The following is a 72089-nucleotide window of genomic DNA, read 5'->3' as shown; positions in this document are numbered from 1 at the left end:
GATAAGACCATCATCACGTGAATTTTGTCGGGGGGGGGGGGGGTATTAGTATCTTGTTTTGCGCTAGCTATAAAGTGTACAGGTCATTTATTTTAATTTCTAGAGCAGTTTTGAAGCATTTTTGTCTCAAACACTTCAAGTCAACTTTCCCAGTTAAAACTGTTCAGAAGCGCGCCCTCTAGTAAGGGAGTACATGTAATATGATTTTCTTTAAAACGAGTCATCTAACTATTTTTCCCAGAATTATCAGTGGCGGATCCAGGAATTTCATAACGGACGGGCGCAGTAAAAGGCAGAGGGTCTGGGGGCTGTATTGAAACCCCGTGGGCTAACTAATAAATGACCAAATAGTGGCATATCTTAGATATTCGTTAATCTGTGGTATTTGGTTATGACATTTGAGAAAGTCAATTGTGCACTTATATAATGAAGTATCGCAACTATGTCGCTCCTTGATGACGGAAACGTTTAGCACCTCTCTTGCACATACGTTCCATAGCTATTGATTGATTAGTCAGGCAAGCTTTTTGAAAAGCTATTACTTGTATCCATTAAACCTCGAATTTTCCTGTGTAGTGGTTTAGATTTTTATTTCATAGCCATCGTTTCGTAAATAATATTTTACAGGTATTTGCTGATATTTCAGTCAGATTATTCTATTTATCATTTGTTTTCAGTTGTTACTTACGTAAAACCTCTTTATTATTTGTCGTTTATAAGTTAGGACATGAGTTGACATTCCACATGTTTTACTTTTTAGACAGGAAGTGTCATCCATGTTGGCAGTTTTTCCGTAGTACTTTCGATAGCTGTGTTCTGATTGGTTAACTTAGCTTTAGGATATTTGATAGTCATTGGTTTCTATTTTGGACCTTGCTAGGGTATGTAAACCCGTGTTCGAGCAGTTTACTTCACTTGGTTAGGGATAAGCCTCATGGCTCATTATCTCTGATTTTATGCCAACCTCAAGGTACATGGCATTATAGGTTTCATTTAGCACGTGCTGAGCGAGCACTTTATGATAGGTTAGGATGTAGGTTTTATAGAATAAACTTATATGATAGGTTAGGATGTAGGTTATTTAAAGTAAATTAAGTTTCCCTTTCCAAGTCCTGCCTGGTCTAGGGATATGTAGATAACAGGTTTATTTTCTAGAACCACTATTTATTATTTATTTTGGGTGTTGTTTATTTTCTGGGTCAGTTATTTTTAGAACCTAGAATTAGCATTGATATTTTCAGTTCAACTCTAGAGTGTTGATAGTAGTCATATTGGGTGATGTAGCTCATTCCTTTTACACTTTTCTAATTCATTCATTTTATAGGATTTTTGACAACTTTCATAAGTATGGAAGCCCAGTAGGGACATAAATTATTTTTCATAGTTTTTCCACATTCCTCCCATTTTCTATTACATTTTTCAATTACTTATTAATTTATTGAGATTATTGTGAATCACCTACCAGATTAAATTACATTTTTGATAAAGCCCTATTAATCCTGTGCAATTTTCAAAGACTTTTCTGTTTGTTAAATTTTGATTATTATTTATTATTTGTTATCATTTACAACGGTTAATTCTCACTTTATTAAATTGATAAAACTTACAACTGTGTTTTCATTTAGCGTTGATCATAGTTCAGAAATCCCCTTACCTGGGTTGATCATTGATAACTGGAGATAGTTTACTCCTTTAAGCCAAGTTGGCTGGTAACTTTTGTAATTTATACACTAAAGAGTTCTACTTCCTGTTACACCTGTATAGAATATCTGGAAGTGTGTCCGCTTACCACTCTGACCCGAAAGGAAAATGGCAGAGTTTACACTTTTGTGGTATTACACGTACTATACTTTGTTCGTTCAGGAATACCAAAACCATACATCTATCATTGATTATTTTTGTGCACAGAAAAGTTTTACTTTAATTTAGCTCTGACACTTCATAAATCACGAATTTAAAACCAATTCATCTACTTTAAGGAGGTTGGATCCTGACATTAAAAGTAATGAGAATTTTTTATCAAGTATATTTTTAGAATTTATACACATAGCTTAATTAAAAATCAAAACAAAAAACTGGGGTCAATGCGCTTCTTTTGGCGCTACAGAGCATATAGTTTGACCTTTTTGCACTGTAAAAACGTCTTACACATAAATCAACTTTTTAAGTTTTTCCTCCGATATTTTTTATTCAAATAAGTTATGGGAACAAACACAGTTTTATTTCATCTTGAACAGACCCATTAAAATTTTTGACAACGAAAATTTTTTTTTAAATTACTCCGCACATTCAATTATTTGACCTTTTTGCACTCAAAAAATTTCATTTTGCTAGCATTACAAATTTAACAAGCAAAAAACTCATTTAAAAGTGATGACATTTTACTGAATTTAAGAAGAATGGTTAAGAGTATCTTGTATATTCAGAAAAGAAAGTTAAAAGTGGGGGTCTGTGATGTTAATTTTTAGATATTACTAAAAAAGTGCTAATTTTGAGCTTAAATTAGGGCTATTTTTTTTTCTTGATTCTCACAATATATTTGATTTACTTATCAAATATGATGATTGAATTCATGACAGTTTATTAAATATATAATTTAGGACCAGTATAAAACAGTTCACTGCACAAAATAACTCTGTGTGCAGACTGCATGTAAAAATAGGAATCCAAACTTAACATACTTTAAATACTTCAAAAGAGAAAAAATGATCATTTTCTTCTAAAAAAACCTTCCGCCACAAAATATAGTTCCTCACTTAATGCTTTTGGTATGGAATTTAATCATGGAGTTTTAACTGAATATAGTTTATTTGGCATTGTAGAATCCAAATTTATTGTAAGAATTAAAGCATTACTCAGATTTTTTTAAATATAGGTTAAAATAAAAATCTGCACAAAAGCTCAGGAGCGAACCTCGTTAAAGAGAAAACTTATTCCATATCGATTTTAAAAACGAAAAAAAAAATCAGCTGCAACCCGTTTTTTCCAATTTTTATTTTATGTACAAAAGTTATCTGGAAAATATGGAACACACAATTTCAGGATACGCGTGAGAAATCGATGATCGTTCTTGCTCACCAGTGCTCTTTGAAATGAAGTGAAGGAATATGTAATTAATAATTTCTGTGACCAGGGACACATAATGTATTGAAAAGCGAAACATAAGATGTTAGCTGTACGAACTTAAATATCAGCATGCTTCAGTGTGTACGCTTTCTTTTCTATTTAAATGTTTTCTGTAAAATCTCAAATGCTCAGGTCTCACAAATGTATGTGGAAAAAGTGGACAATCTGAACAAGGTATCTAACAACGTTCCTCTCGAAGAGCACAGCTCGCCCTCTCTGTGCCACTGTACTGCTCTGTGTAGCAGTATTTGCGGATGTACTTGTTTGGGATTTGACGGTCAGACTAAAATATGTCGCCTTCTGAAGTCATGTGACGCAGTGGACATGACAGTTACTGAAGATTATTGGAGATACCACGTTCTTACGCCACAAGGTAAGCACTCTATTAAAATAAAAATCTGATACAAATTAAAAATAAAACCCTGAACCTGATTTTAGTAAATAATTACTATTTCAATGAAACAGGACCTCACGGACTTAATACTGAATTAACAAAAAATATTTTTTTTTCTAAAAGTTCTATATACTTAAAACGTATTGCATAATCATAAACAACAAGTCTTGAAAGAGACATAGTAACGCAAAAATAGACAATCTAGGGGGAAAATAAGAATTTTTGAATTTCCCAAGCAGTTTCTTCTATTATTAAGTTTCACACAATAAAAGACTTCGAAACCTAAAAAAATAACTTTAATGAAGAAAAATAATTTCTATCCGTAAATATTGCTTAATATTCCTTCTTACTTATTGTACTGGTGGGCAGACAAGAGTAATAAGTTACTTTTGTCTCAATTCCCAAGAGGTAGAATGTCGGTAGACGGAACATTTTAGTGTTATTCGCTTAAAGTCACGTGACGCTGATATGGACTTTGACAACGAAGCAAAAAATACAAACTTTGTTTTTCCGGCACTTACATTTTGTACTCTTTGCTTACTTTATAGTGTAGTTGAGTATGTAAAGAATTCTCTTTACTCATATTTTTTTTCCAATATATAATACAAGTATCATAAAGATTTAATGTTTTCTGACTTACTATGTATCTTTAAGCAAATGAATAAACATTGAACTCTTAGACTATTACATTGTAGTTGATATTTACATTGCTTGTATGTGAAAACTACATTCCTTCAATACCCCCTCAATGCACGTAACACCTTATTGCAAATAATTAACCACATAAGTGTACCCGAAGCACCTAAGAGAGAAACTTCAATTATTGTACAGTGGAGCCTCATTTATCCGGACACTTTGGTTCCCAGTCAATTTGTTCGGATATGTGAAGCGTCCGGATACCTGAATTGCCTTGATTTTAGTTATACATGTATATGGCCTTTCATACCATTGGCAATAGTAAATTTGTTTTATTGTTTAAATACTTTTATATACATTAATACTAAGTACTTGTTTAAATAAAATAAAAAACTACATTGTCATTGGATGAAACGTTGTTTATTTGAAAACATTAATTATTTCGACTTCCCAGTGTCTAATGAATCAACTTCTCCTAGCAAAGTGTCTGTAGAGCTGGTAGGGGAAAAAACTGTCGGTAGAGTCTTATTTAATATGAACGCCCATCAATGCCTTATCATTAAATGTGAAATTAACTGCACATGTATACGTACGCTAATCAAAATCATCCCAAGCAAGATCGTTTTAATTAACGATTGTGTAATAATAAAAGTGATTTTATGAATGTCATCAAATCACAGAATCAGTTTTTTCGCACAAAAAAAATGTGCATAAAAAAAAACTCCGATGTCATGTTTATAAGTAGCAATACAAAAAACCATGTTCCGACTATATTCTAACAGTAAAAGAAATAAATTTGCCGACTACGAACAATTATAGCTTATAAAAATATTTTCCTTAATTAATACGTATCAAATACATGTTTGAGAAGCGAGAGTCTCGTGTGTACCTATCGACCTATTAAAAAATACCGTCCGGATAAATGAACCAAAATATAACGTAAACATTCATTTTATGGTGAAAAAAAGAACGTCCGGATACGGATTAACGAGACAACATAACGTTAAAAAATTCCGTTCACATGAAAAATCGTCCGGAAACCGAAGCGTCCGGATATCTGGAGGTCCACTGTATTATATATTATCAAATGGTTTTTCAAAATTGAATTGCAATATTTCAATAAATGATTTATTCTCACAGATCTACCTGGTGATTGTAAAACCCTTTACGATAGAGGATATAGAGCGTCGGGTGTGTACACTATATATCCCTGGGAGAGATACAGTCCTGTTTGTCGTTCTATCAAAGTCTTCTGTGACATGGAAACCAATGGAGGGGGGATGGACTGTTAGTTAAAGATTATTTACAACTTGGTTCCTTTTCTTCGTTTTCTCTCTTTTAAATTCTTATTTATGATATTTCTACTTCAGATTTTATCTTTTAAAATAATTAAATAATATGGAAAAAACAAGATTAAAAAAAATACGTAAGGAAATAAAAATATGAGACAACACTTTAAAAAGTAATAGTGTTCTTTAATATTTTATAGGCAATACAATTTCGAAAAACAGGATCGGTTAACTTTACCCGGAATTGGGCTGATTACAAGGATGGGTTCGGAAATCCAGAAACAGATTATTGGATTGGTAAGGCAGCAACATTATTAAACGTGATTTATCCATTTTTTTTTAAAGGCAATTTTTTTTCAATGATTAATAAAAAAAATGTAGAGAAATGCTCAGATGTTGTACTTTTTACTTGTTTAAAATCCATTGTCCAAAGGGCAATGGATACATTTTACCAAACATGCTCATTTTCAAAAATCAACTCAATATTACCATCAATTGATTACAGGAAATGACGCAATTTACCAACTAACAAAAGATCGTCCATCACTGTATGTTTCGCTCACACGAAATAATGTAAATACAAAATACGAGATTTATAACCAGTTCTCTGTTTCGGATGAAAACGACAACTATAGACTCTTCCTTGCTGAACCAGCAACAGGGACACTAGGTACGGACACTCATAATTCTTTATATTTCATGAATTGATGAAAATTAAAAAAAAAAAAAACGAACCAAAAAAAAAAAAAAAAACGAGAAAGCATAATGATCTGATTTGTATAAATGACTGTTGCTAACTCTCGGGTATAGATACGAACATTCTTTGTTTTCAATAGTTGTGGTGTTGATGAGTCTCTTTTCCATTAGTATTAGCAGTAATATCTTACGGAAATATTTATGCTTGCTCTTGGCGACATTTAGCAAATTGAACGAGTCGATGTGAATAAAGATGTTAGATAACAAGTGTGATTAAAGAATCACTGCTGAAAGCTTGATTTTCTTTTACGAATCTATATAAAAACTGTAATGGTATATGATACATACCTATCGATACAATGAATTTCAGAGTTAAAAAAAAACAAACAATAATTGCAATCTTTTTTTTAACAGGTGACAATATGTTAAATACAGATCGTGTAATCGCCGGAATGGGATTCACTACTATAGACCGAGATAATGACAACAAAGGCGGCGGATATAACTGTGCTGTAGCCATGGCCGGGGGCTGGTGGTTCAATGCTTGTCATCGCGCCTTCCTTAATGGCCCCTGGGCCTCGGAGAATTGGCGGGAACCATGGTCACCGGGTCTTATGAATGGAATGGATATCATTGAAACTAAAATGATGATAAAACCTCGTTAAGTACACTTAGCTTTCTTTAGTCTTTTTAATTTAAATCTTGGTGAATTTACCAAAAATGTCTTTGAAAGAATGTAATTTGCATTAAGATTACAAGTATCTAATGATTTAAACACATTCTTTACATTAGTACTTACCTTAAATATGTACGATGTCTACAGTTTTTAAATGTTCATTTTAAGTATGTGTGGAAAAAGGTTTTTAGATGTATTTAAGGAAATACGTCTTTATTTCTGCTGCATTGCTGATACTTAAATTATTTTAATAGATTTTTTTTTTTAATCAATATTGAGCATTGACACGGATATTTCTTCAAGTTGTTACTTTTTTGCCAAGCACTTAACCCTTACTCAAATATTTGATATAGACCTTTCTTCTCAAATTAAGCGGATAACTAAGTAGTCTGGTCACCTGATAGTTGCTTTTTTAGGCATCATTACGATGTTGATCAGTTCATGGATAAATACACTAATAATTATTTGCATTTAATTGACGGTTCTTGTTAAAGTTTGTTTGATCTACTAATCAATAAATATTGCAATATTTGTCTCAGATCTTTGTTTATTTAGACCTACACTATCATTGAACTCTTCTGATCATTTATGGCGTGAAGGAGGTCAGTATTAAATCGACAATTTTACATGAAGATCCAATACTGAAAACTTTCCTGTGCACTTTTTTTCATTTTCATAGTAACTTATCCCCTCGCGCAACTAGTTGCGGAGGGGATATAGCATCGCTACTATGCGTATGTGTGTGTGTGTTAGCGTGTCCGTTACAGCTAGTGGGCAAGATTTAAAGAAAACCTTTGCACTATCATTTCTCAGCCTTCGCATACTTATGTGGCATTGTAAAAGGACGAACCCTATTCATTTTCAAGTTAATCGGTGAAATAGTTCTTAAAATATGCGTTTTTACTACCTTCAAACCCTGCAATTTTAGGTATGAGTTGACAATACTCACTTCCAGTAAATGTAACAGGTTAAAATCAGGATCGTTTCGATTGAGCCGCTTCTGTAAGTTCTATTTTGTATTTGCGTATTGTCATATTATTGTGCGTATCTTGAGAAAGTTTGTATGAAATAAAAGTGTCATATCTGTCACTGGGTAACTGAAATAATTTGATGAACGTCGCGGTATCAACATCTAGGAAGGAGATAGTTATAGATAAGTTTAAACATTAGATTTAAACTTTTAATGTAACAGTTATAAATAAATGAATTTTTAATTCATGATTTTAAATTGAAATATAGCTGAAACATATAATTTTTGATTATTGAAAACGGAAATATAGTTTAAATTGTCAAAATGTGAAGTTACTAAATTTTGCAGTTTCTTGTCAATTTTAGTTTAATTGAAGAAAAATCTTTTGTTCTTTTGATAGTGACATGTCGTTACTCGTGAATATTTAGACTTTAGATTTCTAGGTAACAAAGTTAATTCTCACTTCCTTTGTATTAAATTAGCATGTCTCTTAAGATCAAATAGTCATATCAAGCCAATGAGTAAATAAATGAATTCTTCTTTATTTCGGCATCTTTGGAAATAAATTCTTCATACACATAACTTGACACTTCGAAATTCCTCATCACAGAAAATGTTTACTTTGTTTCGGCTTTTCTTAATCCGTTTTTGTTATTAAAAGTGTCCGCGGACAGATAAGTAATTGAAGTAACACTTTCATTAGTTGAGCGATTAGTGTCAAACATAAAAGAAAGCACTGTAATGTTTACTCAGGTAGAAAAATTAATGAAATTTAGAGCATACGTTATATTAATGAAATTTAGAGCATACGTGATATGTTTCTGCTAGGAATAAGGGAAACTGCCCATTCACGTATGCTTGTTATGACCCCTCTCCCAAATATCAATCTTGACTTTTGTTAAAATTTAATTAGTGTTGCAATACATTTTAATGTCTTTACCTTATTTTAAGCTTTATATATGGTACTGGGTACCCTTGATTACTAGGCCTAGATGTTTGTTTAACGTCCCTCTTGAGAATTTTTCTCTCGTATGGAGACATTGCCATTACCGGTGAAGTTCCTGGCGCGAGGGGATGCTCTTGTTCTCTTTTAAACTACATGTATATGAATCGTTTCATTGCGTTAAAAACATAGGCCTTTAATTTGCATAGATATGAATACGAGGTTATTCTTTTCCAAATGAAAATTTGATTACTGATGTTGAAATAGAATATTTTAATAGATTATATTAATTCAATTTGATTTGAAAATTATAGAGGAATTTTATCTAGGTATCAAATTTAGTTTAATACAGATATTTAAATAAAAGTTCTTTTTGAAGAATTGACAAATATAGCAAGGACTGACAACTCCTGATCCTATAATTTGTGTTAAATAGTTTGAAAGTGTGATTTGAAATTTAATAATTACCTATGCTTACGGATTAAAGTTATTATTTAGGTAACTGACAAGAAAGAAATTTAAGTCCATGCTATTAGGTAACTGACAAGAAAGAAATTTAAGTCCATGCTATTAGGTAACTGACAAGAAAGAAATTTAAGTCCATGCTATTAGGTAACAGACAAGAAAGAAATTCAGGTCCATGCTATTTTCCCAAAAAGTCTTGAAAGAAAGTTTTAGGAGCTTACATAATCCAAACGAATTTCATTTCAACTGCATTCTGGAATATGTTTATGTATAATCTGGACATACAAAGCCCGCACAACACAAGACAGTCTCAGAGACTCGTCAACCAGAATGTCAAGGCTTAGTGTTATCTCTAAACAAACCCTTGACAAAAGTTGCTATTTAAAAGTTGGGCTTGCTACCATTCCAATTGTTCCCAGTCTTTGACTGGAAGCTTTCAGAAAACAGACTTTATTGTAGGTAAATTTTGTATACAAATATGACATCTTTCAAATGGAAAGTGTCAATATTGTAGGATTTGCGACCAGTTACTTCAAATAAAATTTCGAAGATTATTTTTTGGAAGATCCTTCTCTTTAAAATCACAGATGATGTGCTGTGGCTTTGAGCCACTTGAAAAACGACGGATTTCAAAGATATATTCTCATTGGCTGGTTTATAATTAACCATTACGTCATGTGTACTTTTAAATAGCGACTTTTGTCAAGGATTTGTGAAGAGGAACGGTATCGCAAAACTTCGACATTGTGAAGATGTCCAACATCTAATAATTTGAATATAATCTCTAGTAGTGATATTGTAGGAAAATAAAGGAAATCTGATCTCTAGTAGTGACATTGTACGGGAATAAAGGAAATCTGATCTCTAGTAGTGACATTGTACGGGAATAAAGGAAATCTGATCTCTAGTAGTGATATTGTAGGGGAATGAAGGAAATCCGATACCTAGTTATATTGGAGAAGATTTAAAAAAAAATCAATGTTTTTTTACTCGTTCGTCATGACGAATAAAGCTGAGGAAGATTTGCATGTTTTAGATATTCCATTACGTCCTTTACAATATTTTATCTGAAATATTTTGAGTTTTTCTTTGTTTTTTGGCTTGTTAAAATTTTCCAGTGAGGAAAATCTATATTTTGTCACAGGTCATCTTGGAAGTTAATATTCTGTTCTTTGTAGGATGAAATAATAAATCAGATTCGAAAAAACCTCCCGATTACCCTCTATGAATTGCTTGTCCCCTAACACACAATTGCATTACGTAAGTCGATAGATCTCTTTAAGCTGAATGCAGATTTAAAGTTAATATAATATAATACGTGCCACATGAAAAGAAAAACTTTTCTTAGAGAACCTTTTGAAATAGTTTATAAAATCCATAAAAATTAACAATTTAACCATAACAAGAGCGATTCATTGGAATTAATTATTCCATTAACCAAGAAAAGAAGCAAAGTATTACTTGTTAACGAGTTTAACACCTTTGAAAAAAAAAAAACACACATACATGTGAAGGAGTGGAGTGCACCGTCGTTTCAAATCCAACATGATGTTTAAAAAAAATGAAACAAGATTAACTTAATACTTCCTAAAGAGGTTCTTTAGTATTGGTTCGTCTTTTTAATTTCTCTAACATAATAACGTATTCAGAGAATATGAATTCATTGTTTTAAGATAATGCGCTCGGCTTTATTTTCGTACAAGTCAAATAAACTAGTATATTTGCAAATTATCGATTTTTAGAGATTATATCTATTGGCTTGACTTAATAGTTAACATTGGTTTGTTTTTAACATACAATTGAATATTTTCTTATGTTTGGTTTATCAATCACGCCTAATCTTTGTTTATAAAATAATTTATGAAAAGATTTAAAACAAGAGGCCTAATGGTCTAAGTGGTCACCTGAGTACAATACAACACTGTAAAGGATCAATAGAACAGTTCAACTATAAAATAAAACAAAATAATCTGATGGATGGAGATATATTGCTCCAGAGCAGGGGATATAGGATGATCAGAGATCAGCAAAATAGACTTGTACGCAGTAGCAATCCATACAGGAGATTTATTCACTTGCCAGTGGTAATATACTTCAATTGTCACAACTCTGAGACTAATCAAAGCTATAAATGGAACACCTTAAGAAAACCCATTACACTCCCACGCATAGTGACCTCTCTTGGGATTTACATGTATATGAGATTTCATGTTCAAAAGATATTTTTGTCCCATTTTTCCCCCTGTCAAATTTTTAAAGTGTTTGTCATGTCAATCTTCCGTTTGTTTGCTTATTGTTTAAAGTCCCTCTCGAGAATTTTTTCACTCATATAGAGACGCCACTACTTGCCGCGGAGGAGGACTGTAAATTTATACCTATACTCGGCACACAGGGCTATTGGCAATGAGGGATCTATTCGTTCCAGCGGCTACTGCGACACGGGACCTCGGTTTATACGGTCTCATCCGAAGGACCGGTCTTCACGTCCCGCACTGGGAATCGATTTGCGACGTAAAAATCAATTCCTTACTCCGCCACTTTAGAGCAGACGCTAAAACCTCTGCGCCACGCGGGCGACTCTTTCAATCGTCCGTGTCACTTTGCGTTTAGCTCAGTTTCAAGAAACAATTCGATATTTTCCATCGATTAAACTTCATCTGACGAAACATTTTAGTGAAAACTATTCTAGTGAATCCAAATGATTGGACCTTGACTTTGCCTCTTTTAAAAATTTAGTTAAGCTCAGTTTAAAAGAAATAATTTCAAAATATTTTTACCTAAACACATATACTTATACATATTGTTGAGAACTTTTCATGTGTGGAATTTTTTTTTACGTTGACCTATACTGTCACTTTGACTTAAATTTCCTATTTTATTTTGCACTTGGCTCATTTTCACAGAAAATTTTACAATTTGGAAAAGGCACCCTTGTTCATTATAAACATGTACTTTATTTGTTTGCTTAATACCCAGGAACAGAGACGAAGATTTTAAAAGAAGTAATCCTTTCTGACTATTTAATCAAAGGAGCCCTGTCCTGAATCTTGAGCCCTTAACCCAGAAGCCATGGATTTCAAAATCTGAAAAAGGCATTCTTGCTTAACATACCCAGGCATTTAGTTTGCTAAATAAACTAATGAAGAGATTTTTAAAAAAAAAAAGAATTCACGAAATTTTATTACATGATCAATGGGCTAACTATTTAACTTACACCTATTTTAAACTGTTAAGCATCTTTTTTGTTTCAAATAAAAGAATTTAAAATTTTTCTTTAACCCCCTCCCCCCCAAAAATCATATAAAATGAAGCGCTAATATAAATGCTTTTTGCTGAAATCGTATTTCAAAATTCAAAACAGATGTCTAAAACATCCATTACATAAAATTTTGGTGTAGCTTTCCACCTTGACGCATACGAAGATGTGTATATATGTCTGTTACGCATATATCAAATTTAAAAACATAAAATTCTTCATTTTTAATTTTTTCTTACTTTCCTTCAATCACGGTAGCTCAGTCGGTAGAGCGCTCGCTTCGTGGTCGGAAGGTCGTGAGTTCGAATCACTACCGCGACTGACCTAAGTCGATAAGAAACAAATACGTAGCAACTGTTCCTTCGCCATGCGCTCGGCACTTTGAAGTGAAATTTGCGAGGTCTTGTGTCACTGTAGGCGTTGGCACGATAAAGAACATTTGCTGCTCTGCTCAATGGCCCTAAGTGCCGAGTAACGGTCTAAATTTGAAACCCTGTACCAGTATATGAGTGAAAAATTCTCGAACGGAACGTAAAAAAATACACAATTAATCAGTCTTACTTTCGTTTTCTGAATTGTATATTGGGTTTTATTCAAGACGTTATGCGTAAAATTGCTTTTAATTTTCGAGGAACCTAACCTGAAGAAATTAACATGGATTTATCCCTGCTAATAGGATAACCAATTCCACTGCACCATTTAAAAGTTAATGACAAATCTTCAAATGAAGTCTTGTTTGAACGTATAAAAAAATATGTTACCTCTATAAAATTCAACTGATTGACGTCGAAAAGGTTTCGACAACAATGTCATATTTACGGTTTAATTATACGACAAACGTACAGACTATTTTTATTAAATTGTCAGAGAAAAAAACAACAAAAGGAGGCGATTCATTAAAAAAAAAACTTAAGGTATGTCTTGTGGCGATCACAAAAGGTTTTCAACCCCGCAATTTATTAGATACTTTATTGCAGAATCAAACTAACCTATGTTAGTTGTATAAATTTTATGAAAGAAAAATGAATGAGATTTACAATGTCAAAGGTGTTGAAAGGATATGCTATTAAGTGTTTTGGGGAAAATTGAAAGTACGAACTCACAGACTTCATTTGATATTTTAAGAGATTGTGAATAAATAAACGAAAGAATTAGCTTAGAGAAAACAGTATGATATTTGTAATAAAAATTCCAGTTTTTTGAAATACTGACACATGCTTAAAAACGTACGCTATATGAAAACGAATATTCGATTAATTTAAAAATATATTAATCTTGACAAAAATAAGGTTATTTTTTAAATATATATGCTTTTATAATCTCTGATAGAAAAAAAGTTGTTGTTTTTTTTGCTTGTTGTTTATCTTACTTTTTTTTTGATGTTTGTTTGTTTTTATGTTGTTTAACGTCCCTCTTGAGAATTTTTCACTCATATGGAGACGCCACCATTTGCCGGTGGAGAGCTGCAAATTTTGTCCTATACTCGGCACTTACGGTCATTGAGCAGTGAGGGATCTTTTTCCTGCCAGCAACTACTGCGACACGGGACCTCGGTTTATACGGTCTCGTCCGTAGGACCGGTCTCCACGTCCCACAGTGGGATTCGAACCCGCGACGTAAGGATCAACTCCTTACGCCGCGACTCTAGAGCAGACGCTCTAACCACTGCGCCACGCGGGCGACTTAAAATTTTTTGAAGTGAGAATTTTATTTTCATAGTTGTTGATATATCTAAGGGACATGCTATTAACTGTTTAAACGATTGAGAGGTTAGTCCCTATATACATACACCTTAGAGAAAGCACAAAGTGCTAGGTCGATATGCCCCCCGGTTCCTACGGCCATGAAATAATTATTGTATTATTTTTTATATCAGTTAATAAAAAATGTCTAAAAGACATACGCATTATGAAGTCGCAATTACGAATAGCAGCTTAAGTATCTATTTTTAGAAACATCCCTTTTATAAAGACTATTGTGACATCATCATCATCACTATTGTTGCTTCACAGAAGAACGTCTCTAATTATACCCCACGCAACAAGTTGCGTGAGGTATAATGTTTTTGACCCGTCCGTCAGTCAGTCAGTCAGTGTGTCAGTCAGTCAGTCAGTCAGTCAGTCCGTCAGTCCTGTTTTTTTGTCAGCGCAACTCCTCATAAACCGCTGCACAGAATTTCGTCAAACTTTGCAGATATTTAGGACACAATGTGTAGATGTGCATATTACCAGGAAATTCCGATTCCTTTATTTTTTCTCGGAATTTCGGCACTTTTCAACTTAGATTTTTGGCCATATCTTGAATATGGAGATAAACAGTTTGTCAGCGCAACTCCTCATAAACCAATGCACAGAATTTGCTCAGACTTTGCAGATATTTAACACACAATGTATAGATGTGCATATTACCAGGAAATTCCGATTCCTTTATATTTTCTTGGAATTTCGGCACTTTTCAACTTAGATTTTTGGCCATATCTTCAATATAAAGATGAACAGTTTGTCAGCACAACTCCTCTTACACCGCTGCACAGAATTTGGTCAAACTTTGCAGATATTTAGGACACAATGTGTAGATGTGCATATTACCAGGAAATTCCGATTCCATTATTTTTCTGGGAATTTCAGCACTTTTCAACTTAGATTTTTGGCCATATCTTGAATATAGAGATGAACAGTTTGTCAGCGCAACTCCTCTTAAACCGCTGCACAGAATTTGGTCAAACTTTGCAGATATTTAGTACACAGTGTGTAGATGTGCATATTACCAGGAAATTCCGATTCCGTATTTTTCTGGGAATTTCGGCACTTTTCAACTTAGATTTTTGGCCATATCTTGAATATAGAGGTGAACAGTTTGTCAGCACAACTCCTATTAAACCGCTGCATAGAATTTGGTCAAACTTTGCAGATATTTAGCACACAATGTATAGATGTGCATAATACCAGGAAATTCCGATTCCTTTATATTTTCTTGGAATTTCGGCACTTTTCAACTTAGATTTTTGGCCATATCTTCAATATAAAGATGAACAGTTTGTCAGCACAACTCCTCTTAAACCGCTGCACAGAATTTGGTCAATCTCTGCAGATATTTAGTACACAGTGTGTAGATGTGCATATTACCAGGAAATTCTGATTCCATTATTTTTTCTGGGAATTTCGGCACTTTTCAACTTAGGTTTTTGGCCATATCTTGAATATAGAGATGAACAGTTTGTCAGCACAACTCCTCTTAAACCGCTGCACAGAATTTGGTCAAACTTTGCAGATATTTAGTACACATTGTGTAGATGTGCATATTACCAGGAAATTCCGATTCCATTATTTTTGCCTTAAGAGTTTTGCCTTTTATTGAAGAAACTTTCCAGCTAGGTAATAAGAAACTCCACTGGAATCAGCTTTTTATAATGAAATTCTATGTGAAATATTTTATGACCTTAAAAGACCCCTATTGATTTTGAGATCAAAATATTAATGGTTTAACACAAACACACACTCACACACACACCATCTTCTATAGTTCTCTCCCCCCCCCCCCTTCAAATTGGTGTGCTTTGCCTTAAATAATTTCATAAGTACAGTATATAAACAGATTCATATGACTACATCATAATTTTGTTTCCATCAATTATTTAAATGTGTAAACTGTCATGTGTTGGACATGGACTTACACTCATTAACAAATCGAAATCACTGAGGAATTTAAATAACAGTTTGTCAGCATAATTCCGGCACTGAATTTCCTGAAACTTTGTAGGTATTTCAGAATAATGTATAGATTTGTATATTACCAAGAAATTTTGATTCCATTATTTATCTAGAAACTTCAGCCCAGTTAAATTTGTAACATACAAAGATTTGAATGTCCTTATATGCAAGAAGTTTTGATGTGATGATTTTTTGCAAGTAATGCCCCTTTTTTGAATTATACTGTGTATTTAAAATGCACTGTGCCATTCATTACGTGTTGCATTGTCGAGTTTTGGGGAAGCGTGGGGTATGTGAGCTTGCTCACTTTTTCTTTCATTTTAGAAAAACCAGATTTATTAGCTTTTTTAGAAGCTTAAGATAAAAACACCCATTTTATAATATGTTTTATGCTTGATCATGTGATCTAATTTGAGCCAAGCAGATAGCTTGCAATAACAGAGAAAAATAATAAAGTATGATATTTGTTATAAGAAATTCTGACTTTATTCTCAGCAAATTAAACAGAAATGCATTTTTATTACATCAGGAAGGGAGAAAAGCAATGGAACACTCAATCTTTAAACCCTGCTTTCCTAAAACACAAGCTCCAACAAATGAGTAATCTAGGTATCTAACTAGGTGTTGACAGCATCATCATACTGCAATACATTTACGGTTAACTTGCCATTATTACAACTGGTCTTGTTTTCACACCCGCCCTGTTTGCAAGTCTTTTTCTGATGGGTAAAAATTGCTTCGCGTTGTTTTATTCATGATGATACTCCTTTCTAATATATTTCAGTTTAATATTAACCTAAAGGAAAATTTTTACTTATCACAAAATTTTATGATCAAACAGCATTCTGTAAAAATGCGCTTGAAGATGAATTGTCCCAATTCATCTTCAGGTGCATTTTTACAGAATGCTGTAACTTTAAATAAATAATTAATGAATTATAGAGAATATGAATATATCAGTTAATGACATAATCTAAACAAATGGGAAAATTCACGCTCAGAGTAGTTATTATATCGCATGAACAAAAATTGACAGTAAGATAACAACACTCGAGGGAGAGGCATTTCATGTGTAACAGGATGCGAATACATTGATGACTTTCTAAATAAAATGAACCTTTTTTAATTACTGGGCACGTTTTCTTTTGAACTGAATTTAAATGCAAATAGATTTTTTGATGCTTTATTTAAATTGAGTAATTAGCATGAAATTCAGCGGAAACTTTGCGTGGAGTTCAAAATGCAAAAAATAATTAACAATGCATTTCAGGCAAAAGCATACCCTTTACAAAATTATATTTTCCTACTACTATAGTGGTTGATATAGAAAAGGCAGACTGTGATGTCTTAAATGTCTAGTCGACATATACATGTAAATAACAGCGTGCTATCACAGTTTTATTTTTTTCACAGATTTTTCAATTAAGTAAAAGTATCATGTGCAATCCGTATAAACATACAGAGTTTTCTTTTTCTGAAGTTAAATGAGTCATTTTATCTCATCGGAAAAATCTTTTTGGTATACCAACAGTTACTTCTCTCATTTTCGTAAGCAGTTGTTAGCATTCTGCAGCAAGTGTTCCACAGGTGAGATTCCTACTTCTTAAGAGTTTTCTTTTTTTTTTTTAATTTAGGATACTTGACCTTTATTTTGCCATGTTTGTGTTTAACAGAGGATATGAAATGCCTGTGTGTAGTGGATGAAGTGAACCTAGGAATTCAAAAAATTAATTCTACATGGAACATATGTGATCATCTTCAATTAAAAGAACTAAACTGCTGCAACTGGCATAGTTATTAGCCCGAGTTTGTATCTTTTAGTATTAAAGTACACTTCATCTTAATCTTTATGCTAAATCTTAAGGTGCATACATTGTTAATATAAATTATTAGCAAGAGAAGTATTGCATAATCATTGTCTGAATCACAGAGAAGACAAATCAGGATACCAGCAAGTAATTGATACCTTAATCACGTGACAAGTTTAAGATGCACAAGGTGTGAAATGGCATTCCATTAATACATATGTGTCGCATGTTCTGTTGACAAAAGTGTATTGCCTTCGTTAATCATTATGCCACTCACCAGTTAATATATGTGAATAGAAATTCTACAACTACGTTATTTTCTGTACAAAATAAGTATTAAAATGATGCGTCTGTAATTTACAACTGAGGGAACCCTTTACACACAGACCTTTGGATCGCTTAAATCTGACTTACGAAAATTTTGGGGTAAAAATGTCGAGTAAAAAATATAGGTCAATTTTGGAATTGATTTCAGCATATCTCGGGGAGTAAACCGAATTTCGGAATGAACTTTGGTAGTAATGTAGGTTGTTTGTATGTAAATAGATATGAATAGAAAGTAAAATTTTAGACCATGTGATTTAAAAGTATTTTATTGGCGAAAGGAGGTACCCTATGAAATGAGTTCCATACCTTTATTTTTTTTACACCCCAGATTTTTGTAAGTCGGATTAAAGCGATCTAAAGGCCTGTGCCTTTACATAATTGGTTGTACTGCAATTGTCATACATGTTACAGTATCTCGGTTGAGATTTAAAGCCTGGCTGACGCAAAACAATTCATGAATCTCCCATCCCGATTTCGGCATATCTTCACTGTACTAGGACTGGTTTTCTTTATTTACTTAAAAATGATGTTATTTTCTTGAATTTACCAGATTCATTAAAATCTAGGGCGTGTTGAAATTTTTGTATACTGGATTGAGGGGAAATGTTTAGGTCCTCCACATGATACAGTATTCAAGCACCTGCTCGACCGAAACAAACCTGTGTGCCCTGCTAAATGCTATGCATATATTGGTATTAAAATCTGTATAAGAATTGTTTTACAAAATATAAAAGTAAACCTCAGAAATAAGACCGCTTACTCAAAATTGTGCAATTTTATAAAAAAAAACATATAACAAAACTTAATACTGTAACCCATTCTGCAGTTACGTTCATGTGTAAATCAAAACCATGCAAGCTCACAGTTCAACATTGTTTTTAACGCTCTTTAAAGTTTCTTTTACATATTTGCCTGGCTTGGTATATATCTACCGTTTTCTATTTTAAAAGCAATGAACCATTGCGAAAATTGACATGATTTTCTGATCTCTGGATTGCAAATCTCTAACATAATTAAAAATGCATTTATTTATTTTAATTAATGATAAGTTATTACTTGATGCCCTTTGGCTTCATGTACCACAGTCCACTAAACAGTTTTTCGTACCTTTCATTTTCATAAAATGCAATTTTTTTTTGTTCGCAAAATGTTCTGGTTTACACTTAGACGTATTATTTAAATCTTATATTAGACTAATTTAAAATATTATTTAAAATTTACCTTCCGGAAAAGTATGAATTTACCTGAAGTATGGAGCGTCCCTCCTCATATCAGACACAGAGAGAGAATATCTCACATTAGACATAGCAAAACTGACTAGGGATTTTGTCCATGCATCTGTCTAAATCAACTTTTAAAAAAAATATATTTTGCTTTTTTTAACATTTTCCTTTGATTTTCTCTCGGTTGCTAGATATTTTCTTTAAAACATACAAAGACCTTGTCTATTTAAAATTAGCAAGAATAGGATTATCTGCATGTAAATTTAAAAACAAGTTTAAATCAAGCCGTAGCATGCGTATAGTGTCTTTCTCATCCTTATCCAAGAATTTACGTATTCCCATTGGCCAAGAAAAACATTTGGCAACTTATTTACATGTATTCATTGAATCTGTTGTATCTACGTGTTACCACTAAATCACGTCCTTATAAACAAATAAAATTTGCTTTCCCACGAACATTTACCCCCACGAATAAAAATATTTCTCCAGAATCAATTCCTAACAGAATTCAAAATACGCATAACATAGCCGCTCTGTATTTTCTCGGTGGAAAAAGTTTTCACCGCTGGTAATCTGGGATTATGTTTTAGAAAGAATTCATTTCACATGCAAAATAAAAAAAACGATAATAATTATGTCTGGTTAAATTTTCAAACTTATGTCTCCTTTACCAGAATGAGTTAACAGATTTACTCCCTTTAATTCCTAGGTGAAGTGAATTTTGTCAGGATTGTCTTTCAGGTGAGTGACGTTGCCCACAGCCATTTTAACATTAGCACTGTGTGTTGAAGAGACGTACACTCTGATGATAAATGGTGTAGAAATATGACAATTTACATTTAGAATGCGGTTAATAATTCCACAAAAAAGATTCCATGTACAATTAGGTGCATCATATATTCAACATTATTAGAAATTAAATCAGGGTTTTTATCTTGCAGAACAATCCCACGATGAAAATATATTACGAAAGAGGTCTGCTTGTTAATTACCAGAAAAATATTTAACTAACAAAATGTATAAAACTTTTTTTAGATCTAAAAGCATTAAATAAATTAATAAAAATAATAAAATGAATGAAAGTGATTTCAGAACTGCTTCTTCTTTATTTTCAACAGATGTGAATCGTGGAAAATTTTACCTTGATAGTATCTACCTATATACAGTTCTTGATGCGCTTTCTCCTTTTTCACAATCTCTTCTCAGATAATTTCTTGCATAATTAATATGGAAAGCAATCTTCAGTAGCGTGAAATACGATTCATTTTAATTTGTACGAATAAAGGGCTTGTTTTGACAGTAAGTAAAACATTCAAACGCTGTCGTCACCTGGTGTGTCACGAGGTCAGATTTTATTATTGTACGACTAAAGTGACATAGGACAGAAATAAAATTAATGAACATACTTGTTTGATAATTTCTTCATTTAAGTCATGGAAAAAGTTTGCACTCTTATGATACTGCGTTTATATTTACAAATAAGTTTTAATGTTCATTACAAATACATTGTGCGGATGTTTTTCCTTTGGAGGAGAAAAATGACCACATGACCTTAATGACTATAAATAATTGTGGCATATTTGAAAAAAATAATGTGAGAGTTAGGGATGTAAATTGACAATTACGTTAGTTTACGATTTACAAATAAACGCGATATTCAATTTATTCTTTAAACGTACGGACTGGTTGCATTTCTGAGTAGAAAAAACGTACGGAAAGAAAGAGTGAATTACGGATTTTCATTTTTGTTCATAATGTGATATTTACAAATGTCACTGCCAGTCGCACTATGACTTCCTGTAAATAAGTGGATGTTTAGAAATATACAACAACAATTTCTTCAACATATTAAAAAAATAAGGCATTTTACATTAGCCGTCAAGGTGAAATGTAATTTTAGCGCAAGAATTTATACCGATACATGAAAGTACTGAGACAAGATGGAACAAAACTTAAGTGAATTTACAAGAAATGGAATATATGTGTATAAAAATCGGCCACGGTTTGAAAGTTCTAAGGTAAGGTTTGATGAAAATACAAACAATACCAGAGTATTAAATTTGTTCATTAAAGAGAAAGGGTAACGTTAACCTGATCGCGCTTTTAGTAATGATAATAACTGAAATATTAGGGCTGGGTATTGGTTGTGTTGCGGTATATTGCGATCTTTGGAACCTTATTGCGATATGTGTTGCAATATTTTAATAACAGATAAAATGCTCTTTTCTTCTTTTATTAACCTCCATTTATAAGCAGAGTTTATAAAACTTTTATAAATACATGTACGTTATATAAAAAACATCTAGTTGATTTCATTATAGTTTGGTAACGAAATGCAACATAACAACTAAAACCTTTACTGTTTGGTATTGTTTGTCACGATTGAAAACGTTTCTGACATTTTAAATTTCATATTTAGAAATCTAAAGCCCAAGTATTTTCCCGGTATATCGGTACTGGAAGAACGTATCGAAATATGATATTTTTTACGTTAATAAATCGCAATATACCTGAATATCGATATTATTGCGCAGCCCTATGAAACATGTTTACATGTCATTTAATATCTACTTTTAAATTTGATAATTCAGGCGCGTATCGGCTTGTACGCAAATGCGTACACGTCATTTTCCGTACCGGCCTGTACGCAAATGCGTACACGTCATTTTCCGAACCCCAAAATAACAAGATGTGTTTTTGAAACAATGCCCCCGTATGGCAGCTTATGGCGAAGGTTAAAATTTCTCAAATGCAAGTCAAACTCCAAGGTCAAGGTCAAGTGATAGAAAAAATTGTTACCCAGAGAAAAGACTTATGTCAATAGATATACCTGGTAAATATGAAAGCCAAAGCACCAACATTCAAAAGTTATGGTTAAAAATGTTTTCTAAAAGTAGGTCGAACTACAAGGTGAAGGTCAAAATTTATGGTACGTAGGGGAAGAACTTGTTATAAGAACTACACATGCAAAAAATATGGAAGTCTTAACAATAACTGATCAAAAGTTATGGCAAAGGTTAAAGTTTTTCAAAAGTAGGTCAAACTCCACGGTCACGGTCAAAATTGTTGGTATCCAAAGGAAGGTCTTGTTACAAGGAATATACATTTGAAATATGAAAGCCCTTGTACTAACTGTTCAGTTATAGCCAAGGTAAAGTTTTTTTAAAAGTGGGTCAAACTATAAGGTCAAGGTCAAAAATATTTACACTACATATGAGATATGTAAGCCCTAGCACCAACTGTTCAAAAGTTATGGCCAAGGTTAAAGTTGGTCAAACTCTACGGCCAAGAGGTCAAATTTGTTAGTACCCAAAGGAAGGTCTTGTCATATCTTGTCACATCAAATACACGGGTGAAATATGAAAGCCATTGCTCTTACCAATCAAACGTTATGGGCAATGTTTAAGTTTTTGCGGGCAAACAGATAAACAGACAAACGGAAGGGAAAAAACTATATACCCCGAATTTGCGATAAAGGGGGCATAAAAAATTATTTAAAAAAAAAAAAGGAGAGTATTTTTGGATAAAGAAATCTATCATAAAAAAATTTTGTGTTTAAAATTATTTTGTTTCATATTGTTTCGATTCAGATCTTTTTACAATAATAAAATTTGAAATATTTTCGTAGATATATCGCAAATAGATTAGTTACCAATGTTCTGTAACACACTGATAATTTTCTAAAAGATCTTTGAGAAATAAAGAATATTGGCAATCAAGGCGAGCGAAGTGCCTTAGTGCTACAAACATTAAAGTGAAGAATTAACAGCGATTCTCTATAACCACTTAAACTTCTTTGCCACGCATGGTCACCAATTTTGATGAAACTTTGCCCATTATTACATCTTGACACCAGAAACATACATCAAATAAAATTTCGTTGCTATGTGTCTTGGTTGCCATGGTAACAGCCAGAAAAGTTGAAAAAATTGAGATTTTCAGCTACTTTAAATCTTTATTAAGCCTTAATAAAGACTAAGAAAAACAAACAAACCATTCTCCCAAAAACATGACACCTTGTTGCCACTTATGCTATAAAGAAACTATGTAAAATTTATCTCTAAGTAAGTGGTAACCATGGGTATATTTGGAATACATTGTAGATGCTGAAAAATGCTGAAAAACGCTCTACAGTCACAAGTGATAGATGTTACATGATCAAACTCAATCAACAACGTAAGAAAAACAATGAAAAATATTTGACCTCATGTAATTAAGTATTGGCAATATTATTCTAAAAATAACATTCATGGTTGCCATGGTAACACAGTGTCACCATGCAAAATATGCTGCTATGATTGGGTTAATGCTACTATCGTGAGGAAAAACAATAAAATTCATGACTGGCACATATGCATCCTTAGGACCTTGCAACACCGACAACATAAGAAAAATTGAGATTAATTGTTACTTTGCAGTGTAACCATGGAAACAACGTACTAGTTGTTTAAAGTGATATTTTTTTTTTTGCTGCTTTAGGAATTTACTAACCTTTTAATCAAGAAAAATATTATTTGAATCACCTTGAATAGTACTTATCTCGTAGAACTAAAGTTGAATATCATATATTGATAAAGGATGTTGAAAAATACAACACTGTTGCTATGGTTACCAAGAAGAGAAAATGTTCGATTTTGCTAATTTTTTGTCAATATTAGACCCTATGTGCCAGCTTTTTGCATCCAGTTAGAGATTGGGTGATAGTCAAAATTGAAAGTCATGTTAGTTGTTCACGTATATCAATCATTAAAGTTTTGGGAATCTACATACAACGGTACGTATCCAAGGAAACAGAGTATTTTTCAGATTTTTATGCATGTTTTTTCGCCTTATTTCCATAGCAACGCACTATTTAAAGAATTGAATTTCAAATTTTTGGAAATGTGAAAATTAGGGTCACACCTAGGCCTTTAAAAATATTGATCATCAGTTATACAGAAATATGCTTTTTAAAAAGATAGGGTAAGATTAAAACACTAAGAGAGTAAATTTAAAATCCTTTGTGGTATTAAAACCATGGCAACCATTGCCAACCTATACGAAATATCATATTTTGTCCTTGGTTTATGTTACAAGGATCTTTTCTCTATTATTTGCTTGCATTTCAACCTATAATTGTTTTATTCTAAAGTGTATGACTTTATAAAATTAAATGAACAAAATTATTACTTTTGAATACTTTGTTTCCATAGTAACGTATGTTATAAATGATTTACCAAACATGTTTATCATGCATTTAAGACACTAGGCCTTCAACGTTCAGAGACAGTCATTGCCACTTGTTTGCTTTGCTGCAAACGTTAACTGCTGGACTCTGAAGATGTTGAAAAGAGCTTTTTTTTCAAACTTTAGGACATGTTGCTATGGTAACCATGACACGTAGCAACTAATTTTTGCCTAATTTGAGTTTACGGTTTCAAAGACTTTTATCATAGAGAGTTTGGAGAAATTCTGAGACTATGCGTGCCACAGCTCCTATATAAAATTTCAAGTCATTACAGAGAATGGCTCTTTAAAAATCTCAATTACAATAAAACTGTCCTTAATATTTTATATTACCTCATAGTAAACGTTATGTGAAATCTCCACAATTTGCAAAAAATCTCACAAAGATTGAAATTAATCAATGGCGGATCCACGAAATTTGTAACGGGGGAGGAGGGGGGGGGCACAATAAAAGGCAAGGGTGAGGGGGTTGCATTGAAGCCCCTAGTTGGTCAAAGGCAAGGCCCTGGTGGGAGTCCGGCCCCCGGAGGTGACAAATTCTTACAAATAAGAGATTTTTTTGCTTGATTTAGGATAATGGACATATAAGTTCTACATACAAAAAATTAAAACGGGGGGTGGGGACGCCTGGCGCTCCGGCCCTTGATCCCCTTTTTTTTTACCCTATTTAATAGCATACACACACTAAATAGGGCAAAAATATCATTTTCTCATACCTTTACAGAATTTTTCGATATGAGTGGCCAGAGTGGGTCTTCACTCAATTTTTTTGGAAGTTTATCCTCAATGTATGCGTAGAAATAAACATTTTTTTTTGTTAACAAAAACATGGAGCTAAGACCCACTATGCCTCAAAATTACACTTTTTTGACACAACAATCGCATCTTTCCGAGAAATACTTGCAGTCCATTTAGTCAAGGATCATATCAAAAATATAATTTAAATGCCACTATTCATCAAGAGCTGTGTAGCGAAGTGGTAAGCGTGCAAGACTCAAAGGTTGTAGATACTCAGGGTTTTTATGGCTAGTTTTGTACCCCTAGGATAACCACATCATTTTAATAACAGAATAATATTTGATGAGAAAATTCCTCAGAAACGTTTTGTTAATCAGAATTTCGTAAATTTCAATATTGAGAACTTTACTCTAAATACTTAAGAGTCATTCTCTGTAAAAAACAAAGAATCCAAGGGGGCCGTTAAAACGAATGTCACCGAAATACATAATTTTTGGTTTATAGAGTGTACTCAGGTGTCTAACTGAGAAAACCACCTTAGTTTATGTTTCGGGGTGTCCGTTGCCATGGCAACCGGAACTAATGGAAATATGGTCATTTTGACAGGTTCTATTTCGTGACATATATCATTTTTAACCCCCATATTTTCTTTAAACACGAAAAATATGAACACTTTCAATTATATAATTTATTTTAAGAATTCTTATATAATTAAAATAATTAGGATTTAAATCTTTAGTCTGAAGTGTTTCAAGCTGATAGGAGGCTAAAAATATCAAATTTCGTGCTTTTTTCAAAATGCAGAAAAACCCATTTTACCCTCTATTTCAATTATATTTATCTTTAAATTCCAAGATAGGTTTTTAAAACTTCTTGTTTATTCAGAATATCTATACTATGGTTTGTCATTTCATTTAGAGAAATATCAAAATGAAAATGTACCCTAATCCCGAATTTCCTCAAATACAGATTGGGAAAACTCTGTTATACATTGAAGATGGTATATTTTTGTAGAGTTTGTTTTTCTCTTTTGAGGACATTTTTATGTAAAACAATCTTCAGATAGAATTTAATGATAGAAATGAATAAAAATGTATCATTTTAGGAGAGGATAGCAACATAGAAGGGGTTACCATGGCAACCATTCATTGGAATATATTTTTCATTTCACTTTTTTTATCGGTACAAAATCACATTTGTGGCTGAATTTTAACAACACTGAAGTGTATATCAATCATGCTACTTATCCATTTTTAAAATGAAATGTAGGTAGTGAAGATATAAAAGTGAAACGCAGCTATTTCAATTTGAACCCCCCCCCTTTTTATGAGAAAAAGACGAGGGGGGGGGGGGTTAATACCATGTTCAATGACTCAAATTCTATCTTCTTCAGGTATCAACAAACGTATTTGTTACAAATTTAGCTTAAAAACAAAAAGAGTCGATGAACAGTTAACTTATTGATTCTATCAAAACGTAAAGCTAAGGTCAAGATTCAAAGTAAACTGAAGAATAGTATGCTTATTCATATTTTCAGGAATTGAAGGATGACATTTAATCAGGATTTCAGATTACAGACACGGAATGCTCTGAAGTACAAAATGTTTAATCAAAAATGGTCAAAATGGAGAAAATAACCAAGTGATAAATCAATTTTAAAATTAGATGATATTTATTTTTTGAAGAAAATATGAAAGATGTGATGAGCAGAGGAAATTCGAGCTATTTTTTTTTTTTACTTTTTTTGTATCAATACTTTTATTTCTTGGAATATGTCATTCATGAAGTAAATTTTCTATGTGTTTTAAAACACCATTTTGCAATTATTATGTATATTAAAGCTCTCGGTTTTTTTTTTCAAATATTAGTAATTGAATGACATGCAATGAAGAATTTCAAAAATATACATGAACACAAACCATTCACAGTCAACATGTCTCAATAATTAGATTATTGAGCTCATATAATTTTAATACCAGTAGAATGTGGACAAGAAAAGTAAAATGAGGCTATAAATAATTAGAGTTCTTATCATTCAGGTTTTCAAATTGATTACAGGCCTGTAGGAAGCAATTTCAGTGGTTGGGAAGGGGGGGGGGGGGGTACAGCCATACATTCTCAGTGAAAATTACCCAAAAATTCTTCAAGAAAAAAAAGGTCAAATGGTCATTTACTGAGGGGACAAAAGCATACAGTATCTATGTTTTTAGAGTATTCCATGTATCGGCAAAATTAATGGGGGGGGGGGGGGGGAGGGGGGCAAATATTGGTCATAGTGTGATTAATTGAGATATTTTCTGTGAAATACTCAGGAGCCACTAGCAGGAAAAGTAGATCACTGACATACTTAAATGAAGATGAATTATTACACAATAATCATAGGTGTACAATACTTAATTTGTGGTTTTTCACTCTTATCATAGACCTAAAGCTGTAGCTCTATAATAATAGTCAGTTTTGACATAGATTTCTTTAATTTTTCTGTCAGTTATATAAAATTCAACAATTGCAACTGATAATGTGTGACAAAGGATGAAATTGTACATTCAATGAGATTACTTTTATTAGTTTTATACACTTATTACATGCATATTTTATTTAAGAATGTACATTATTATAAACTTTTAAAAAATGATTTGAAGCATATTGGAAGTAGTGCAGAGTGGAGTCATGTTTCTGAAGTTTGATATGCATGGCCATGGATCACTTTAGGATAAGTGGTCAAAACTTCCCTCAGGTATAATACTGGGCAAGACTTGAATTTTCTTCACATACTATAAGACTCTTCACTATTTCTTTGATGTTCTTTGGGAAAATAACAGCAGTCAATTTGGTCGTTATATTGTTGTACATGTAGTATGATTTAGCTGACTTAGTGTAGGAGTCCCACTGGTATCCCTCATCTTCTGAAAACTCTCTCTAATTTTCTTGAGATACCCATTCGTTTGCTGAATGTCATGACTAAATGTAAAACTCTGGCTTTGGTTCTGTAATAAACAATATAAGTATTTAGATTTAGATAATACAAGACTTTAGTTTATATTAAACAATGACTAATGGAACCAAATGGAACATGAAAACTATTACATGTACAATAACAGAGCATACATACATCCTCTCTACACAAGTGCAAAATGTTTTTGTTTTTTTTTGGATTTTGAGAAAATTATATTGAATAAAGGTGTAAATAATAAGTTTATCTATTCAATATATGGTACATGGCATTTACCCCGAGGAAAAATGTTCAAACACAATACAGTATCAGTGAACAGAAATCATAGCTATTTACTTCCAAGGAGAAGATGCATGTAAATAACATCTTCAATTAATTTATCTTGTTCTTTTAAAATGTCAAGAATACTTGACTTGATTATAAATTGAGTAATATACTGTAAATTTCTATTTATTGAAATTTAAATCTAAGGGCAGATCACTCCTAACAATCTCTCACTAAACAGTAATTATGTTTTGATAAAAGTTATGAAAAGTGGGTCAAAATTTTAGATAACTTTATGCTGTATCTTTCTTCTATCCTTCAAATGTTATTACCAATGTTTAATTCTTGAAAGACATAGAAGTCAAGGCCAGAATTATAGTCAAAATTATAGTTCATGGACATTAGAGAGACCTTTCATAGTGAATGTATCTGTGAAATATAAAAGCTGTATCTTCACTCAATCAAAAGTTTTGTTTCTGTGACAGACTGACAGACAAATGAGATTATGTGAAAGTGGTGGACAAGAAAGAAGTCCTATATGTGCTGGGTTTTTTTTCAGGCCCAGTGGGTCTTAGGATCCCTCCAAATTTTTACGAATTGTATTTTATCTCCCCTTGATCTTATTTGAGCCTTTGGCTCAGGTTTGGCTAAGGTGAGCTAAAAAATATATGTACTCTACTTTACTAACCTGAGAAAGGCATTTCATGCTAGTTTCAACACGTTCACAGGAACTCCGAGTCTTGCTAATTTTAACACCTTTGTAGGAAGGATATCTTCAATAATCTGAAATTCAATCTGAATCATTACAAATATGTAGCTCATTTGCATTTTCACAGGCAAGTAAAAAATTGATATTTTGTAAAATTGATAGTAGTGTGAAATTGTAAATGTCGAGGTAATATTTTAGGGATAAGTATTTTAAATGATATAAATGTAAAATTTATTTCAATAACTCCATTTCTTAACTGTGTGAAGAAATCTATTTATAGTAACAGGTACTTTCCATTAAAACATGATTTAATAGGCAAATTATTGGGAAAAGACGCTATACACTGTACCTCTTTATAATTTTGTTTTAAAACTTACCTCCTTGTTTGATGTTTTCAGAACACTCCATGAATGATCTAAATATCTTCCTCTTGAAGGCTCTTTCTTCTTCCACACATGGTGCATGCAGCAGCATGCTACAATAAATTATATATTTTTATTAGAACAATTCAATTCCTTACTGGCTTTAAAGCACAATTAAAGTGCCGCGCCACAGCATGATACGCCCGTCAAAAAATTACAATTTTCTTGAACAGTTAGTGCAAGAAAATCATGTCAACCTTGATTCTAAGATTTCCATGATTTTTCCATTCCTTAAAGTATTTATCCATCCCCGTGATGTAGGCATTAATTAGGCCTAATAAAAAAATATGTGTGGTTCCGGTTACCCGACCTTCCCTATTTTATACCCCCGACCCTAAACTTTTTTTTGGGCAATTTTCATATTTTTTCCGGAATTTCCCCCGATTTCCATCAATGGATCCAGTTTAAGTTTTAGTTTCAGCAATGACGGCCCCCTTGCAAAACATAGTGCAAGTGTTTAATAGTGGTCACTGTTAAATCCAAAGCAAGCTAGCATGTTGGTGTCCCCTACCAATATTGACTAGTATATTATCACACCACATCTAAATGCCATTTGCAAAGCAGTGATAGGTATTATTTAGAAAAAATTAAGAAAATCATTTTGTTAAAAAAAAAAAAAAAAAAAAAAAAAAAAATCCCTACCTACCTACCCTAATTTTTTTGGAAGTGTAACCGGAACCACACATATTTTTTTGTTTGGCCTCATAATAAATATTACATCATTGATAGATTTCTATGCTGGTTGTGTTAGACCTTGTCAAATGCCCATCATATTAAACAATATCAAATTAGTCTTAACACCTTAATCTATACCAAATTAATTTTGAAAATAAAAGGCAGGCCATCAAATCAAATATGCTTTAAGCTGACCAGCAGTTCTGTCTAATCCCCAAAGGATACAGATAAGACTGCTTGATCAGAGATGCTCTAAAGAAATGATTGAGACAGCTAGCCTTCCTACATTGAACTCATTAATTAATCTAAAAGTAACTGGATGCTTGTCTACTCATTACTACCAAGAGATGAATGGGTCTGCACTATCTACCACAAAATTTTTTTAAAACATATAATTTATAAAATACTCAAAGATTTTTTTTTGTTGAGATATAATGTCCGACAGGTTTTAATATGTAATTCATATGGACATGCTGATTCCACCCCACCCCATAAAATTAGTTTTTAAATTAATAATATTATATAATATCAGATTAGTCTATTATGCAATATCAAATTAGTTTTAATTACTTTTCATCAAATTCATTTTAAAACTTAGGCTAGCAAACAAGAGCTATTTTTTTAATCCAACAGGCTTTAACCCATTTGCCCAATACCCAAGGGATATAGATAACACCTGCTTGATCAGAGATGCTCTACCAGTTAGCTCCTCACACTAAACTCATTAATTTCTCTCTAATTTGACATGCAAATTTCTGTTATCAAAAATCTTCTTGACCAGTGCTTGATAATTACACTCATGGAAGAGGTAGGATTTCTCTAACATACATTATATTTGTTATAGATTGCTGTCAAGTATATGCTTAAAAAAATAAGTATTTTCTTGATTTAACACTTTTTTAATAAGGACAGTGCAATGCTCTTACATTATTTGGGATGTGTAAATGAATAGTAAAAAGACACATTTTTTTTAATTTCACTTAAATTAAAGGTCACAGTGACCTTGAAATAGGTCGTGACACACCTTATACCTAAGATGCATAAACTCTCCAAGTTTGATGATTGTAAGTCTTGTAGTTTTCTAGTTATAGGCCGGAAAGGATTTTTCCATATTTGCTTATAACTTCTTAATTAAAGATCTGAGCGACCTACTTTTTATGCGCAACACACCTTCTACCCAAGATGCATTAGATGACAATGTTTGATAATCCTAGGCCTAATAGTATTAAAGTTATGAGCCAGAAAAAAAAAGCTAACAGACGGACAGACGGATGGACATGAAGCCTATAACAATATGTCCCGTCTTAAGACGGGCGTATAATAATTATATAGGAATGTGTTGTTAGCCATTCAACCACACATTTGACATATTTTTTTTTATTTAGTTTTGTATGTTGACAGGTCTAAATAAACAATAATTGGAGAAACTCTTAAAGGATACATTTGATTAGCATGATCATCTACTCTACGAATAAATATAACATCGTATATAAGAACATTTAGTTACTTACGTATAAATGGTAGCGTTGCACCAGCTTGACCAATAAAATGAAGGATTTCACACTTCTTCAAACCCCTGCTTTCACATTTCACGTGTTCTACTTGGAAGGGAATTCTTCTCTTCGGTTTTCAATAAGTAAGTTGGAGCTAAGAAGACTTGGAATTTGACATAGCTTCCTTCTTGACTTCTTTGTATTTAATTTTAAAGAAAAGTCAAAATAACTCGTGCACATTCGATAGTCATTCACTGTATTTAGCAAGTGCAACCCATGGCATATGACCTACGTAAGACAAACTGATACGAAACTGGTCAATGTTTAAATTCACGAAGTGTTGAATGTCTTCAGAACAAGCATTATCACATCTTCTAAGGAAGCTGAACTATATAATCTAGGCACTTTTGTATAAAAATATCAATAAAACACATGGTTTGTAAAAAGGAACTCCAGACGTCATGCTTACAAACTTCCGCCAGAGTTCGTTTGCTCTCTGTAGATGAGGCCTCGACGGGGAGTAAATATAGTGTTGTTTTTACCTCCTTTCACTGTTGGAACTAGAGAGTTTTACAAAGGGAGATAATATTAGGTGAAATGCCAGTTTTTTTTCTCATTTTTCAAATGCATTTTATTTTTTTAAATCAAAAAACACACACCCAAAATAATTATAAATAAATAATCAAGTATGTTTGCTTTCAAAATATTGTTAATATTTTATAAACCTATCTTGGGATTTTTCATAAAATGGCACTGAAATTATGGTTATTTAGCCTATTGGTTAAGGGTTAAAAAGGTGAGGAAATTTAAATTTCTTTAAAATAAAAAAGGGTGTTAATGATAAATCAAAATAATTTTTTATCTTTACTTCACACCTTGTTTTCACAATTAAATGCACTTAATCCAACCATAGTGCATTATTTATTTTGAATATTTGATGATAAATTACGAGAAAACTGGTCATTTCAAACATGGGGGTAGCCACAAAATGTGTTAGGGGCCATAACCTAGAGATAGGTCACATCCCAAATTTTTTAATATACATAATTAATCTCATACACATTCATAATTTTTTCATATATGTTTTATTAAAACCCGTGATATTCGTATGAACGGCATCCAAGGTCCTTACAGAGAATGACTCTTAATTCACAAACTGGACATTATTTTTACATATCTGAAATTTAAGGCATTCTGCACACCTTGTTCATCCATCTCCTTCCAATCGCATCGTAGAATGCTTTGATACAATACTGTATGATTTAAAATACGTTGTGTTAACAACGTTTATTATACTTGTTGTTGAGTGTTAAAAAAGAGTAGATGATACCAACATATAAACATGTACATGTTTTAAAATTTTCAGCCTCAATTACATATGCAATAAGTCTCCACGGAAGTATTCATTTTGCGTTAAAACAATATTACTGCATCTTTTATTTTGTAAAGAAAAGCGAAATAGTGTAATTTTTCCCATGAAGATAATTGAAATACTTAGTAAAAACCCAAGAGATTCCGAGGGCCTCGCCCCCTGGATCCCCACCAAGGCTTCGCCCTTGACCCGCTGGGAACCTCACCTCGTACCGTTCTCTGCGTTCACTTCATTTTTATTCTGTCTTTGCATCTTGATATATAGAGCATACTAATAATCGGAAGTATTTAAGCAATTTTAGGCGATTAAAATTGTCACTTGTGACCAGTTTATAGGGTCTTTAGTTACCCTCGCAGCCACGAACGAGTCATAACTCATAACCTAATCAAATACCTTACTCGATCAAGAGAGTTGTAATCATTGACGCGCAAAGATATTTCACTAATATTTGATAACGGAGTTGTAATTCATAAAACAGTGAACGTTTAAACGTCTCATCTGACGAACTTTAAATTTTATTATTAAAAAAAGTTAAGTGTAAAAAAAAAAAAAAAATAGATAAGGTCTGTGTCATGGGTTTTGTTTGAATTATGTACAGTTGATAAGGAAAAAAATATCTGCAGAATTTAAAAAAAACAACAACAAAAAAAACAAACAAAATTTAAAAATAAGGACTTCTTCCTCACCTAATCAATTTTTCATACAATCTCACAATAAGACAAACAAAGCTGTGAACTGTTTATTCAGTTATTTAACAGACTCTAATACTTTACATAATTATTGTTGTAAGTTCTGTAACAGCAATGATTCAACTCGCGTCAGATATTAAAACCAACAAAGATGTCAACCATGCAAGTTCTTTTAAGAGAAAATACAAAAAGCATGGTAGAACTTAATAAATAATAATAAATATATTATTATGAATGTTTTCTTTCATAAAAGACCGTTCACGGTAGCTCCGTCGGTAGAGCGCTCGCTCCATGATCGGAAGGTTGTGAGGCCACAACTGACCTAAGTCGATAAAAAAATGGGTAGCAACTGTTCCTTCGCCATGCACTCGGCACTTTGAAGTGAAAGTTGCAGGTCCTTCGGATGAGACCTTAAAAACCGAGGCCCCGTGTCACGGCAGGCGTTCCTCACAGCTCAATGGCCCTGAGTGCCGAGTAAAGGTCAAATTTTAAAGCCCTTCAACGGTATACGGTGACGTCTCTATATGAGTGAAAAATGGGACGTTAAACAACACACAATCAATCAATCAAACTTTTATAAAAGTAACAGCTATTTAATATCACTGAAAGATACTTTTCATAATTACTGCTGTAAAGTGCAGGTGCTCCGAAATCCCGTCATCTCATTCTACCACGGCACATGACACTAATCCAGGAATGTCCAAGCCCAGCGATGTACCATCATGATCATGCTGTACTTCCTAAATCGCAGCCCCAGTAATATCGCCTCTCACTCCATCCCTCCTATCAGTGGCGCAGTGGTTAGAGCGTCTGCTCTAGAGTCGCGGCGTAAGGAGTAGATCCTTACGTCGCGGGTTCGAATCCCACTGTGGGACGTGGAGACTGGTCCTTCGGATGAGACCGTATAAACCGAAGTCCCGTGTCGCAGCAGGAGCTGGTAGGGAAAAGATCCCTCACTGCTCAATGGCCGTAAGTGCCGAGTATAGGACAAAATTTGCAGCTCTCCACCGGCAAGTGGTGGCGTCTCCATATGAGTGAAAAATTCCCGAGAGGGACGTTAAACAACAATCAATCATTCAATCCTTCCTACCAAAACATCGATTTTTATGTATGACATACAGAACAATGGTCAGAATAATCGCTCGACACCTTATTTACTGAAAGAGATTATTTTAATAATAAAATTATCAAAGTTACAACTGAAATGTATAAGAAGTAAGTATACAAATTATTCGAACACACTCACCGGCTAGAACTGCACGCATCCACTACAATACTTTACCAAGAAAAAATAAATGAAATGAAATGAAAAAAAAAAACGTGCACAGATTCGACAGTATGGAACACCTTTACAAGAAGACCTTGAACTGCATTTACATCAAATAAAGAAAATCAACTTCGTCAGTCTATATGTTTATTATCCATAATTATTTGATTAATTTATATTTAAATATTTAATTCTTACTGTAAGAACCAATCTGTAAAATTTTTGTAAACCGTTGATGCAATGTCTGTAGAAATTAAGAATAAAATGCTTCATACGCTGAAATTGTATTGACACACGTTTGTTAACCGTACAAAAAAGCCCAAGGCCACATGGCTTACCTGAGAACTTTGTCTAGAGAAAAGAAGAAGCAAGCTCAGTATTGAATCTTTCAAACTCAGTATTGAATCTTTCAAACAAGTTTTATCTTTTTCTGGCCCAGTGGTTTTCGAGATGATGATTTTTAAAAACTGTCATATATTTTGCACTAATTCTTAATTATCTTGCCTTGAAATATTCATGTGAACAAACTTAAATCCCCCTTACCTAAGGATGCATCGTGGCCAGTTTGGTTGAAATTGGCCTAATGGTTCTGGTGAAGAAGCTAACTTGAGCCTTTGGCTCAGGTGAGCTAGGAGGACTGCTTCCTGCTGGTCAATAATCATTACATCCTAAAATAATATATTTAATATATTAACATCACGTGGATTCAAGTTGACGTTTTCCATTTAGCAGGTACGAGTTAGTCAACCTTGAGTTGCCAATAAGATATTATTTTATTATATTTGAACTGCGTACTATTTATATTGTCGGCTAGGAAAAATTAATTTTCTAATAATCTGAGAAAAAAAAATGATAGGCGGATATTCCAGCTCATAAAAAAAGTTAACCTTTAGAAAAAAAATTCTTATCCCTATTGGATGTATCCTTATATACTGGATGTATTGGTTAATATTATACCTTGGCATATACGTGTATGTCTTCTTTCAGTTTGTACCTTATTTAGAAGACCCTACCTGGGTATCCTTGACGTGTAATAGAAAAAACTGTTGTGGAACCGACAGTAATTTTAGATCAATCGACACTAATTCCCTGGGAATGGGAAGTACTTTCGGTGAGATTGGAAGCCCTTCAGATGTGTCGTCTTTAGGGCCAGAAAAGGACAGAGGATTCCTCAATAAGGATACATCAAAACGAGGCAAAATGGCAGTGCTGTTTTTAGTTCTAATCATTCTGATTACTTTCATTGCTGCAGCTGTTGGTGTAACACTAAGCTATGTCCACCACCGAGGTTAGTTAAATGGAGGTAAACAAATGCTGGGTATTTTGTTATATGATGTGTTTAAATGCTGTATACATATGTGATAGAAGGGACATACATGAAGACTAAAGAAAGTGAATGGAAAATAGTGGAAATTAGTCTTACATTCAACTGAAGCAGTAATGCTGGACATAAACACAGGAAAACTTTCCAACATAAGGCTCAGGGGGTCGGGAGCAGTAGAGAGGCACATGATCACATTTCTTGTGTTTCCAGGGGTCCGTGTGTTTGCCCTGTTCATGATTTGTTTTGTTTACTGAATTTATGATATTATTCATCGTTAGATAACTTGATATTATGTATATAAAATTGAATAAATATTGTATAAATATAAATGCCCATTACAACAACCGTGAACCTCGTGATCAGTGCGTGGAGATGACCCCAAAATATTGTTCTCTAAAATACAGAGTCCACAGTACTCCAAAAACCTCAAATTAATGTGATTGCATTATCATGCAGTGCATTTTTTGAGTATTTGAATATACGATAAGTATGGCCTGTAAGACAGTTATGTGAAATAGGGACATTCAGTTAGAACAAAGGTCAGATTTGGCATAATAATATATACCACAAAACTAACGAGTTATGCAATAATCATCACGTGTCAAGAATGAGGCCCCAGAGGGGTTGAAGTTTATTTAGAAACAGTAAATGCGAATCATCTGAACAACAAGACCTATATTTTCATAAAAAATACATATACATTCAACTCATCATTCTGCAACATTTACCATTCCATAGAATTTAAAATGAATGTTTTATAAGGAAATTTGTTACAACATTCTTTTCTTTTCAATGACTACAAGTCGCCCGCGTGGCGCAGTGGTTTTAGTGTCTGCTCTAGAGTCGCGAAGTAAGGAGTTGATCCTTACGTCGCGGGTTCGATTCCCACTGTGGGACGTGGAGACCGGTCCTTCGGATGAGACCATATAAACCGAGGTCGCAATAGGTGCTGGCACGAAAAAGATCCCTCAGTGCTCAATGGCCGTAAGTGCCGAGTATAGGACAAAATTTGCAGCTCTCCACCGGTAATGGTGGCGTATCCATATGAGTGAAAAATTCTCGAGAAGGACGTTAAACAACATACAATCAATCAATCTATCAATCAATTGCTTCAAAGTGTATAGTTATTCATTTTTAACATACATCAGCATCATTTCTTTGGATTTAGATTCAACCTACTGAAATCATATAGTTTAAAAAAAAAAAAACGCGGGTCCATAAATTGAATGTTCATTTTCACTGAAAGATTACTTAGGACCAGAGTTTGAGTCATTTATTTTGACCAAGTCCAATTATGAATATTGTATATAGGCGCTTTAGAAAATTACTGCACGGGGTAAATTTCGGGTAGACTTTACTTTACCGGTCCCCAGATCCGCAAGATCCGCGCGCTCATTGCACTATGACGTAAGATTTACGTCACTCAACTGATTAGGGTTAGTTTTGCACATTTTTCGACTGATTATGGTTAGTCTTGCACCCACCTGAAAGAATAGGGTTAGTCCTTGCACAAGTATTCGCTTGATTAGGGTTAGTCTCGCATCTATCCGAGAGATTAGGGTTAGTCCTCGCACATGGGTTAGTCAGCATAGCCATATGTCTCCGCCTGTGAGATTTGGGTTAGTCCTCGCATACCATCCAAGATATTAGGAAAAAATGACTAGGTACGAAAGAAACGGCACTAAGCATGCGCCGCACGCGCTTCGTTGACAATTATTTTTTGTCTCCTTTTCACTGAATAAACAATATTTATTACTTTTTTCAGAGAACGAGGTTAAAAACTTAGTTTAAAAACGAAGTTTTAAACTAAACTTTTTACCGTAGAATTCGATTTTAGGGTCAAAAAGGCTTGAAATCTCATAGTTTTTATTTTTTTTCGATCGCTCACGCGATCTCATATTATACTGAAGTCGCCTACGTCGACACTATATTTTAGCGCGTTTTTCTGGGGACCGGTAAAGTCGTTCCTAAATCGGTACCTTTATTTTCTCTCTTCAGATATTGTGAGACTCCATGTGAATTTCAGTGTTGATAATTACAATGACACGCTAATATACCAGAAGCAACAGGAAGCTGAGGTGGCTGAATTCTGTAGGAAGGTACTAAGAATATCTAGGCGTGATTTCATGTTAACTTTATACCATGTCAAAGAATTTTACTTGATTTTCAACTTTTAAATATTGCAATAAACACTATTCAGCAATACAGTGTTTATAGCAAAGTGTTTATTTGCTTCAATTATTATGTATTAAAAAAATAAAATTAATAAGAAACTATGTATCTCAGGAAGATTTTAATTAAGTACCATAATTTAAATTAACTAAAGAAACAGAAATAAAATTTATGTTGAAAGTTGTAAAATTGTTTAGATCTACTGTATACAGGTTTATTTTCGTCCCATGTTATTTTCGCTCTTTTAAATTTGGAAATAATATTTCCCGTTTTAATTAGCCCAATTACAGTTTTGTTGAAGAAATTCTACTGTGTTCTTTAAATCCCCCCGTTTAATCCACCTGTCAGTAGGGCGAAAATATAACGGGGGCGAAATATCCCTGTATATACATACAGTATTTAAATTATAGTCCTAAATGCTTATTTTTAGGTAAAGGATGCATTTCGTTCAACAGGACTTATATCTCATTTTATTGAATGTAAATGTGTGGACACCAGGTGAGGTATTTTTTTCCATGAAAATGTATTAATTACGAAAAAGTTGTAGCTTTCCTCCTTAATTTGTCGTCATATTTCTACGTGCGAAAATTTTAGGTAATCAAGTAATTTTCGCACTTTCTTTAGTTTATACAGTATTTATACATATATATATAAAATGATAAAGATTATCATCAAAGTAATTCTTCCTATAAATTTTCGAGATATGAAGGATTCAATGCATTGTTCGAAAAAAAAAATTGCATACAATGAAAAGCCCCAAATACTATATTTAACTGTTTCCATTAAGAAAGAGGATTTTCTATTCGTGTCCTCTTTTTTTTATATTTAAAATGAAAAATGAAGACAGTGCAATTTCAGAAATCGACGATTATTTTTAATTCATTTTCCTGATTGAATAGATTAAGAATTGGTGAGATCACCAATTTTTATGTTAAAACAGATCAATAATGTATCGGTATTCTATATAAACAGTCAAAGGATTGGTAAATACACCAATTTGAATTATCAAATATCTTCAAATAAAGATTGATCTTGGTGGTTCCACCAAGAAAACAAGAGTGAATTTGACCATTCTACAATCAATTCAAAGAATTGATGAACTTAACAAAAAAACAACTAAAATATCTTCATGAGAATTTGGTGATTCCACCAAAATTACAAATAGACAATTTGGCTTAAATTTATAAAAGCGATCTGGTGAAATTCTCAATATTACTTTTAATAATGATGATACTTTTAAAAACGACTTTGGTGAATCCACCAAATTTAAGACACTGAAACAACCCATTGAAAGAAAATGAGTGGTGAAGCCACCAAAAAAAAAAACAAAAATAAAAACACAAAAAACAAAAACAAAAAAAAAAAAACAAACAAAAAACAACTAAAATTGTCCTTACTACAGAGTCGGTGGACTCACCAAAATGCAAAAATTCAACTAACAAGACATTCATACTTTCTCTAATAAATATTTGGTGGATCCATCAAAAATACAAACAGGAATACACAAGAATACTTGAATGATATACTGTAAACATTACGCGTGTATTTATCAGTAGTGGGGAGTTTGGTGGATCCACCAAAAGCATTAAAATCAAAAGGCATTCATAAGTTTCCTTTACAATGACTTAGTGACACTTCCTTAATATGTTTATATAAACAAGGGCAAAAACCGGTGGATCCACCAGAAAAGTCAAAAATCTACAAGTAACCCAAAGTTTGACTAAATTGTCCTTAAATACAGAGAGGAGTTTGGTGGACTCACCAAACTGTAAAAAAAAATCGAATAAGAAAGCATTCTCAATTTCACTTACAAATACTTGGTGGATCCACCAAAATACAAACAGGAATACACAAGGATACCTGAATGACATACTGTCAAAATTGCCTTTGTATTTATTAAAAGTGGGGGGTGGGGTGGTTGGTGGATCCACCAAAAGCATTAAAATCAAAAAGCATTCGTAGTTTTCCTTTACAAATGACTAAGTTCCTTTCTATGCATTAGGACAAAAAACTGGTGGATTCACCAGAAAAGTCGAAAATCTACATCTTTACTTTATGTTGATACATTCGAAATTAAACAAGAAGTGGACCTATCAACACATGATCAAAATAAATATGAAATACAATGTCAAAGTTCAAAAACAAATGTACATTCTCCAATTAAGGCACAATATTATATAAACAATACATAAAAATAACTCTCCATATGCCTCCATATACTGTTTTATCTGCACGCTAATAAATAGCTGAATGAAACACTTCTTTAACTCATTTTTTATAAACGAAAAAATACTTTGTTTCTTAAACTTCCCTTGCTATTTGAAAATTTTCCGTGCCTGCACCTACTGCACGTCCTGTAGTGGGATGCGAACCCACGACGTACGGATTAACACTTAGCTGCGTGATACTCGAGCAAACGCTCTTACCATTTCGTTATAGGAGCCTCAAAAATTATTTTGAGCTAACATTTCAATTCATACACTCCTCTGATGAAATCTGTGGGTGAAGCAATCAAAATACAATAACTTAGTATTCTCATATAAATATATTGAAAACGTAAGAAATTAATACTGCACATGTAAAAGGGGCAATGAGCTGTGAGGATCATCACCAATTTAAATAATGAACACCGCACACACTTTACGAATAAAAAAAAATAGACCATGTGTTAGTCTCCTAACGATTATGAAGTCATTCCAAATAGAAGTAAAATTATACATGCAAGCCCAACACAATCACAATATGCAAGAGTAGAAATTATGCATTTTTGTCTTTGTTATCCCTAAGATTGATGGAAATACATTTGTATCCCTTTTCACAACTTTGACATGCTTTGCGAGAGTCAAGGTCCAAATTACTGACTGTTCCAAATTCTGTTTGCGAGGTGGGTTTCCTTGTTCCAGTTCGTAGGTAACATTGTGATAAAAATCCTAGTGGTTGGGCCTTGATCTGTATCATTTGACATCTGATATGAATTTTCATTTACACGTTTTTAGCAATCCTTCCACTATGAACTGTTGAGTACATCCCCTGATATTTCTTGAATAAAAGGACCACTATTGTTAACCATTTTACGTTAAACCCGTCATCAGAATATTATTATACCGTTCTCTTGTCTCTTTATAAATGTATCTTTTAGACATCTATGTGTTTTCTGTTTTTACTCCTTAGACATTTTGGTGGCTGCGGTCCTGCTGGGTTGTTTACCTCCATCTTATGCCCTATGATAGAAGTACATGAACAAAGTCTATGAATGGTGCACAAAATTCAAATGATTCTTATTTTCTTTTTTTCTTTTTTTATATTCTATAGAATTTCAAATTTTGAACAAGTAATTAAATTCATTTCCAGTAAACAGAATTTTAAAAAGAGTCCCATAGGCCACATCGCTGAAATCAATTAAGTATTGAAAAGTTTAAATACAAAAGTTGTCCCGACATTTGATCTCCAGTGCATTGCCCTATACCAGGCAGATGATTTGAACACATTTGTATCTACACCACCTGAGGATGCTTCTCAATAAATTTTACTTATTATACATTACGTATACATAAATTAACGCATTCAAATCGTACATGTGTGTTTGTTGTGGGAGAGAGGGCTACAAAATTATCTTGACAAAATGACTCTGCTTGAGAACACAGTTTTCACAATTTTGTTATTTGATTTATTTTGTTCTTTTTAATATGAGAACATTAACATGACTACGAAAAATTCTTATAGGCCTGACTGCACCAGGTTTGTTCTCTGCTTTCAAAAATTGAGTTCTGGATTTTAATGTTCTGAAATTTGGGTTATTTGATATTCACTTTCGAGGAACAAATTGATTTACAATAAATCATCAATTATTTCAATAGAATCTAAGCCAAATTTTATAGTTGGATGAGAATCACTAGCTAGAATTTTATGTTTAATTCTAGCAATTACAGATTTAACAACACTAGGCTTTGACTCTCAGTACTCATGATCTAAAGTGATCGTACTTTGTTTTTTTTTCACAATGCATGAAAATGAAAAAAAATTCCAATCCCATTCCCTGTAGCCCCAATTAAACAAATAAATACTAGTATATCCTGAATTCTTTGTTTTCTTTGAAAACGTTTTTTCTTTCACATTAGAACCCGGAAATCTTTGTGCTTGATATAAAATATACAGACATTTCTCTGGACAATGTTGTTTGTTTTAATCATTTTATGAGTGTGTTTGTCACATGTATCGATGTGTTAATTCAAAAAATTATACAGAAAGTTTTTTTATGATTCGAAAGTATTCGAATATAATTTTTAAAAATCAAATGGGCTAAGTAAAGGACGCGCGTATTAACATGACAATTGTGTGTACCAACACTAGTAGATTGAACATATGTAGACCTTCATCAAATTATAAACCCATTTTGTTTACAAAAATTTCACTTGTCCCATTTTATTTATCCTGATATTTTTTAAATGTTCTTTACTTCTTTATCAACAAAATATCCAACAAGATAGACACACATTCTTCACATTACATTTCTGAGTTTCAAAATAAATTCGACTTACCATTATAACGCCAACAAATTCCATTAAAAAAAAAACAATCAAATTTAAAGCCATTTTTAAAATTCAACAGTATATCAAGTCATTTTTTCTCAAAGTATCGCTCATCTTATTCCATTTAACTGAATTATCTATAAATGGGTGGATTTAGACAGACTGTGTCTGATAGCCCTTAGCAACCTACATGTACCCAAATATGTCAAGCTTAAGGACGGATGATACAAACTTTTATCAAAAATTTAATTCATGATATGATTAAGATTAAAATATTAACCGCATTGAATTTTTTTTTTTCAAAGTTTCAAAATAATTTAATTTAAAATGACAGAAATTTGTATAGAAAAATAAGGATGGTTGCAGAAAATGGAATTTTGGACATCGTAGAAATTTTACAACTTCTTAATTATAGCAATTTTTTTTCAAATCATTAACAGCAAAAATATGTCGACGTCATAAATATATACCAATTTTTTTGTATCATTTCTGTCTTTACGACAAGCAAATACTGAAAAATGAAGATTATGAAGAAATAGACAGATACGGTGTTCAAAACATTTTTTTTCTAGGACAGTTTAACATTCAAATTAAAATTCGCTATAAAATGTCACTAAAAATAAGACCAATTAATTTAATGAAATAATTTTATCTATGTTTCCTCCTGTGCACACTTTTCCTCTGGGGTCTTAATTAACAATGACGAGTACCGCGACATTTAAAAAGAAGAAAAGACAACTAATACTTTTAGTTAAAAAAAATACAGCAATAACTCTTTACTCTGTCCTAGAAAGAGGAGAGATACCTACCAACAGGTAAAACTTCTGATTGGAACTTTGGTAAAGATAAATGCTGTTTTTGTTCATCAACGTCTCATTTATCTCCGTACTGCTGACGTTCGCTTCAGTTGTACATGTAGATTTGGTCAAATTTGAACTTTTCAAATTATTTTTCCACTATCTTCTCTGTCAGAAGCAGCTTTTGATCCTCTAAAAGACTACAGTTTTTAGAGTGCTTTAGCATGTTTAGTAAATAGTAAAATATAACGGAGAAGTTGTTTCATCTTCGAAGAATAAGCAATGTTATAGAAATCCTCAAATAAGATGGTGATGATTCAACACAGAAAACGCAGATAAATTCTAGCCAAACCACTTAAATGTTGCACCACTTGAAATGTAAATCCAAGAATATAATTACGTGTTCACTAAAGGATGTACGTGCTCCTTGAAATTCACCATCCTAAGTTCTTGCGTTTTCTTCTGCATTCCCATCTTTGATTTAAATAGAATATTTTCACTCCCTGAAAATAGTGCATTAAACAGAAGTACAGTAAAGTTTTACTTCTAGAAGTTTCTGTTTCAACAAATAAATTGAGTCTAGCATCTTTTAAAAGAATTACCTTTAAATTAGAATTATTTCCATTCTCCTTCTGCATGGTCCAGTGGGCACATAAAACGTTATTTGTTGATCTTGGATTTAATAATTAGTAGAAAGTGAAGACAAAGCTGAACATTTGAAAGATCCGTCCTGTGTACATTTCGTACGCCTAGCCCAGTCGAGACTATCACCAGTCACAGCATGTGGCCATTGCATACACAAATTTCCTGTATTGAGTTGTGTTGAACTTATTCCCACATTACCTAAGTGACTATTTCAGCTCTCTATTTCTTAATATTTACTCAATCTATATTTTATTTTCAGGGAACAGAATAATTTCAGTTTAATGCAGCGTCATTGATGTGAATTCATTTTAATGGGCTGATCTAAAGGGGGGTCTCCCCTGGAATCTGCAGAGTTACTAAATGTATATTATAAAGCAACTAAAAGTGACCTTGGACACCCCACTCCCTTAGAAACGCAGATCCCTGTTAAGTTGGTTAGAAAACTTATACATATGAAGCATAAGATTTGATCACCCCCCCCCCCCCCCCATGAAATATGTTTTTCACGTATGGAAAGGAGTTCACGTTTTTTGACTTGTCAAGGAATTGTGGTGTTTTTTTGGGGGGGAGGGGGAGGGGGGACCTCCTTGGAAAAAAATTCCTAGATCCGCACCTGTTTTCCTATTTCTTTTATGTATGGAAATATTCATATGCTTTTGCAACAAAATTGAAACAATAAATACAATTTGATGCAATTTGAGCAAAGAACGGATTGAATAACAAGATTACAAAAAAAAACAAAGTCTAAACAAATTCATAAATGAATGAATGGATCTTTACCTTGGAAGTTTTTTTTAATGAGATTTACTTGTTATCTAATGTCTTGGCGTCAGACATTATAGACTTAATAGGTCTTGTTGTTCAGTTAGTTCAATAGAATTATTGCGATAATCAGTAGCATGAAGATCATAAGGATTAATGACCGAAAGGAAACAGAGCATAAGACCTGATGTCAATATTATCACATTATATATTAAAAGTTACATAACATTTGGCCATTTTTGAATTCATCATTCATCATTCAGATCCGCGGCAAAACAGCAGGAATGAAACTGGTCGGGTCAGCACTTGGCGGTATAACTCTAAAAGAATTCTTTTTTGAATGCAAACTACGTTTCTTTAACTAAAGCTTTAGACTTTTGAAAGTCTTCACATAGTAGTAGTCATATCTTTCAGAACTTTGATAAATTCACGATCAAATCTATAATATTTATGTGAAAGATATGGTTGTTGATTTTTTTGTGTGCTAAAATTCAAACTGAAAGATGTTAATCTACGTACTAGTTACAAGTTTATTAAAAAAAAATTATTGCATGTCAACCAAAAACAAAAAAAGTTATAATTCACAAGATTTAGAAGACATATCAATATAAATAAGCTGTTTTCTGTAGTATTCTAGACTAAGTATCTTATATCATGATTATTGGGGGGGGGGGGCACGGTGATCCCCCTCCCGCTCTCACGCCCGGTTTCTACGGCCACGAGAAAAGAAATTACAAGTAACTCTGTATTTAGAATAAATTAATATCTGAGTTTTATTCAATGTTGATGACAATGGAGTTAAACGTTTTCTAGACTCTCTAGATTTAATTTGATTACGCTGGATTCAAGTTTGATTCTTCGCATAATAAAGAATTTGCATTGTTTCATAGCGTTATGTGATACTTTCACATCTGCAGTATCGCTAAGACAGGATTAATGTGAACACTTACAATCGCATCAACCTTTCCAAATTGCATAACATTGATCCATTCTATCTCGAGTGAATTATTTTCCATGGTAATGTATTTCATGCCGAGCAAAACAGCAGGAATTAAGCTGGTCAGGTTAACACGTCCTGATTATCCAAAAAAGATAAATTTATGACTCCCTGCCTTGAAAATTTCACTTTAACTTGCGTAGAAGTATTAATAGTCCTGTACTTTCTGTCGGGAGCGATTACTCCCATGTTTCTTTTAGAAAAAAAATTCCGTCGAAAAAAAATATTTTAAATAAATCAAAATTATCCTTGTTAACTGGTTTGCCAGTTTTATATCACAAGGTGTTTTCCCCTGAATGATATCAGTTTCTACCATGTTTTAAATTAATTTCATTCAACCCCCTCATTTTCTTTTGTTTTTTTTACCTATTTCCTTCACATTTGCTTTTAAAATGACAAATATTGACCATATATGAATATATCTATTCAGAAAGTAAGTAGATGTAAATAAAATTAATTACACAATTTACAACACTCTTTCTTCTTCACCTTTCAATAAATTCATATTTTAAATGTTGATGACAGTTTTATCGTAATTAACATGATTAAGGCCTATGATACAGCTCTACAAAAAATACCAAATACTGCTCAAAATATTAGTCATTTATTTATTTTTTTTTACTAGTTGTATATACACTGAATAAAAAATAAAGATTTACACCGTATTGCTGAAAAAGAAAAGTACGGCATAAAAATAAGTGGAAATTCAAAAAAAAAAAAAAAAAAAAAAAAAAAAAAAAAAAAAAAAAGATACAGTCATTACAGTACAAGCCAATCAGAATTCAGCATATATCTAGCGATAAAGTGAGTAAAAATATAGATAAAATAAGTATACGAACAACTATGTATTCTAAATCCATGTTTCATAAACGGAGCCCCTCTCCCAAAATATATCTCTTTTACAGGTCATTCACTAGCCTAATAAAATTTATAATAAAACCCATGACAACAATTAATATGTGCCAAACGTTCCTATCCGATTATATTAACATTAAAGCAGAGGTATTAAGATGTCCGACAGTTGAATTTTCAAAATAAAAAGAAAAGTTTTCACCCGCAAATTTCCTAGTAAACGTTTCTCTTGTACATGTGTCAATAAACATAGACGGCCATTTACGATGATAAATATTCATGTATATGTAGACTCCAAATATCCGGTAAAAATAGAAAAAAAGCACCAAAAACACATTAAAACGAACTTGCATATATAACACCTCACATTATGATGGTACTAGTACATTCTCGCAACAAATATGACATGACATGATTGAAAGACCAAACTCAATAAAAGACGGAAATCAAAACTAAAAAGAAAAAATGTGTCGTGTTAACTTTGTGAAGGGCGGGGAGGGGGTGTATCCTCCGCAAGCGCCAGCGGACAAATTTAATTGTAAAACTAGCACATGTCTTGTATTAATGCAAGCATTTAATCTAGATTATTTGAACCAGTATCTTTCTGTTAAAACAGGTAGATGGAATTGCACTCAAGAAATGAATAATTTGAAATATGCGAAAGTAAACAGATATGAAATGAATTTCATAATAGAGTGTTCAGAGAGTAATGATTTGAGTAATATGTAAATAGATTGTTTGAGAACTTTGTTCTGATCTAAAGCCCATGAATTTTTGAAGTTATATACTCAAAAATACCGAAAATGTTATTTAAAACCGTGCACATTAATTTTATTCCTAAATTAAGAATAATTACGCTTTCGAAAAAAATGTTGATCCGTATAATAATCATATAGATATGGCCGACCTTTACCTTCTCTCAAAGTCTCAGGTGTCGTCACGCCGGCTGGCGACGCTGAACCCCCCCCCCCTTTCCACTTTTTTTTTACAGCTGAAAATGATATTCTTCTTTTGAAAATTTTACATGTATGTGGTATTTATTCGAGTTTTAGATTTTCTGTTAAATTAATAGACACACTGTTCTAGTAATTATAAAGCATGTGTATCCAAGAATGTCAGCAAGTCTAATTTACATTAAATTGTACAAAACAAAGCTGTTATTTTATTTAAAAATGGGGTAGTTAAAAGAAATTCCATGTCAATAAATCCTGTCTGATTTAAATTTCGGATGAACTCAATAAAAGCTTGGTTTATGTTTATAACATATGCTTCCTTAAACATTTCCTTACTGGCAATGTTGGTGCCATTTTACAATTTTAGTACCTGCAGCTGACCAAAACCCATTGGTGATTTCAAAAAAAAAAAAAAAAAAAAAAGAAATACTCGCAATATCGGTGTTTTTGGTATTTATAAATGGATAGGTGTTGAATAGACAATTCCAGTCAAAAAGATTGGTGTTGCTATATTGCGGAACGGAAAACGGCACGGAAGGGAAAACGGAAAATATGACTTTAGAATAAATCAATTAAAATACACAAATTATATCAGAAACGATATACATGTATATCTTATACAAGGATTTTCACATTTAATCCTTCATTGTTAAATACAAGTTGATTTAGTCAAGTTCAGTCTCTTATTCACGAAAATCCCTGACAAAGGCAAAGAATAGGGATTGGAAAAGATATACAGAAAATGTATACCTTACATGTAAATGTACATGAAACATGTCGTTGTTACAGTAGTAAAATATGGAATAGTGCAATAACTTGGGTGTGACCGGTCAACAGGTGACGCTTACTCCTCCTAGGCGCACCTGATCCCACCTCTGGAATTCCCAGGGGTCCGTTTAACGGCTCTTCACAGTTTTGTATTGTTGATAGATTTTTTAAAGATCGGTCACTGTAGCAGTTCAATATCTCCGCCCTTCTCATTCTTAATTAAAGACCACCAATATATCAACATGAATGGTAAGTATTCGATAGCTAGATGAACCATGGTAAAAAAAAAAAAGTAAACTAGATGCTGTCATAAGACAGTAATACCCGCACTAATGTGTTTGCCTCTAAATGCAGGCACGTAGCATCGGGGAGGGGGGGGGGCAGAGGTGGCCTCCCCCCCCCCACTTTTTTCGAAACATAACTTTTTACTATTGAAAATGTTCATGAAATGGTGGTCCCCCCCCCCCTACACTTTTTGTTGCATTATAGTCAAATAAAGGAAATGTAGTAGCGTACATATAAAATTGGCGTACTGAAAGAAGTTGGAACCCACCCCAACCCCACCCCACCCCACCCCACGAAATAGGATTTTTGAGTTTTGAAAAAAAAAATTGGCTTGTCAAGGTTTTTACAGGTAAGTTAATTTTTTTTTTCTCTGGCTGTCCCCTCCCCCCCCCCCCCTTTCAAAAACGTTGCAACGTCCCTGAAATGTGCTCTGACTGCTCTCCTTCAAATTCTGGTAAGCAGGGAGGAAGTACACATTTAAATCAAGCATAAAATGCTCAGGTGAACATGCAGCCCATATGGGCCTCTTATGTAAATCAGGTGCGGATCCAGGAATTTTTTCCAGGGGGATGCAACCCAGAAATTTCTTGACACGCACAAAAAAATAAATAAATAAAAAATAAATAAAAATAAATAAATAAAAAAAAAAAACACTTAAACTTCTCTCCCATATGTGAAAACCTATTTCATGGTGGTGATGGTGGTGGAGGGGGGAGGAGGGGGGTTTGGCTGCTCACTTTTTAAGCTTCATATGTATAACTTTTCATACCAAATTAACAGAGGTCCGTGTTTTCTAAGGGGGAGGGGGTCCAAGGCCACTTTTAGTTGCTTTCGTAGATGGATATATAGGTTCCGGACCCCCTCCCCCCTCTAGATCCGCGCATATAAATATTTCATTACCAGTCTGATATTACCTAATAATGTAAATTCTGATAAAGAGAGAATTTTTGCAAGATTTGTGTAAAAAAAAGGGGGGGGGGCTGGTTAATTTTCGACCCATAGTTGGAACTTCTTGAATTTATTGTGAAAACAACAAATATTATTATTATTTTAGAGCATAGCTTTTTTGATGAACTTAAAAAAAATTAGATGCCAAAATGACAACTTGTGTAAATTTTTATCAGTATTTGGGTAGGACTCTGAGAAACCCTTTCCAAATCTTGACCCAATCAACTTTGTCAAAAATCAACCCCCATCCACGATTCACCCGTTTTCCTGTCATATTTAGAATAGATAGCACAAACTTATGAAAAAAAAAATTTGCATGTAATTATAATATAAATTTTACAAATGTACACCTTTTTGGAAAATTTCTAGACTCGTGCGTGGAATTACGTCACACTGTGATCACTACTTTTACCGTTATCATTATTGTTTTGCAAATGGTGTATGTACATCATTATTACCACTTGGATTATTGATATTTAGTGTGTGTTTTAATTGGATTTATTATTTTAGTTATTATTCAAGTTAACAGTACCTATAACAGGCGGTAAGTACATTATGAATATATTATTTTAAACGTTTAGTATAGAAGGAGGTTTGTTTGTTGTTTAACGTCCTTCTCGAGAATTTTTCACGCATATGGAGACGCCACCACTTGCCGGTGGAGGGCTGCAAATTTTGACCTATGGTCGACGTTAAGGCCATTGAGCAGTGAGGGATCTTTTTTTGTGTCAACAACTACTGCAACAAGGGATCTCGGTTTATACAGTCTCATCCGAAGAATTGGTCTCCACGTCCCGCAGAGGATTCGAACCCACGACTTTAATATTCTTATGCGATGATTATCATTTGCCAAGGAATTTAAGTGTGAGTCTTTTCAATATTAATCCTTAAGAATGAAAAACAGAACCCCATTTTTTTTAAAAATAATTTTCATGCTCTTCTTTACTCTCGCGTCGCACTGCGTTTATTTCTGACCTTGATTATAAATATATATATATATATATATATATATATATATATATATATATATATATATATATATATATATATATATATATATATATATATATATATATCAAGCTGCTATTATTTTAATTGAACAAACGGAAGCTTAGCTTCTATAAAATAAAGACTTTTAAAAAATTTCTTTAGGTACATCTTATCTAACAGTCATAGGTAGATAATTGCAACTTGTAGTACGTAACTTTTGACGTCTAAATATTGCCTGGGTTGTACAACCATTCATCAACCGGTCAATTGTTTTTCTTCAACACTGTAACTTGTAATGACGTGCACAGCCCCCGTCCCCAAATTAATCAATATTTATTATACATGTAGCAAATTCATAACAAATGAAAAAAAAAATTGTACAGTTTTAAATAATCACAATCAAAAATTTCTGTCTTTACTTATTTTTAAAACTAGTTTATCATTCTAAATATTATATTTACTACCGCATTAATTTAACGGATATCCACCTTTCCGCAGACACAATTTAATGAAAATTCCATGTCCACGCAGAAAGGGAAGGTGGCCGAGGTGGAGGGGGGGGGGGGTTACAAGTCAAGATGATAATGTTTAAGCGATTTTTAAACCGCTATTTGGTATCAGTGATAACATCCTTTAAAGGGAATATTGACTACTACCCTCGCACATCTCGAAAATCCTAAGCAGAATTTAATTCTAATGAATCAATTTCGACTTCTTTATCAAAATTTTCCCGAACTTTTTTTTCGTAGACCTCTGACTTTTCCCTTAATTCTATAACACTCGGAACTCGTGAGTTACACGCTAGGTGTCGTTTTGCATCACTTCCGTAATTTCCACTTTGACATTTCCAAATCTTGTAGCATTTTTCACGTTTGACGATGAATACTCGGATTATTATGGAGTGCCTGGGCAATTGAATACCACGATTAAAGACAAAATTATCTACCGAAACAAGATATCATGACACATTTTGGTGACATGTATTAGGTAAATGATATTTCGGGCCTGATATCCAAGATGGGTCCAGTGTAAGCAAATGGAAGTGACTTACCTTCTCTATTTTATAATACCGCGGGTATGAATTTTTTATTAAAACGTTAATTCTGCGTTATTTTTTGGATTTTTCTTATGGAATACATTGTAAATGTGTACTAGAAGAATAATTTATGAAAAAAACACATAAAAATATTTTTGACCCGTGGGGTATATTCGGTTGGGGAGGGGGGGTCCTGTCCACAAGTACCTGTACGTGTTGCAAGTGGATAGATAGAGTTTTGAGTCTTTTCTGTGGTAAAATTAATTTATTGTAGTATGTACACCTTTAATGAACAGGCCCGTAGGAAGCAATTTCAGTTGGGGGGGGGGGGGGGGGGAGGAGGGCACAGACATACATTTTCTGTTTTCAACTACCAAAAATGGCTTGGCGAGTAAAAAAAAGGTCATCAGACGTTTTTATTTAGGGGTACAAGCATATGGTAGCTATGTTTTCTATAGTATTCTATATATCGGCAAAATAATTGGGAGGGGGAATGGGGGCTTAAGGAAGCTCTAAACACTAAAGAGTACTATTTGTAGGTAGTTTTATTGAGTTAGAGTGATCTGCCCTTAGAAGAATAATAGAATAAATGGGAATCTACAGTTAATGACACAAATTGTTATGAATTAGTATTCTTAATGTTATGTTAGACTAAGATTAAGTAATTAAATACATCATTTCCATTAATTTTTCCTATGTAAGTAAACAACAGATAGTTCATTGTCTTTGAACATTTTTCCTGCAGAAATTGGGCAGGCACCCTATGTTGAAAATGAACTAGATACACTGAATATGTGCACCTTTATCGTGTTTATATGATATATTTTTCTCAAAGTCCAAAAAGCATTTTTGATTAGTGTTTAGAGCTTCCCTAAGTATTCTATATATCGGCAAAATTACGGGGGTGGGGGGGGGGGGGTGGTGGCGGGGCATGGCAACATAATGAAGCGCTGCTTTTTAAATCAGAATATCACATTGTTTTCTGTGCTTGTAAAATAAAATGTATCCATCCACAAAAGTTATCTTTCCATTATTATTTTTACTGAAAAAAAGATAGTTATTTGATTATAAAAATTCTGCATCTGAAATTTCTGTAACAATTACAAGACTTATATGTTAAGAGATAGACAAATCTCAATTTTCACAGTATAAATGTTTTAGGTAAACTATAATAAGTAATTAATAAAAATATTGGCAATAGAAAATATAGTTGCAGATTTTTTTTTTTTTTTTTTTTTTTTTTTTTGCGGAGAGCTACAGGTCTGCAACTATAGAAAATAGAAATCATTACTGTACGATAGAACAGATTTGAATGAGTTGGTCTTCATCATTAAATTCAGGGGATTGCTTGGAATAATTTCCATGGTAAGTTTTCTCTCTTATCAGAGGATTTACACCTTAAAACCCTTGCAACGGAGTTGGAGGGGATATAGTAACGCAAACGTGTGTGTTCGTTTGTGAGTGAGTAAGCGCTGTCCGAAACGGAAGTAAAGTTATTTGCATCGGGATCGATTTCAAATGCTGTTTTTGATTTTTTTTTTTTTTAAACCTTATGATTACAATTTATTTGTAACATTTATAACTTTATTCTCTCTCAGCGGACTACCGCTGCCCACTTCCTCCCACTGGATTTTTAGAGTTAAAAATTCCTATGCAAAATTTTGTAAAAGTATGGAGCTCCGACAACTTTAAGAATTACATGTAAATGGTCTTCCTCATAGCAGGTGTTAATAATGATCCTTAAATTCTGAGCAAGGACCAAAAACAATTAAGAAAAATACTTTTATTTACCCTCATTTGGAGGTATCAGTCTTGTATTGCCGGTTTGCCACTTAATTTTTGAAAAAAAAGAAAGAAGAATATCGCAGACCATATATACCCCCCTCCCCGCTTAAAAAGCAGGAGGTATATAGTGATGGGGGTGTCCGTACGTTCGTCTGTGCGTATTTTCCCGTATTCTGGGGTTATATCTGTATTGTTGGGTTAACCCCTCAATAACAGGGTTATTTATGCTTGATATGACTGTGCGAGGTTAAAAAAAAAAAAATATATAGACTTAAACCCATAAGGATTTTCAGACATGTTACGGGCTTGTCTATAGTAGGTATGGACTTGAGGGACCTCATACTGAAATTCAACCCCATTCGGTAATAAATATATGAACATAAAACTGTAGTATGAAAGAATATACAGAAAAATCATTTGGACATATGCACCCTACAATGGACTTAACTACAAACCAGAGGTACTGTGACCACCGAGCTCACTAAATGATACCCCCGCCTCCCATATGAGTTGCATAGGAGGAGTTGCAAAATAAGAAATTGGTCTCCTTCAATATTATAGAAAGAATGGCAGTGTCCATGTTTTGCTGTGGGAAACCCAAAATATGTGTCCTGATCAAAAAGTAAAACAGGAGGTGTACAATGGCACTATGTAACAAAGATTCTGTGAAAGTCTCATCATATTTCATTTAGTGGTTTAGTTCTATCTAATTTCGAAACTGACGAAATGAGTATTGATGCTAAAAATCTTATAGAACGTAGACCTTTACGGACTTCATATTTTTTCATTTACGAAATATGATAAGAGTCTTTTGCAGACAAACATCCACAATAAATACAGGTACGTTTGCTTAATTATGTTAATTTTGATAAATTACTACTTCTAATAATACATGTAATTGCCAAGAATTATCATACATGTGCGTAATGCTCAACTTGTCCGAGCTATACAGTGAGTTTTGCTAATCTTTTTTACTGACAAACAATTCTATAAAAAATGTAGTGTGTAATGGCATGTCTTTATTGCCAGACCTACAGCTAATACGTAGAATTCACATTTGGCAGTTACTGTACTAGCATTCAGGTACGAAGTGTCGTTTTGGAGGGGGTGGGGGTGGGGGGAGCTGTCTCAAGTTAAAAAAGGAAAATGGTAAAATGTCAAAAATATTATTATATATTATATTATTTATCATTATAATTAGATGTAGTAATATCGTGTATGTATTGTGCCTTAATGTAGCTGTGTCTAATCCTTCATAATCGTAGAAAGATCTAGCCCGTTCGCGAAGTAAATGTCTCAGTCGGTACTTTAATCGGATCAGTTCGTCCTTCTATCGTATTTTGTGGAACAGAATCTTAGTATCACGCTCCAGCAAAAAATACCACACCCTATGGAAAAATCGTAAGACTGCATGACCTGGCGAATAACGGCAATCATGGGTAATCGTAGCATAAATCGTGACAATGTAACAGGGTCTAAAGAAAATAACTTTTGCGGAAATTTGTAGTCCTAACGACACTGCAAGAACCCACGATATAATACAAGTGTCCTTTAAACCAACAAAATGTTTACAATAAAAAGATACGGAAAAAGCCGTGCGATTAGATCAAGTAGGTCTATATCGATGCATACTTATACTCAAGAACGTTTCGTATTTAAGTAAATTTGGTGTGCGATCTGCAGGAATAATGCATTTTTTACAAATGCATTTTAGGTTGTTTTTTTTTTTTTTTTTTAAGTAAAATGCAAACGTATGACGTTTCAAAATCACGAAGAGATGACCCAGAGAAAGCAATTTTTTTTTTAGAAAAACGTGTTTAAAAATGTAACTTTTTGTACCAAATGACTCATCTACCCAATTTTCAAGTTCATTTTTGGCAATTCAAAATTCAATATCGGGAAAATATTTCCCTTTCCTACTTGACAAGAACCCGATACATAAAAAATACTAAAATTTCATTTGACAAATCAATGAAATTTTCATTTTTTAAGTGCGCTTATATTCTTACCGAATGCCAAACGAAAGCGCCCTCGTTCTTTACTTCCAATATAACTCGGTCTGGCAAAATCAAAGGTATGGAACGTTTGATTGAATAAATGATAAAAAAAAAAAATTAAACTTGAAGCCTATGCCTATGGAAAGGACATTTAACAGTTTAAGTACCGTACAGTGCAGACCGTCTCTAGGTTTCTACTTTTTAGGAAAGGGAATGGTGGGAGGGGTCTTGACAGCTATCCCTTGAGCCAGGGAATTTTAAATAAATTGGTACAATTTTTATAGGTTCTTTAAGTTATCCTTTCCATTTAGAATCCATGATTAAAATCTAGAAGTGTTGATTTAAACAAATGAATAATCAATTTAATTTAGTTTGTGAATGTTATTTTCGAAAACTACATAGACAGACAAATAAATTACACAAGATGACCATTATAACTTACTAAATTGATGCTGTGTTTTCGTTAACATGGGGGAGGGTGTGCAGATCGGTAGCTGCATGTTAAATAACTACGAAAAGAGAAGAAACAAAATGGAAAGAGGAATAAAAAAAAGACAATAGATGTATACTTTTTCGTCCCCTATTGATTAAAACGAAGGCACTGTAGGTTTCATCCAAGTTTGTTCGTCTGTCTAGCTGTCCCTTTGTCTGTCTGTTAGTCTGTCTCACTGAGTTTTCCGCACTGTTTCCTTACACGCAGCAGATATTAAGGTGATTGTCTATTTTACGAAGTTACACGTACATGTAAGATGAGGTTTAGATTTTTTTCCACTTGGATGACTTTTGACGGAATTATGACCTTGTTGAGTTCTAAGATTTTATGTTACATCTTCCGGTAGAGGACTAGTATTGCTCAAGGCAATTCTCAGAAGAATATTTGTTTTATTAGAACTAAATGCATCACTATCAATTTCAAGGGCCGTTTGAAATCACTAAAAATACAGTCAATCTTCCAAAGTAAAATAGAAGTGCGGTGTTTGTGTGTGAGAGATATGGAGTATTACTTTATTGTGGCAAAGGGGCGGTGGGGAAGTGGGAGGGGGGGGGGCAAGCTCCTTATTAAATAATGTTTTGCGATAAGAGGATTTAGGAGCTGCATACCCCTCCTAGACCTCCCATCCCACTGTTGTTCCAACGTCAATGCATGTTCACAATGTTTTTGACACATTTATTGGACAATCTGATATGATTTATTTTTTTTTTGAAATGGCAGGCTCATATTGGTTTAACATTTACATCAATAACTATCTAAGATCTGTATTTAGTACAATCAACATTAATTAAATATTGCATATTAGAATAAATCTATTCATTTAACTAAATAGCGAAACTTCGAGTAAATATCATATCAAGATAAGTCAAAATGCATGTTCTATAAAGTGAAATTCAAATGTTAATTAACATATTTTATTTGTGAAGAAGTTTATAACTCGAAATTTTTAATCGATAGGAAAAAAATGTTTAATTACTAGTAACTGTACATGTACATGTATTACCTATAAAGTGTGATACAGAAATTGTGGTATAACATACGTGTACATGTACACGTATGTATCGAAAGTTAAAAATTTACGTATTAATTCGTTCAAAATTTTCAAACAAAAAACATTTTTTGTTATATTTTCACCACTTTCCTGTGAGTTTTTTTATGTACCCTAACAATTTAGAGCGAGGAGATTCAGGATTTAAGAAATACATGTAAGTTGTTCACAATTGTTTAAAAGCGTAAAAAAGACCCATGAAGACTTTGAAAATAATTAAACAAGAAGGAAAAATATTAGACGTTTCATCAGTAGCGCTTAAATTAATATCAGAGAGAGAGAGAGAGAGAGAGAGAGAGAGATAGATTTCCTCTACCAATTGCTTGGATTCAGTTACGATGAAAGTAACACTCACTCATTCGTGCGTGGGAGAAACTCCACGACGCTGGTGATCTAATCATACAATCTTACAATTTACACAAACTATCGGTCATGTATCGTCATCTGTGCGCATTGGGTGGTCAGTGAATTCAAAGTGACCATATCCGCGCAGAATGTAGTAAAGTAGGTTTCTTTTTTAACGAACTAGACCATGTTGAACAAATTTACTTTTCATTGACAAAACCGAAATTCTCTGTTTCACAAGTTACCGGAACGATGCAGATTGATGCACATTGACGTGCCACGGATTAAATACGTGCACTCTCTACCTTTAGCAAAAATGAAAACTTTACTGGGTCAAAATGTCAAGCTTCATTGGCTGCTTAAAAAGTCTGCCAATTTGAACCTGCATATCGACTAATTTATGTTTTGGATGCTGCTATTTGTCGTTTTTGCAATTTATTGTCATTGCCCTATAAACTTTTTTTCCGAATATACGACTTTTGATGCACTAGATCTTTTCAACATAAATAAGCTAAAAAAATCGAGGAAAGGAGTAAATTAAAAGGCATATTATATTGTATTTAGCAATTTAATTCTTTGGAACATATCTTTGTAAGTTTTTTTTTTTGAATGTTTTGAAAAAGAGGAAACGAATTAAAAATCAATATCGAAATTATATATATTTAAGGAGTTACCCATTTTATATGGTACATGTGTAAAGTGGTTTGGGGCTGTTTACGCTTTAAAAACCGCGAAGCGGTTCATAAAAAAAAGCGTAAACTGTTCCAAACCCAGTTTATACCGTATAAGTTGGGTACCTATTGAATTCATTCCTCATAATTTAATTTTCATTCATTTGGTGTAAGAAAAAAAGATGATTGTCCTTAAAAAATGACTTCAATTTGTACAAAATTTGAATGTAACGTCAGGAGGATCGATACGTTTTTGACGCAAGTCATTGTGACGTACGCGTAGGCAACCCATTTTATACGATATAAAGTAAATTTTTTTATACAATCAAATACAGCGTTACAACCATTACAACCACAATATATATATATATATATATATATATATATATATATATATATATATATATATATATATATATATATATATATATATATATATATAATGATCTATTTTGCTTTTTCTGTTGAATGCAGTTTCACCTCAAGCTAGGGTAACGCTTGAAATTTTAAGAAGAAAAAAAAATATTTAAGATTCACAGTTTGATTTTTAAGTTTCTAGGTGGTGTAATTAAAGAAAAGCACAATAGTGAAAAATCTCATTTATAAAAACACAAGTACATTACTTTTTTTTAAAATGTTATGCTCCACTTAAGCGAGGAATGTGTTGCGCCCATCGATTAATTAACACACTGGTCATTTAGACGAAATTAACAGCTTGTATTATATAATTATATAGTCGGTGTGGAAATAAAATGAATGTGCACAGTGCTGACGCCAGCTTCAAGCTAGGAGCATTAAAACCACCTGTAAGAATAATTTCTGTGAGACCATATCCTATCGCTGTCATTAGGTCTTTTTCACCAACAGGAGAGTTCACTGGTTGCCGATGTGCGGACAAATTAGAACCAAATGCGTGTTACCTAACTCAAAGAAATTTCTTTACACACTCCAAAGTATCTGTACATTATTGTGTATTCACTAATAATATATTTTTTGGAGTGTTTTATGTTATATTTTACTTTTTATAAAGTTATTATGTTACATTTTAAAACCATTTAAAACCAACATTTCAGAATGAGAAACACAAAAGCATGTATCCTCTTCGTAATCAAGATAAGTCGATCTCTGATGCATGTACTAAAGCTTTGGCGGATTCTAAAAGTATACTTTATTTTGCTTGATGAATGGAAATTTATCACAATAAGTGTGTTTTCTTTTGCTGTACGATTATAAAAACATATAGTTAGATCACCAATATGACAAATTAAATGATTTTTTGTACGTCATTCCAGAACATCCTAAATGTGATCATTATTAGCTCTTCAAATGCAAAGACTCAAGGAGTTAATGCAATGACCTGGCGTGCTTGCGTAAGCCCCCTGCTTTGTAATAATCATTATAAAGCTTATGTTAACAAATCCTGATCAATAAAACTACGGATTGCGTGTTTATGATATCATTAGACTTAGAATTGAATATCTCATTTAAAACCATTTAAGATGTGATTTAAAAGACATTAGAAATACATTTCATTCTTATTATTCTTACAGGCAGCCTAGCTTAATTAGCTATTTATCCAAGTCAACCCAGTTTACTTTACATTAATTAGCGAGAATAAGGAAATACAAGATCCACATCAGTTTATAGCAGTTCTAACTTCTTGCTCCTCGCAATACATATGACTATTTTTTGTGATAATGAATACTTGAAACTTAAGGTACAAGTTTTTACTATACTCACACCAAAAATCAGTGGATGGAACATGAGGTATCGTATTCTAGAAAAGAAATGCTCATGATATTACCTCTTAAAATATTTTTTAATAAATTCTGATACATGTTTTTTTTTATTGTTCAGAAAATAGACTGATTTTGTTTAGGGATCAGTTAATATAACGTTAGGGGTGTTGAAGCAGGGAATATCTTTTTGAATGCGAAAGCGTATTATATATTTTTGAAGATGGATTGGAAAAAAGTTAAAATTCAATATTCAAATACCACACTTAACGCAATGTATGATATAGTATAAGGTGGATAAGTTTTTTCCCCCTAAATAGGAGGGAGAGCGGGATCAAGAGGTCCTGAATTTATCCATACGACATTAATGACTTCGTGGCGCAGTGATATGATTGCTGGAATGTAAAAATGGTGATTGCAAGTTCGAGCCCACATTTTTTTCTATTTATGTGTTTTGATTTTTTTCTTTGTGCATCTTTTCTATGCTTTTCTTTATTATGTTTTATAAATGATTACATACATGTATGTCTTGAATTGAAAAAGTACATTTATCTATAAATAGAAACAGGTGATTTCTTTTTAAATGCTTGAGTCGGCCGTGTCGTCGGTAAGGCAGCTATGGCTCTTTTAGCTATTTTGTTCAAGTTTATTTGCTTCTACCCCCTCCCCGTGTGAGACGCAAAAAGGTTTTATCTAAGCAGTAAATCCACCGAAACATGGCTGAAATATTGCCCACTCGGCGTTAAAAAATAAACAATCAATCTAAGCGGTAAATGTATAAACCGCCTTTATTGTTCAAATTTCTATAATAAGACCTCAAATATTGTGTTATGCGAAAAATGCACTGTGAAATAAACAAGACTCGCATCTAACTTTTAGCAACTTTGATCCAATCTGATTTCCTGTTTATATTATGAGTGGTATGAAAATGTTTTACAGCTGCTATGCCGCTTGTTTTCTTCATGCTTATCTTTCACACTAAGTTACTGTAACAGTTGACCGGAAAGTTTGTTGAAGATTTTTTTTTCTCCCAAAGTTATCTTAAATATCCAATTAATAGATAAGTAAAAAGATATACTAATATTTCTCAAATAAAAAATATCATTTGTAACATTTTTTATTCTTATATATACACCTTATAGAACATAATATAAATGTACAAAAGTTATAGAAAAAGAATTTTTTTTTTTGAGAGAGAGTGAGAATGAGAGAGATATTGAGTGATTGTAAGAGTTAAGTTATTTACATGTTCCAACAAAAGTTTTTATACTGGAGAAAGGGGGATGAAACTAACAGCAATCTCTGTTGACCATCAGAGCCCGCACGTGTTACAACATCATAATTTGAATGAGAGTTGGAATTACGCATGTAACAGGAAGTAAGGCTGCGCATTGCATTGTTTATAGTAGACATGGAAGATAAAGTTTTCTATCTAAGCTTTTTGAATGGAATATACTGAAAACACTCAATGACAACTACCTGAATGATAGCAGAATTATTGTATACATTGGATCATAATGCATGCAGATGAAAAGGACTCATTTAACATGTTTAAAAAGATGAAGGCATTTGGAAGAATCAAAGAAGAATTTGTTGGTGTTATAATGGTAAGTCGCATTTATTTGGAAAGTTAGAAACGTAATATGAAGAATGTGTTTCTATCTTGTTGGATATTTTGTTGATAAAGAAGTGAAAAACATTTTTAAAAATATCAAGATAAATAAATGGAACAAGTGAAATTTTTGTAAACGAAATGGGTTTATATTTGATGAAGGTCTACATGTACTTTCCTTTTTTTATTTGTGTGCTCCCTCTACTAGTGTTGGTAAACACAATTGTCATGTTAGTACGACGTGCGTCCTTCACTTCGCTCATTTGATTTTTTTAAAATTATATATTTGAATACTTTAGAATCATAACAACACATTCTATATAATTTTTTGAATTAATGCATTGATGCATGTGACAAAAACACTTATAAAATGATTAAAACAATCCTCATTTCCGATAGAAATGTCTGTATATTTTTTTTTGATCAATATTATTGTTATTTATTATTATTTTATATTTATTATTATATCAAGCACGAATATTTTCGGGTTCTAATGTGAGAAAAACATTTTCAAAGATTTGCCCGCTCTTTTTAAAAACAACGCTTTTGAAATAGGATATACTAGTATTTATTTGTTTAACTGGGGCTATAGGGAATAAGAATGGCAACCTTTCAATTTCATGTATTGTGAAAAAACAAAGTACGATCACTTTAGATCATGAATACTGAGAATCTACTGTTGTTTAATCTGTAATTGCTAGAATTTAGGACAAAATTATGGCAAGTGATTCTCATCAAACTATAAAATTTGGCTTCTATTCTATTGAAATAATTGAAGATTTATTGTAAATCAATTTGTTCACAGGTCCTCGGGATTGAAAATTAAATAACCCAAATTTTAGAACATTAAAATCCAGAACTCAGGTTTTTAGAATCGGAGAACAAACCTGCTGCAGGCAGGCCTATAAGATTTTTTCTTAATGTTCTCATATTAAAAAGAAACAAAATAAATCAAATAACAATATTGCTAAAACTGTGTTGTCAAGCAGGGTCATTTTGTCAAGATAATTTTTTACCCCTCTCCCCTACAACAAACACACACATGTACGATTTGAATGCGTTAATTTATGTATATACGTACAGTATTTGGTTACAAAATCTTCCGTCATCTTGAATTAAAAGCTATCGTATATTAGTATATTAATTATATAAGATTTACAAATATAGGATACGCATTTAATACAATCAAAATCACGACACTTCATCATGGTAATATCAAATCATGACCCATGCCGGTAGTGTGGGGTCACAACAGCTGATCAAAGTTATGCAAAGGAATTTAAGGGATAAGTTTAAAAAAAAAATAAAGAATAAGAAAGCCATAATAAGTAAAATTTATTGAGAAGCATCCTCAGGTGATGTAGATACAAATGTGTTCAATGCATCTGCCTGGGGGTAGGGCAATGCAGTGGAGATTAAATGTCGGGACATTTTATTTAAACTCTTCAATAATTAATCGATTTAGCGATGTGGCCTATCGGCATCTATTTTAAATTCTGTTTACTTGTTTAAATTTAAGATTCTATAGAATATATATATATATATATATATATATATATATATATATATATATATATATATATATATATATATATATATATAACAGAAAATTAGAGTCATTTAAATTTTGTGCACCATTCATAGACTTTGTACATGTACTTCTATCACAGGGCATAAGATGGAGGTAAACAACCCAGCAGGACCGTAACCACCAAGATGTCTGAGGAGTAAAAACAGAAAACACATAGATGTGTAAAGGATACGTTTATATAGAGACCACAGAAAAGTATTAAACAAGAAATCATCGGTATAATATTCTGATGACGCTTTTAAAGTAAATTGGATATATAAACAATAGCGGGTTCTTTTATTCAAGAAACATCAGGGAAAATTACTCAACAGTTCATAGTGGAAGGATTGCTAAAACGTGTAGGTGAAATTTCATATCAGATGTCAAATGATACAGATCAAGGCCCAACCATTGGATTTTACCAGAAGGTTACCCACGAGCTGGAACTAGGAAACCCACCTCACAAACAGAATTTGGAACAGTCAGTAATTTGGTCCTTGACTCTCGCAAAGCATGTCAAAGTTGTGAAAAGGGATACAATATATTTCCATTAATCTTAAGAGTAAAAAATGCATAATATCAACTCTTGCGTATTGTGATTGTGTTAGACTTGCATGTATCATTTTAATTCTATTTGGAATGACTACATAATCTATAGAAGACTAATACATGATCTATTTTTTTATTCTTAAAGTGTGTTCTGTGTTAATTATTTAAATGGTGATGATCCTCACAGCTCATTGTTCCCTTTTACATATGCAGTATGAATTCCTAATGTTTTCTATATCTGTATATGAGAATACTAAGTTGATGTATTTTGATTGCTTCACCCAAAGATTTCATCAGGGGAGTGTATGAATTGAAATGTTTAGCTCAAGATGATTTTTGGGGCTCCTATGTCAAATTATTAGAGCGTTTGCTCGAGAGTCACTGAGTTAAGTGTTAATCCTTACGTTGTGGTTTCCCACCCACTGCAGGACATGCAGACTAGGTGCAGGCAAGGAAAAATTCTCCGATTACAAAGGGACGTTAAAGAAACAAAGTAAAGTATTTTTTCGTTTGAAAAAATGAGTTAAAAGAAGTGTTTCATTCAGCTGTGTATTGGGGTGGAGATAAAACACTACATGGAGGTTTATTTTTATATATTGTTTATATACTACTGTGCCTTATTGGAGGAAGCACATTTGTTTTTGAAATTGTATACACTTTTTTGACATTGTATTTCATATTTATTTTGATCACATGTTGATAGGTCCACTTATTGTTGAATTGCAAACCTATCAACATAAAGAGGAGGTATGATGTAAATCTTCGTCTTTTCTGGTGAATCCACCAGCTTTCTGTCCTTGTGTATAGGAACGAACCTAGTCATTGTAAAGGAAAACTACGAATGCTTTTTGATTTTAATGCTTTTGGTGGATCCACCAAACTCCCCACTTTTAATAAATACACAGGCAATGTTGACAATATATCATTTAAGTATTCTTGAGTATTCCTATTTGCATTTTGGTGGATCCACCAAGTATTTGTAAGTGAAATCGAGAATGCCTTGTTATTTGATTTTTTTTTTACAGTTTGGTGAGTCCACCAAACTCCTCTCTGTATTTAAGGACAATTTAGTTGAACTTTGGGTTACATGTAAATTTTTGACTTTTCTGGTGGATCCACCAGCTTTTTGTCCTCGTGTACATAAATGTATTAAGGAAGTGTCACTAGGTAATTGTAAAGGAAAATTATGAATGCCTTTTGATTTTTAGCTTTTGGTGGATCCACCAAACTGCCCACTATAGATAATTACACGAATAATGTTGACAGTATATCATTCAAGTATTCTTGTGTATTCCTGTTTGTATTTTTGGTGGATCCACCAAGCATTTGTGAGTAAAATTGAGAATGTCTTGTTAGTTGATTTTTTGCATTTTGGTGAGTCCACCGACTCTGTATTAGGGACAATTTTAGTTATACTTTCTTTTTTTAGTTTTTGGTGGTTCCTCCACTCAGTTTCTCTCAATGGGTTGTTTCAGTGTCTTAACACTGGTGGATTCACAAACGTCGTTTTTAAAGTATCATCATTATCAAAAGTAATTGAGAATTTCACCAGATTGCTTTTATAAATTTGAGCTGAATTGTCTATTTGTATTTTTGGTAGAATCACAAAGTTTTCTTGAAGATATTTCAGTTGTTTTGTTGGTAAGTTCACCAATTCTTTTAATGAATTGTAGAATTATGCATGGTCAAATTCACTCTTGTTTTCTTGGTGGAACCACCAAGATCAATCTTTGCTTGAAGATATTTGATAATTCAAATTGGTGGATTCACCAATCCTTTGACTGTGAATATGGAATACCGATACATTATTGATCTGTTTTAACATAAATATTGGTGACCACACCAATTCTTAACTTATTCAATAACGAAAATGAATAAAAAAAATTGTCGATTTCTGAAATTGCATTGTCTTCATTTTTTATTTTGAATTAAAAAAAGAGGACACGAAAAGAAAATCCTCTTTCTTAATGGAAACAGTTATTTTCTTCTTTTCTTATTTATTTTTAATTCATCTTTTTATTGGCTTACGTCAAATTATTCTCTTTTGCATATCTTTCTTCGCAGTTATTATATTTTTAAAAAGGTTCATTAATGATTTCAGCAAACAATATCTTTTCATGAGGGCAGTTGATTTCTCTATACAGTATAACAAAGTGCCAGGGACGGGCAATTTGCTTCGTCATAAGCGTAATTCATTACATCCATTAAGTTTACAATATTTTAAACTTACGGGGAATGAAAATCATGCACTTCCTTGTAAGCGTCAGTTCGTAATCTGCGTGTTTGCTATAATCAGGTTTTACTGTATTATGTGATCAAATTCGGTTGTAGACAGACGCTAAGCAAAGTGACGTTCTCTTTCCTACTTGATTTTACTAATAACAAAGACACAGAAGATATGGATCAAATCAAGCGGATCATCATAAGTGTCGTAAATGAAAGGAAGAGGCATTTAGAGCTCAGAGCACTGTATTCTCGCCCATCTCAGCCAACAGCAGATAAGGAAGGTACAGTAATAATCCATTAATATAAAAGGTGAAGATAACGTACAATGATCGGTCTCAAAAAATCTACAAAGATACAGGGCATAAAACGCAGACCTATGGAAATTCCAAAGATGGATCAGGTGCCTAGGAAAAGTAAGCATCCCCTGTCGACCGGTTACACCTACCTTCATTCCTATGTATTGATCAGGAAGACGGAGTAATCCACAGTCAAATTAAGTGTAGGAATAAAGGCCCAACAAATGGTATAAAATATTCAGTCAAAATACAACCCAATGATAGCATGCTATTGCTAACAAGATCATTTATAATGAGTCGCCCGCGTGGCGCAGTGGTTAGAGCGTTCGCTCTAGAGTCGCGGAGTAAGGAGTTGATCCTTACGTCGCGGGTTCGAATCCCACTGTGTGTTAACTGAAGCAAGTTATAGCATGTATATCTTTAACTAAGATGTCTTGATAAGAGATTTCGTTATAAGCAAATTTTAGTGGATTTGAAATTAACAGTTACCTGCTGATAATCATTGGGTATAGAGTACGTGTTTGCTAGTGAAGATCAATAGTGCATGCATGTGTGCTTTATGCACATCTCTATATAAATTGTAAAGAGTAAACATTGGACTTTGATTTTTTTTTCTAATCTCACAGCTAATGCGAGTACTTCTTTAAACATTTGTTTTTAGGCCCTGTTATACTGAAGACAAAAAAAGAAGGAACTACAAAATCCCCGGTATTTGTGAAGACAACTCCTGCTGAAATGAAGTCCACAACACAGAGAAATAGACAAATATCTTCAAAAACTAATTCCACTACAACAAATACCAATACGGCATCAAGAAGCAATGTTAAGAGTATTCAAGAAATGACGGTCAAAACTACAACCATTGCAACAAAAACAGTCTCCACGACACCGGGAATGAATGCGTGGGACAGACTATTGTCTCAGTTAAACATCACCTGAGGTAGATGACAGGGAGGACAATACAGTTGATGTCTACTGTTATTTCCTTTCAACCTCGTTCAAAGAAGTTTAAATCTTTTGTCATTAAATCTTGACTTTCCATTTTTTTCATTGCTTGTTTGCTTGGAACTCTTAATATCAGAAGATCAAGTGTTATACTAAGACTTGCAAAGTAAACATGTATGGGAAACCGCATGTATTATTGTAAATTACATTGTATGTAAACTTGTCTGTATATATTACATGTACATATAAAAAGTTTCATGATACATTTTGTAATTTCTTGAGTACTGTGCTATTGTTATCCTTGCAAAATTTGTTTTCAGCTTGTTAAAAAATTAAGCTTTCCTCACTTTCGTTTGACGAAAAAAATGTTTCAAGTGGTAAATGATAAAAATGAAAGATCTTTTAAAACTTTCCAAAATTATAATACCTGAAAACTGCATGTTAACCATACTACTTTTACCTTTGCTAAATCTATACTTGTAAATTAATAAAGTTTGCAAATAAACTCTGAAACGGGTGCACCAGATTTATTTCTAACTCCTCTATGAATACACTAGATACAAGATGATGTCCGTAAACTATATTCAGATTTAACTCGAATAGTAAGTATCGTACATTAAATTAAAAGTCTCCTTTCAATTTCTATTAACAGCCATGAAATAGCAAACACGTGAGTACGGTGGCGATTCTGGTTGGCGGGTCTAAGTTACTGGCAATTTTTAATGAAACTGACAACAAGCAATCGTTTATTTGTTTCATTAAACGTAATCAAAACTTGATTTAAATGATATTAAAGAAATGAAAGAAAAGGTGAGCAAGTTCACATACCCCACGCTTCCCCAAAACTCGAGAATGCAATACGTAATGAGTGACACAGTGCATTTTAAACACACAGTATAATTCAGAAAGGGGCATTACTTGCAAAAAATCATCACATCAAAACTTCTTGCAGATAAGGACATTCAAATCTTTGTATGTTACAAATTTAATAGGGCTGAATTTTCTAAATAAATAATGGAATCAAAATTTCTTGGTAATATATATACAAATCTATACATTATGTCTGAAATACATACAAAGTTTCAGGAAATTCAGTGCAGGAGCTATGCAGACAAACTGTTATTAAAATTCCTCAGTGATTTCGATTTGTTGATAAGCGTAAGTCCATGTCCAACACATGACAATTTAAACATTTAAATATTTGATGGAAACAAAATTATAATGTAGTCATATGAATTTGTTTATATACTGTACTTATAAAATTCCTTAAGGCAAAGCAACAATTTGAGAGGGGTGGGGGGGGGGGGTGAGAACTATCCAAGATTGTGTGTGTGTTTGTGTGTGTTAAATCATTAATATTTTGATCTCAAAATCAATAGGGGTTTTTAATGTCATAAAATATTTCACATAAAATTTCATTACAAAAGCTGATTCCAGTGGATTTCCTTATTACCTAGCTGGAAAGTTTCTTCAATAATAGGCAAAACTCTTAAGGCAAAAAATAATGGAATCTGAATTTCCTGGTAATATGCATATCTGCACACTGTGTACAAGATCTGCAAAGTTTAACCAATTCTGTGCAGCGGTTTAAGAGGAGTTGCACTAACAAACTGTTCATCTCTATATTCAAGATATGGCCAAAACTCTAAGTTGAAAAGTGCCGAAATTCTCAGAAAAATAATAGATTTGGAATTTCCTGGTAATATGCACATCTACACACTGTGTACTTATTATCTGCAAAGTTTTACCAAATTCTGTGCAGCGGTTTATGAGGAGTTGCAATAACAAGCTGCTCATCTCTATATTCAAGATATGGCCAAAAATATAAGTTGAAAAGTCCCGAAATTCACAGAAAAATAATTGAATCAGAATTTCCTGGTTATATGCACATTTACACATTGTGTGCTAAATATCTGCAAAGTTTGACGAAATTTTGTGCAGCGGTTTATGAGGAGTTGCAATAACAAGCTGCTCATCTCTATATTCAAGATATGGCCAAAAATCTAAGTTGAAAAGTGCCGAAATTCCCATAAAATAAAGAAATCGGAATTTCCTGGTAATATTCACATCTACACATTGCGTCCTGAATTTCTGCAAAGTTTGGCGAAATTCTGTGTAGCGGTTTATGAGGAGTTGCGCTGACAAAAAAAAAAAACAAAAACAGGACGACGGATCAAGGATTTTTTTCCAGAAGGGGGGGGGTCATCTGAGTAAAAAAAAAATCCTCACCCCAAAATTTCGTGACAAGCAAAAAAAAGTGTTTGTGAAACACTGATGCCCCCGTATGGCAACTAATAGGAAAGGTTAAACTTTCTCAAATGCAAATCAAATATGTTGGTACCCAAAATAAGGTCTTGTCTCGAGGAATAAACCTGTGAAATATGAAAGCCTTAGCAGCTATGGCGTGTAAAACGTTGCTTTATTCGATAATCTTGTGATGTATATTCAAAATCTTGTGATGTATGTTCAAAATCTTGTGATGTATATTCAAAATCTTGTGATGTATGTTCAAAATCTTGTGATGTGTATTCAATATCTTGTGATGTATATTCAAAATCTTGTGATGTATGTGCTATATCTTGTTATGTATATTCAAAATCCTGTGATGTATGTTCTATAATCTTGTGATGTATATGCAAAATCTTGTTATGTATATTCAAAATCTTGTGATGTATGTTCTATAATCTTGTGATGTATGTGCAATATCTTGTGATGTATATTCAAAATCTTGTGATGTATATTCAAAATCTTGTGATGTATGTTCAAAATCTTGTGATGTATATGCAAAATCTTGTGATGTATGTTCTATAATCTTGTGATGTATATTCAATAATCTTGTGATGTATATGCAATAATCTTGTGATGTATGTGCAATAATTGCATTTTGGGTAATATGACGCAATAGTCTTCTAGTTAAGTAAGGACAATTTTTATTGGTTGGAAATAACGAAAGTAGCGGGGTGATGCATACGTAGATCAATTGGACTTTTCATTTCTTTCGTTTTGATCGCCGAAATATTGCTGACTCGGCGTTAAGCAGTAATTATCAATCAGTTTCTCGTTTTGATACAAAGAAAAGAGACATAAGATATGGATTATATATGCAGGTATATCAGTGAGGAAGATATAAATGTAATTAACATGATAAATAGAGTGAAAATTTTATTTCTAAAGAAAAACGATAGCTGTTCATCAAGTTTTTTCTTCTCCTGTAAAAGAGCTGATCGGTAGTCTAGTAATAATTAAAACACAAAAAAGATTATCTTCTTGTCATATTAATCAGGGTAATTACTTCCAGCATAATTTTATATTTGGAATATACTCATGATAAATTTGAAGAGTATATATAGAAGTTTAAGGCTTATCTAATTACAATGTCAACTACACTCTATCTTTTGTATGTTTTTTTCTTCAGTTCGCAGCTACTGTATACATCACTGTCATATGATTTTCTCAGTGTATTACACATGCAGTGGGACAGCTGATTAGGTTTTACATGGGATATGGTGATTGGTCACCTACAATCATGATTGCTAAAACTGATCTCCAACTTGATGCAACTCAATGTTTAAACCTATGTGACCTACACTTATCTCACAGATTTTTTGTAAGCCTTCCAGTCATTTTTAAATATACAATGTACATACATGCTTCACATGGAGAGTTGTAACTTGTTAGAGGAAGTCAGAAAAAAACCCTCTTTTTTCTCTGTCAATTGAAAAGCAAAATATCACTGTCTAAATCTTCTGCAGAGTTGTATCAGCTACAGCCTTGATAGATGCTACTAAAATGACACAAGACATTCCATCACATATATAGATATGCTTGCAATGGCTTACATCTCTTACATAAATCATCATACTTCATAACATTTTGCTCAAAGCTAATATATCCTGGCTCAACATCAGATGTTTGTCATAGTCCTACATAGTGAGGTTCAAATTCTAAAATCAGTGCAGGAGTCCTTAATTATCTTACATGTATCTGATGAAAGATTCATCACTCACTGAATCAGGACTGTGTCTAAATATACCTGCTTTTCTTTTATTCAGAGGTCAGTTCACTTAACTAGAGGCTGCATTTTTTTTTAATTTCCGCTTTTCAATATTCATATAACAGTTTATTTATACAGATAAACAGTGCGAATTTTTATTAAACATTCACTATAGGCTGCATTGTGCTTTAAAATTGCCATTGCACAACATCACTGCCACGTGCCAATGAAAGGATAAAAAACTGAAATACTTCATTTTTGGTTTACTTTAAATTCACAGATATTTCAACTATGTTCATCTTGTTAACTTGCAAGTCCCTCTTTTGAAAGAAGTTGCATAATTTAACTTCAATATTTTCCTTTTGTCACCTGTTCAACTATTATATACATGTACTTAAGTCTATGTTCTCCCAATATTTCTGATGGAAGTTTTATAT

General features: G+C 32.8%; 3 protein-coding genes and 1 long non-coding RNA gene across 4 annotated transcripts; 3 read left to right on the top strand and 1 right to left on the bottom strand.

The window, feature by feature from the left end:
- The first annotated feature begins 3163 nt into the window (after positions 1 to 3163).
- On the top strand, positions 3164 to 5448 carry LOC133176137 (uncharacterized). Its single transcript, XM_061311297.1, has 2 exons — positions 3164 to 3499; positions 5297 to 5448. Exons 1-2 carry the CDS (start codon positions 3196 to 3198, stop codon positions 5446 to 5448), a joined length of 456 nt encoding a protein of 151 aa, XP_061167281.1. The 5' UTR covers positions 3164 to 3195.
- Positions 5449 to 5645: 197 nt separating this feature from the next.
- On the top strand, positions 5646 to 6901 carry LOC133176135 (ficolin-1-like; the record flags this gene model as incomplete). The annotated part of the gene is made up of 3 exons (XM_061311296.1): positions 5646 to 5742; positions 5951 to 6115; positions 6556 to 6901. Coding segments are annotated over 3 exons (513 nt in total), but the record flags the coding sequence as incomplete, so codon positions are not given.
- Positions 6902 to 21077: 14176 nt separating this feature from the next.
- LOC133176110 (uncharacterized) lies at positions 21078 to 68176 on the top strand. Its single transcript, XM_061311275.1, has 6 exons — positions 21078 to 21537; positions 36315 to 36615; positions 38650 to 38750; positions 39254 to 39321; positions 66523 to 66698; positions 67375 to 68176. The coding sequence occupies exons 1-6, from the start codon at positions 21460 to 21462 to the stop codon at positions 67650 to 67652; spliced, it is 1002 nt and encodes a 333-aa protein (XP_061167259.1). The 5' UTR covers positions 21078 to 21459; the 3' UTR covers positions 67653 to 68176.
- On the bottom strand, positions 28431 to 32118 carry LOC133176111 (uncharacterized). Its single transcript, XR_009719388.1, has 4 exons — positions 32018 to 32118; positions 29787 to 29884; positions 29389 to 29483; positions 28431 to 28470 (listed from the first exon to the last, which is right to left on the bottom strand). It is a non-coding gene; the product is annotated as an uncharacterized LOC133176111 (long non-coding RNA).
- Positions 68177 to 72089: the final 3913 nt, after the last annotated feature.

The sequence above is a fragment of the Saccostrea echinata genome, unplaced genomic scaffold, assembly GCF_033153115.1.
Source record: "Saccostrea echinata isolate AGI-Se365-2 ecotype Australia unplaced genomic scaffold, CSIRO_AGI_Sech_v1 ptg000066l, whole genome shotgun sequence".
Taxonomy (NCBI): Eukaryota; Metazoa; Mollusca; class Bivalvia; order Ostreida; family Ostreidae; genus Saccostrea; species Saccostrea echinata.
Note: the sequence above shows the minus strand (reverse complement) of the source record. Positions and strands in the feature narration are given on the sequence as shown.

Coding starts and splice junctions, on each gene's coding strand:
- LOC133176137 (XM_061311297.1), top strand. CDS start 3,196: ATGCTTCAGTGTGTACGCTTTCTTTTCTATTTAAATGTTTTCTGTAAA. Junction 3,500..5,296: donor CCACGTTCTTACGCCACAAG/GTAAGCACTCTA, acceptor TTATTCTCACAG/ATCTACCTGGTGATTGTAAA.
- LOC133176110 (XM_061311275.1), top strand. CDS start 21,460: ATGGAACAAAACTTAAGTGAATTTACAAGAAATGGAATATATGTGTAT. Junction 36,616..38,649: donor AAGCTATGTCCACCACCGAG/GTTAGTTAAATG, acceptor TTCTCTCTTCAG/ATATTGTGAGACTCCATGTG. Junction 39,322..66,522: donor TGTAAATGTGTGGACACCAG/GTGAGGTATTTT, acceptor ATTCGGTTGTAG/ACAGACGCTAAGCAAAGTGA.